At 37.8% G+C, this 64,783-nt stretch overlaps 1 pseudogene; it reads left to right on the top strand.

Moving 5' to 3' along the window:
• Positions 1-6,035: 6,035 nt before the first annotated feature.
• Positions 6,036-59,803, top strand: LOC112817795 (Y-box-binding protein 1 pseudogene; annotated as a pseudogene).
• Positions 59,804-64,783: the final 4,980 nt, after the last annotated feature.

The raw sequence follows: 64,783 nt of genomic DNA, 5'->3' as shown, positions 1-64,783 counted from the left end.
GAACCTTGGTTACTTTGATATGATAGACTTCTAACACCTTTTCATCTATTTCTCACAGCAGAAGCATATATAAACCGTACAAACATGTTAAACAGCTAAGCATTGTAAATTGCATCTTTACCGAACTTCTGATGGTGTAGTGTGAAGAGCCTGTGTATTTGGGCTTATTCTTCTCAAAGTACTTTGAAAGTGGCTATAATTCACAGGATCCTGTATATATGGTTAATTCCTTAACGAGAGATTGATTAATCAAGTCAGCATTAGATTAATAAAATATGCTACACAATGTTATCATTTTCCTTAACAGATCTCCAATGGGACATGAAACTTTTGATACTGACCTGTAAAACTCAAAAGGTAGACTTATGCAATCAATTATTTAGTGATACTGTGGCTTGGGATTTAGAGAGAAACACTTGAGTTAGCAACATGGAAGAAAATCAAGTGGACTGTTTGATGAACTCAAGAGCCTGAGGATTCTGAAGGCAACCCAAAACTGAGAAGAAAAATTTCACCTACCCTATACAGATGAAAGAATAAAAACAGGTTTAGTTGTAGTTTGTGACCAAAACTTCAGCAGACATTTTCAGTCAGGCGTTGCTGACAATGTCATACTGGCTCTTGGAAGCCACGTGATGAAGTTGGCAGTCCAGTTGACCGGAAGCCCAGAGACCAGCATTCTATACCTTTGCCAGATTTTCTCAAGCAACTCGTCTACCCTGTCTTTGCATCAGCTTCTTCTGAAATGGGTCTGAAAGGAAATGCTGTTTCTAAATAATTAATTATTATTAATTATTTGGAACTGTATTCAATGTCATGAGTACAGCTTATTATTTTGTGCTTATCAGTGGATAGTCTTTGAGACAGGACTAAAATATTTTACAGATGAGAAAACCAAAACCCAGAGAAATCAAGTGATTTGCTTACTTTAGGGTTTCTTCATCTTGGCATGCCCGACATTTTGAGATGGATAATTCCTTGTCACGGGGGTGGAAGGGTCCTGCACATTGTGGAACGCTAAGCGGCATCTCTGGCCTCTATTTGTTAGATCCCAGTAACAAATGCCCAGTCAGAACTATGAAACATGTCTCCAGACATTGCCAAATATTCCCTGGGGGGCAAAAGAGGCCCAAATTCAGAACCACTGGCCACAGTAACACAGAAAGATGGCGGCAGGAGTTAGAAATGGAATCCAGGCCTCCTGACCCCTACTCTGCTGTTAGTCAGCTGCACCGCCTTTCACATGAATTGGTACTTAGAGCGAAAATAGGTATCAGGTTAGGTCCCCTTGCCTTGCCAAGAGATGACCTTCTCTGGAGTTGGTACGTGGCACTGCTGTGTTGTAAGTTCCGCACTAGCATAATGAAAACATGTAAATAGAAAAACGCCAAGCTGACCTATGTGAGTGATCTACTGAAAGGAGACCTTGATTATTTACAATTTTTAAAGTATAAAGCGTGTGTCTCATTAATGATGAACATATTCAGCGGTGTATATCTGACAAAATTAGGCATCTGACAAACAGCAAACACTCATTTCAGTATGCAGAAGTCAAATCCAATAACCACTTCATGAATTTTTTTTTTGAAATTACAAAGCTACTTTTAATACTTTGGGTTGAGCCCCACAGGAATAAAAAACACTGGGAAGGGGTGACCCCCTCACCCCCAGGCGTGGCCCAGGGGAAGAGAGGCTACCTGAGGGGAAGGAATCACAAAAGGGACCCACTGCAGACTCAGGGCAAAGGGAACGCCATCGGTGCTGGGACCTGTGAGCACTACAGGAGAAAACGCGAGCGTGGTGGGACTGGCTCCAGGCACACAGGCGAAGGGCAAGACGGTTGGACACGAAGCCACAAAGCTACTTGGGTTCCTCCTTCTTCTCGTTTGCCTTTTTCTGCTTCTGCTGCATGATCTCCGAGTCCCTCTGCTTGCGGGCGGCAGCAGAATGCCCGTCATCTCGGCGCTGTCCCTTAACCGAGTTGCTCTGCTTTTTCATAATCTTCTGGCAGGCGAGCTCGCGCTGCTTACCGCGGGCCATGGCCACGGCAGCGGCTCCGGCCTGCCTCCGGTGCGTCCCCTCGTTCTGTCCGACGTTGCAGGCCTCGCCCCCTTCTCCAAGCGTCACCACTATTTTTTTTTTTTTTTGGAAATATTTGGTTCTTTTTAATCAGCTATTGATGGTATAATAAAATAAATTTAAGTGGCACCAAATTTAAACATTGAAAATAGTTCACTGACGGATGATCTACAACACAGTATGTTAAGCCTAATTGTCAAAATGACACCTCTTTTTTTGCAAGAAAGAAAAACTAAAGGCATGATCAAAATTATGACCGACAATTTGGGTTCATTTGGACACTTATATAGATGATAGTGATATAGTGATAAATTTCATCTATATTAATAGTTGAATAGCTTTATCAAACATACAACTATTCTAATGATATAAAAACAAGTTTGACAGAGGACCTATAATATCCAGGGGATGAGACTATGACGCCATATAGGCCAATTTTAAATAGGGCAGTCAGGGAAAACTTTACTGAGAAGTTGGCATTTGAACAAGATTTAAAGGAGGCAAGAGAATATGTCATTCAGATATCTGGAGAAATAGCATTCTTAGGCATAGGGAAGGGCAAATGCAGTAGCCACAAAAGAGAGAGAAGTTTCTGAAATGTTTGGATAACATCTGGGACACCAGGGTTTCTGAAACACAGTAAGTAACTGAGTTGTGGGAGAGATAATAAATAGATTATGTAAGGCCTTATAGACATGGTAAGGGCTTTGGTTTTTCTGAGTGAGATGAAAGGACACTAGAAGGTCTTATGTGGAGGAATGTTATGATCTACTTAATTTTAGAAAAATTACTCCAGCTGCTGTGTTTAGAATATACTATACAGAATAAGAATCGAAAGAGGGTCAGTAGTGAGGATGCTACCAGAATAATTCAGATGAAAAAGAGTGGCAGCTTGCTTTAGTATAGAATTAGTGGAAGAAGCGCAGGAAATGGTTAAATTGTGGGTATTCTGAAGGTATATGAAATATATTTTTCCTAACAGGTTGGATGTGGCATGTGAGAGAGTTGATGATAGCTCCAAGTCTGGGGCCTGAGAAATGTGAAGGATGGTGCTGAGATGGGGAAACGTGTGTGAAAGACAGACTTGGGGGAAAGATAAAGACCATGGTTTGCCATTATCTGTCCAAGAGCATATATAAGTTTTGACTTGAGAGGAGAGGTCCTGGATGGAGATATGTAGAGATATGTATTTTGGAGTCATCGGTGTATAGTTACATCTAAAACTGCAACACTAGACAGGATCAGTAAATAAGTAATAGAACATTCAAGAAATGAGCGCTGAGGTACTCCCACCCTTGGAAATTTGGTAAGATGAGGAGGAATTGGCTAAGAAGACTGAAGAGAAATGACCATTTCTAGTTCCTTCCAAGAGGTTGGCTGAATGTAGACCTCAGTTTCTTGCCATGTGGGCATCTCCATGGGGCAGCTCACAACTTGGCAGCAGGCTTTACTAAAGCTAGCAAGGGAAAGAATCTGCTAGCAAGATGGAAGTTATAATCTTATATAACATAACCCTGGAAGTGACATCCTATCAACTTTGCCATACTCTATTGGCTAAAAGCAAGCCACAAATTCCACCCACACTCAGGGGAAGCGGATTACATAAAGACATGGATATCAAGAGGTGGGATCAGTGGGAGCCATCTTAGGGTCTGCCACAACCATCATCACCTTTAAAAAACTCGGAAATAATTATTTTGAGATAGCCATGAAAAGAATGCTTAGAATAGCATGGTGTCATGGGAGCAAAGTGAAGACCCTGTGAAAGGAGAGATGACCAACCATGTCAGATGCTGCTGGTAGGGCAAGTAAGATGAGGAGTGCCGCAGTGATTGGATTTAAATACATGAAGGTTATTTGTGACATTGACTACTCCAGTTTTGGTGTAATGGTGGGGTTGATTCTGACTGGAATGGACTCAAGAGAGTATGGGAGGAGAGGAATTGGAGGTCTCAAGTGCAGTCAAGTCTTTTGAAGAACTCTGGCGTTAAGAGGACCAGAGAAGAAGGGTGATAGCTACAACAGCTTGTAGGGTCAGACGTGTTTTAGGGTAGTAGGAGAAATTATAGCGTGTTTGTATGCTGCTGGGAAAAATCCAACAGAGAAGGAAATGAGAATGATTCTGGAAAGTGGGGGTAATTGAAAGAGTGATGTTATTTTCTTTTTAACTTAAAGAAATAACATACTTTATTTGAAAAATTCCAAGTATGCTTCAAATGCAAACTGACCATTTAGTAAGCACCCACAGAGTTCCAATCATTGTACAGAACATTAAAACACTTGTTTGTACTCTTTTAGAGCAAAACTGCCTATTCTGTTGCACTCATTTTTGCATGGCATTGACATTTTAGTTCCAGTGTCATATAATGACCAGTTCTTCAAGACTTGCTCAGGAAACAAGTTTCTGATCCCTAGACGTGGATCATGTCAACTGTTACACTTAATGTCCTCTCCCTCCGAAACCACCACCACCTCCTCCTCCTCCGAAGCCTCCACTTCCACCTCATCTTCCGCCTCTGTCACCTCCTCCTTCCCCCCTCCTTGGCCTCCCCTGCCCCCATCTCCTGGAGGTCCCTTCTCACCTGGAGGTCGAGGGGTAAAAACCTCTGCGGTGGTAGCAGTTTATTCAGGTCTGTATCGAACTTCTGCAGGTTTTTTTTTTTTTTTTTAAAGGAAGATGCCTTCATATTTTCTGACAACTTCACGGAAAGATAAAAACCTCTAAGTTGCCCAAATATTTCATCCACTCTACCAAGTCGTTCTTTGTTCTCTAAATAAACTGGAGCATTGAAATAAGGCACCTTCTTTTAGTCTGTAGTACATTTATAAACTGTGTTGTCTTCACAGGGACGCGGGAACTCTCCTAATAAAACGACATGTTCCAGAGGTCCTCGGTCTTGGCCTTTGTTAAAGCCTCCATGGCCACGAAAGGGTGATGCTATTTTCTAAGTTAGGGTCTTGGGGAAAAGTAGAGGAGATAACTTTAGAGCAGAGCGTGGACAATGTGCCAATATTGACAGGAAGAAAGGCCTAGTGTATGTGTATATTTATGGGAAGGGACATGATATATATTGTGATAGCTTGCAAAGTTCTTTTCTGAACTTCTTTCTTTATCTATCTGTCTGTCTCTCTCTCCCCTCCTTATTTTCCCCCAAGCAATGTTATCAGCTGAAAGTGAAGGTGGAGAAGAAATTGTTGGATATCTGAAACGGAAGGATAATGCAGAAAATAGGTTTCTATGACAGTGAGGGAAGGAGTGAATTACAGAAATATACTACAATTGCCTAGCAGCATTCAGAGCCTTGCCTAACCTTAAGAGGTTTAGAATGGCAATCTTTCTGGGTTTCCAGAAGTAGAGGAAGACCAGTTATATTGATGTCTATCATATGGATGGACTGTGGAATTTAAGCTAGGTAGAAATGAGTGAAAAGTTACTAAGGGTAATGAGCCTTGGTGAGGAGAGGATAATTGGAGCTGGGGTACTGGCAGAAATGAACTGCAGATATAGAACATAGTAGACAGAATGAGATGTTTGAAACTGAAACTATGGGGTGGTTACATCTTTGGTCCTGACGGGGTCTAGCATATACCCATGGGAGTAGGGGGATAAGATAAGGTGAAAAAAAGAACATTTGGGAAGAGGAAGTCAAATGAAATTTCAGGGTGTTTGAAGAATTACCCATGTGAATAATGAAATTACCATGAATTATGGCTGGGGTAGTATTAGAGAGTGACAGTGAGCTAAGAGATAAAATCTCCAGAAAAGGCTGGATGGAGGGCTTGGCCATTTTCAAGGTCATTACAAAGACAGTGTGTTGACCACTCCCCGTTGTAACCGTTTATAGATATTTGAAGCAAGGAGATTTTGGGGAGGGAAGAAGGAGAATATAATTAAAACATCTTATAGATAGTTTGGTGGGGGGGACTTGGCCATTTTCAAGGTCATTACAAACAGAATGTCGTCTGTTAATTCGGTATCATCATTGTCCTCCAAATACCCGAAGCCATTAAGGCTAATTTTAATCACTTACCAAATTGTAACATTTGTTCAGATAATCAATTAATTGTTTGGTAGTCACCTGTGACTGACCTGGAAGTGGATCATTAAGTGTGGAGATTTTCCTCAAAGTGGAAATAGAAAAATGAAAACTGGAATCCTTATGTTAGCTGAAGAATTTGACAATCCAAGGGAAAGTGATTCAATGAAGATCATGGTGTTAATAAGTAACAGAGCCAACAATAGAGTAAAGCTGACTTAACGTGGACAGATTGAGCCACAAAGCAAAATAAAACAAAATAAAAGCGACAAGGGCAGCAATAACAACAAACAAAAAAGAAAACAGGATGGTCTGTTAAATTGGGGATCTCACACAAACAATACATTTTTTTTTTTTTTTGGTAGTAGTATGTCTCAAATATTGCCACAAAACATTCTTGTACTTGTTGGCAATGCTGTCCTCAGGAAGTCAGTTCACTGGTTGTCTCTGCCTCTGTCCCTGTTGCTACAGAGCCTCATTGTATAAGTTATATGGTGTGTGTGTGCGTGCCGTGCGTGCGTGTGTGTGTGTGTGTGTATTGGGGGAGGGTCATAAGAAAAATGGTTTGTATTTTCTTTGTGCTTAAGCATAATACCTTTAGAGTATTTTATGAGAGTTGAAGGCAATTATAACTAAAAGTCAGAGAAGCCAAACAGATGTGACCGGTAAAGTATTTGTTTAAAGGCTGCATCATCACACCAAGTATACATCTTTCTTATAAGGACTGCTTCTTGATTCTCTTTCTGATAGTCTAACAATTCAGGAATAGTTGCAATTTCTGGGGAGAGGAGAAATTTTGTTGCAAGGTCGGGCAAGTATACTCCTCTTTGCCATTTTCCTTGCCATGGTTTTTTGTACTGATTTAGAATCATGTTATTAGCCCAAAGAGATACTATTTATAAACAAGGACAATAAATGTGCACTAACCAACATACGTTTTCTACGAAACCTTTTTCCAAAACCATTGCCTGATCTCTTTCGGTGACAGAACCTTTGGTTCCACAGCTATTCAAATTATTTCTAAGTGACTTACCACATCATTAGAGATTACAACCCTCTCCTGGACAAAATCAATCCGTTTAAATAGGAAATGATTTGCTCCCAGATTAACACAACATTAACATTTCAAACTATTGACTAAAAATGTCAGTCTTTCACATTTTAGATAAACAGACTTGCTGGCGCCTGGGTGGCTCGGTCAGTTAAGCATGTGACTCTTGATTTCTGCTCAGTCCTGATCTCAGGGTCCTGGGATCGAGCCCTGCATGGGGCTCTGTGCTCAGTGTTGAGGTGGAGTCTGCTTGTCCCCCTCCCTCCCGGTCCACCCCTCCCTCCCCATCTGCCCTTGCCACCCCCACTCTCTAATGCGTGTGTTCTCTCTCTCTCAAATAAATAAATAAATAAAGTCCTTTTTTAAAAAAATAGACTTACAGTTACCAAAATGATGAGGTGGCCAAACTGTCGTGGGTTTCTTGTTATTTTCCACAAATGGCAAAATGGCATTTAAAAAATAATAGATATGAGAAACTTTATTTCCTTGCCATTAATTTGGCTCTTCTCATATGCTCTACTTAATTTGAATTGGACTTAGTTATTAGGCACCCTTTTCCTAACATCCTCCTATAAATTCTCAATCTTTTCTTAAGATGCTTTAAAAATGGTGATCATTACGGTGAGCGCTGTGAATTGTGCAAGACTGTTGAATCACAGATCTGTACTTCTGAAACAAATAACGCAACATATTTTAAGAAAAAAGAAAAAGAAGAAGATAACAGGAGAGGAAGAAAAGGGGAGTATGTCAGAGGGGGAGACGAACCATGAGAGATGATGGACTCTGAAAAACAAACTGAGGGTTCTAGAGGGTAGGGGGGTGGGGGGATGGGTTAGCCTGGTGATGGGTATTGAGGAGGGCACGTTCTGCATGGAGCACTGGGTGTTATGAACAAACAATGAATCATGGAACACTGCACCAAAAACTAATGATGTAATATATGGTGATTAACATAACAATAAAAAATAAAAAAAATAAAAATGGTGATCATTTACAAATGCAAGAAAAGAAGTCACATAAAGTAATATTCAAATATTAATTAGCCAGTTAAAAACGTCCATAAAAATGAATTAGTATCTAAATTGCCTAGTGGTATTAGTTAGGTTTTTAGAAATTGATGTTAGCTTTCTTAGGTTGATAATAATTTTCTTTTTACTCCTGAGTGCATATACTGTGCCATTTATTTCTCATGATGAAATTGTGCAATTATTCTGAATGTCAAAACCGAAGCTCAGATTGTTGGGTAACGGGGGGGTGGGGGAGGTGGTGCCTGTGTGGTGCAGTAGGTTAAGCATCCAACTCTTGGCTTTGGCTCAAGTCATGATCTCACGGTTGTGGGATCGGGCCCATGTCAGGCTCCACACTCAACACAGAATCTGCTTGAGATTCTCTTTCTCTCTCCCTTTGCCCCTCCCTCCACTCATGTGCGCTTGCTCTCTCAAATAAATAAATAACCAAATAAATAAATAAAATCTTTGGGGCATCTGGGTGGCTCAGTTGGTTAAGCATCTGCCTTTGGCTCAGGTCATGGTCTCGGGGTCTTGGGATAGAGTCCTATGTTGGGATCCACACTCAGTGGGAGTCTGCTTCTCCCTCTCCCTCTGCCCCTCCCTCAGTTCATGCTCTCTCTCTCTCAAATAAATAAATAAAATATTAAAAAAAAAGAAAGTTAGGGGCGCCTGGGTGGCTCAGTTGTTAAGCATCTGCCTTTGGCTCAGGTCATGATCCCAGGGTCCTGGGATGGAGCCCCGCATTGGGCTCCCTGCTCAGCGGGAAGCCTGCTTCTCCCTCTCCCACTCCCCCTGCTTGTGTTCCCTCTCTTGCTGTCTCTCTCTGTCAAATAAATAAATAAAATATTAAAAAAATAAAATAAAATAAAGAAAGTTAAGTAACTGGTCCAATAACATGTAGCTGGCAGGGCTGTCATACAAAGTCCAAAGCCTGTGATCTGTTTGCTGGGGAGTTACACAAAGCCTTTGAAGAAGAACTCAGTATTGATCAGTGATATATTTTGTAAGGTGTTTTTTGATTATTCTGAAAAAATTACTACTAATAGACAATAACTTATTTGCATATTGTTTTACCATTATCAGTGTACTTTCATTTATCTACCTTAGAGTGTCTCAGTTGTGTTTTAAACTCATATCAACCATCAGAGATAGACAAGGTCAGTATATTTAGCTCATGCTACCAACAAAGTAGCCAAGAGATTAAATGCTGTTGCCAAGGTCATAGATGAAGTAACAGAGCCAGGAATCAGGTCCAGACCTCTTGCCTCTAAGATCTACTACACCGTGCTGATGATGCCCTTTGGATGCCATCCTCACTCACTCTGCTGGGGCTCTGACAGACTGCATTAGGCATCCTTCTTTTGCAGATGCCTTCATTCCTCCATTTGGTTTCTCATACCCCATGTTGGGCCTCTCTTCCATGGTGATGCCCACTCCACATTCCTCTGGCTCTGATAGCCTTCTTTATGCCACATAGCTTCTTCCAGACTCCAGGCCTGAAAACCTGCCTTGCTTGTCTCATCTCATTCTTTAGGACCGAGTTGTTCTGGAACAGAGGAGGAGGCGAGTCTCTAAAGGGATATGGTCCCTGAATGAAGGGAAGCACACAAAGACAGTCTTCACCTTTACTTAGGTTTTCTTGTGCAGTTTGCTGGGAATAAGTAGCAGTCTTACTGGACTGAAGCTATAGGAGTCAGGGTCTGAGGCTGCCAGAGTGAATGGATACTGTGGGGGCAAATCTCTAGAGAGGACAGAACCACACAATGGGGCTTCCTCAATCTGTGTTTCTCACAAAATATATAGTTGGCTCACTCCAGAGCTGCACAAAAATAGGGTGAGACTCCAAGGGACTCAGCAGAGATTAGCAACTAGGATGCTAAAGAGCTGTACAGAGATTACAACTGCTATGTTTTCAAGGCATTTTATTTGTATAATTATTTGTTTAATATTTTATTTTTCTTCCTACGTGGAAGAAAAACTATAGAGCAGGTTTTCTCTCCCATCAACTTCTGGATTTCTTGGGCCATATTAATATAATGTAGATATCATATATTTTCCACTATGTCTCTTCAACAATCATTCTTACATTGACATTGAGTTTTATAACCTACTTAAATTTGCTTTACATTTGAGGCTTAACCCTAAACCTCCTCAAAAGCAGTTGCTAATTGTAAACTCTGTGCAGCTTTCTTGAGGTCAGTCTTCTTAAAATCATAATTCTGCATCCATGGGTTATTCAAAGTGTGTGTGTGTGTGTGTGTGTGTGTGTGTGTGTGTGTGTGTGTGATGTCACATAACAGCCTGAATGGAGTAATGGCAAATGACATGACCAAGCAATGCACAAGCAGATAAATACAAATAACCAGGAAGCATATGCAAAGTGCAAAGTGTTTAACCTGATTAATTATCACTGGAATGAAGATTAGAACAACAGCTATCACATTTGAAACATCAGAAAGTAGGGATGCCTGGGTGGTGCCAGCGGTTAAGCATCTGACTTCGCTCGGGTCATGATCTCAGGGTCGTGAGATGGAGCCCCAGTTGGAGCTCGGCAGCCAGTGTTCTCTGCTTAAGACTCTCTCGTCCTCTCCCCTGGCCCTCCCCCACTAAAATAAATAAATAAATCTCCTCTTAAAAAAAAGAGAAACATCAGAAAATAAAAAGAAAAGTGCTAATACTAGGATTCGCATGGATATGAGAAAATGGGTCCTTTCATACATTGCCAGGGGAAATGTAAATTTGTACAAGGTTTCTGGAGGACAATGGGACAAAATGTATCAAAGTTCTTAATGTGTTTGTATCCATTTTTTTCTGGTGGGGCTATTGTAAATATTATAAATATTGTTGCTACAGACATACTTTAACATATGCCCTTGGTTCAAGAATTTCTTCTAGGGTAGCAGCTCTCCAACACTGGACCTCCAACACCTTAGGACCTCTTTTTTTTTTTTAAGATTTTATTTATTTATTTGAGAGAGAGAGAGTGAGGGAGGGAGAGAGCACAAGCCAGGGGAGGCAGAGGGAAGGGGGAGAAGCAGACTCCCCGCTGAACAGGGAGCCCGATGTAGGGCTCGATCCCGGGACCCTGGGATCCTGACCTGAGCCGAAGGCAGACACTTAACCCACTGAGCCACCCAGGCACCCACCTTAGGACCTCTTTAAACTCTTGTAAATAATTAAGAGGAACCCCAAATCTGTGTATATATAAACATGCCATATTAGATAGTAAACTGAAAAATTGATATTTATGTCATTTCATTTGAAAATAACAAACCCATTACATGGTATTAAAATATTTTGATGAAGAGTAACTATGTTTTCAAAACAAAACACAACAAAAGCAATGGGGAGAGGGGCATTTTTTTACATTTTGCAAACCTCTTTTTAGTACGTGGATTAAGAACAGCCAGTTAAATCCACATAATCTGTTTCTGTACTCAATCTATCGCAGGATATCATTTTGGTTGAAGTAATTTTCTCTCATATATGCATTTGAAGCAATAAATTTCCTTTAATAATGCTTTAACCACATTCCCTAAATTCTGATATGTAGTATTTTCATTAACATTCAGCTTGAAATATTTTATAATTGTTATTATTATATTTTTGGCCTGTGTTTCATTTAGACCATTGATGTCTTCAAAATAAAAGTTCAAATTAAGTTTTCCAAAATCTCTAAGTAACTTTTAGGAAAAATGTGGCTTTCATGTCCATTTATTTTCAAGGTTACCATTTTCCTTGTTAATTTCATATTTTCTCATTAGTTATTTGGTACTAAGAAGGTGTGGGGACATTTTGTTTCACAAGATGTCTGTGTATCAAGTCATCACACTGTACACCTTAAACTTACATATGTTATATGTCAATAATATCTCAATAGAGCTGGGGGAAAATGGCAGCAGGGGATATGGTCTGTGTGTATAGATCCAGCTTCTTTAGTTTCTGGAGTGTTGGACTGAATAGCCTAGCCCACAGTTGTTTTTTTTTTTTAAATACCTTTAGTAGCTTTTTAATTATTAGGGCTTTTTTCTTCTAAATTTTAGAAATTCCATTTGGCTCTTTTATAAATACCAATAATCTTTTTAAAAAGAATATCCTTCTTCTCTTTCATGTATTTCATTTTAAATTTTTTAAATCATGTATTTCATCTTTTATTTGTTTAACTATAAATACACTAAATTTTAGATTTTGTATTAGATAATTCCATTAAGTATAGATTCTGAGCTACTTATAGAGTTTATTGTTTCTGCAGATTCTGTTTGGAAGTGGGATATCTTCTGGCCTAGTATGTATTTGGGGACGAAAAACTCATAGAATCCAGCTCTTTTTGTGGAGATCCTAAAAATTCTGAGTTAAGGACCCATCTCTCCAGAGGACATTAGCATTTGTTTCTTCCAAGAACACCAGGATGCTACTCGATTAAAAACACTTGATTTTAATTTCTTGTCTTTTTTCCCCCATGCTGCGGGAGGGATGTAAATTTGAACCCCTTTGCCCGCCTAAGGATTGATCGTGCTAATGTTAGAGGAGTCAGAGGAGACTTCTTTTTCACCTAGACTCCAATATGAACAAAGTTCTTTATTATCTTTTTTTACTATCTTGGGGATTTTCTCCCAAGTCCATCTTTTCGTGGAAGATGTAGGCTTTTCAGAATCCCAAATTTTTTACAGAGGATTTTAGCCTTAATTCCTTCCTATGAGGCTCAAGGCTTGAAGCCTTTCCTTCACTTGGCTGGTTAATAAGTCTCTTGCTTAGGGGCACCTGGGTGGTTCAGATGGTTAAGCATCTGCCTTCGGCTCAGGTCATGATCCCAGGGTCCTGGGATCGAGTCCCACATCGGGCTCCCTGCTCAGCGGGGAGCCTGCTTCTCCCTCTGCCTCTCATGAATAAATAAATAAAATCTAATAAAAAAATAAAAATAAGTCTCTTGGTTATCCAGATAGACAAACACCTGCAGAGAGCCACAACAGACGCCACGTTAGCATCAGTTTCATGTGCTGGTTCTTGGCTCCTTCCATTTGATTCTTCATTAATGTATTGTGAGTTTGGATATGCATTAAATTGTGTTTGATATTTTATCTGGCCTATCCATTTTATACTGGAGTGACTTTAAAGTCTAATATATTGCCAGAAAGAGCAGTCTCATAAAGATCTTTTAAAAGACACTATCATGAGTATATTTTTCAAGGTTGTGGTGAAGGGAATGTCCTCTAAACTCCCTCCGGGGGTATAAGTAGGTACACCTGGGAAGGGCACGCAAAGCAAATCTTTCTCATCAGGTTCATTCCATACATTATACCTAGGAATTGCTAACATTTTAATTATATTTAGCATGACTCCCAGTACTGAGACTTGATCGCCAACCGACTGGGCAAACAGAAGTGATCTTAACTTTCTGCTAGCCCATCTGCAAAGGACACCTGTATTGATAATTTTGACCCAATATAAAAATGCTTTTCTTTTACAAAATAGAAAAGTCCTGTAATCTATGTTGTCTCTGACTTGTGTTCTAGCATTAAACTTTTTAATTAATCTCCCAGAGAATACTGGGATCTGGCTCTATTAATAGACGAAGAGGAGCACTGGCTTTTCTCAGGAGGTAGCTCCCCAATGATAGTGTTAGGCTCTGCAAGGAAGAGGGTGAACAGGACACTTCTATTTGTTAAGGGAGTCTGGGATAATTTGGCTGTGGGAGTTTGGGTTTGGTAATAACCCTGAGACCTCTGTATCTGTTGATATTACCTTTCCTATTACCTATATCCAACTTGTTCCTGTTCAATGCCATAACATTCAGTAGAGAATTAGGGAAGCTGGGGTTTTAACTGAAATTATGATTTGGCAGCTAAGAGAATCATACTACGTATTTGGTTTTCCTCTTACTCAACCCTATAAATGCAAGAGACAACAGATTCATTTAGCATGCTCATGATAATATAAATCCCTGCCTTGATACTGGAATTTAGGGATTTGAGAATCTTGATCTTTTTCCATAAAGTGTCCAGAGCTATTGGAAGCAGCCATCTGTACCCCATGGTCCTTGAATTTCTGCATATTGTCCTAAAAGTGACAACCACTCCCCCAAATTTTACCTTCAATGATTACCACATTCTAGGTGCCCAGATGCCTAATTTAATAATCTACTTTGTCATTGTATGACATGGGCTACTGGGTGAGTATCCATAAATATTAGTGGGATCCTTCACAGCATTCAATCCACGCTAAGCAGGACAGTTAATCCCCGTTTCCTTGCATTTCTGGGTATCTGTGGCATGCAACACATTCATTGTAATAATCTTAGTATTGCTTGGAATTCTTGGTTGCAAACAACAGAAACCAATTCTAGTTGACTTAAGCAAAGAAGTCAAGGGTATTGAAGGATGCCAGTTTCCTCACAGAACTGACATAAGGGAGGGAGACGCACCCTCAAAATATAGATAGGAACCAAGGGAGATTAGGGTTTGCCTTCAAGTGTGTTTATATGATAGATAGCTGAAAACAAACTAAAAAAAGACAAATGAAAAGAATAGTGAGTAAAGGCATGGGTTTAAGTCCTATGATGTCATGTCAACAGGAATTGGTCAAGCAGTGAAGCGAGTAATTTCAAGAAAGTCAAAATGAGTTTCAGGAGAACCAAACCAAATAGGATTCTAGCATATGTACAAAGTAAGCGGGTATAGGCCACAAAATAGGAGCTAAAACCAAATTGGAAAGAGGCAGATAGAAATGCAGTTCCCACAACAAGTTGGCAGGTTTATGTAAAGAGCATATCAAGACTATGACTATAACCAAATGGCAAAGATTTGTAAGCTTACGTTCTAATCTCAGAATAACCACTCTACTTTGTATAAAAAGATAAGTGATTGCATAATGGAAGTCAGAAGTTGAGTCTACTTGATAGTTCTCTTGGTATTCCAGCAGTTGTCCACAGCAGATAAAACACACACACACACACACACACACACACACACACACACACACACACACTAAATTGCAAGAGGTTAGGTTAATTTAGATCAGAATCATAACTTGGTTTTGATATTAAAACTTCATTACAAAGAACCATAAAGTACTAAAAGAGTTTCTACTGTATTTGGGGCAAAGCTTGGGCATTTTGGCTTTTAAATTTCATAGTCTTCCTTTCTAGCTAAGTTTTTCAAAACATATTCAAGCAAGTACCCATCAATAATTACCACCTGATTTCCCATTTGAACTTTCCCTAAGTAGATAATGTCCTTAATATCTGTCATCACCATAAGCCCTCTTATTAACCTGGAGAGGGAAAACCGGGTGAAATCATGGTCTCTTTTCTTCCTTTGTCCATTTGTACAGTTTTGTCCAATTAGAAGAGACCTTTGTGGGAAATGATTATATTTTGAGCTCGAAACATATTTGGATAGTATAGATTTGGGGGAAAAAATCATCATTGTTTTCTCAACATCCATGAACTTACTCTTCTAAAGAGCAAATATAAAACCTATTTTTAATCGGAATACTACTTTCAATAAGCAAAACTGAAAACCACGTTAAGTTTAGAATCTAAATTCAAAAGCATCATTCCTGTTTCAATCTGTCAGTATTGATATATAGGTTTGCCTCAAGCATTCTGTTTGACTTTTTCAGTGTCAGCCTCAAATGTCATCTTTTCTAAGATTGATATTAAAAATTTAACTTCTTTCTGGGGCGCCTGGGTGGCTCAGTTGGTTAAGCGACTGCCTTTGGCTCAGGTCATGATCCTGGAGTCCCGGGATCGAGTCCCACATCAGGCTCCCTGCTCAGCAGGGAGTCTGCTTCTCCCTCTGACCCTCCCCCCCTCTCATGTGCTCTCTCTCTCTCATTCTCTCTCTTTCAAATAAATAAATAAAATCTTTTAAAAAAATTTATCTTCTTTCTTGCCAAAATGATAAAAAAATTGTAAACAATAACTTAAGATTTGTTGGCTTTATCCAAAAGCAAAATTAAGATAAGATTAGTGATTTTAGGTTTTATCACTCTGTTGTATCTTAGGTCTTTGGAGAAGGATAATTTAGAAAGTTTAGTTTTCTCTATGGATAATCAAATCTAAAGATTAAAAATTGTATGTTACGGCATTTATCATACTGTATTGGTATTATATGATATGAGCTGTTTGGAAAGAGGATATAGAAACCAACCTTCGATATGTATCCCAGTGATCCTTGCCTCTTATGTTTATGCCCCTGTGTCGTCCTCTCCCAAGTGAATCAGGGCTGACTCTCTGTAACCAGTAGAATATGGCAGAAGTGGCAGTTTATGACTTCCAAGGTTGTTACAAAAAGCAATGTGGCTTCCACATTTATCTCTTATCACTCACTATGGGGAAAGCCAGCTGCCATGTTAGAAGAACTCTCAAATAGCCCCGTGGAGGAGCCCATGTAGACAGAAACAGTGCTCTCTTTTCCTTAGCCAACACCAACTTGCAAGCCATGTAAGTGAGCAACCTGGAAAGCTTATCTCCCAGCCACAGTCAAGCCTTCAGATGATTGCAGCCCTGAAAGACATCCGATTTAGAGATGCAACCACAACTGCCCAGTGAAATACTCCTGGAATTTCAGACTTAGAAAAACAATTAGAGATAATCAAAACTTATCGTTATTTTAAGCTATTAATGTTTGGTGGTATTTATTACATTGCAAGAGATAACTAATCCAGAAGGGAATGCATCTGACTCATTACCAAGAGTTGCAACCAAGAAATGTTTTCTTTTTCTGTGAATGAATAAATGAATTTCCATAGAAGTAGAGAATCTCTAAAAAGAAATGCTGATTTATAGTGTCAACTCTTCTGTCAGAGGCACCTTTGGTTGGCCTTTGGAAATGTGACTCACTAGAAAAAAGGCCCCTGCTGAATCGTTCCCAGTCTATCATACACAGTTAATATTAACAATGCAAATAGAAACAATAATGCTAGTGTCCTCTTCTTTACCACTCCTGTGTTATCAGGATGTTTCATTGGCTGAAGTTTACTAAGATGACATAATATTTAGGATTCTGGATTCCTTTGTAGTTGCAAGGGTGTTTGCTCATTTTATGGGATCAATCTCCATTTGCCTGCATTTGTCTTCTTCTCAATTAATCCTCCTTTGTTATTCGAAAGTTAAACCATTTTATAAAGCAGTATTGTAGGTAGAGGAAAATCTGCCCATTTTTTTCTCCCTTTGACCTTATAGAAGATAACCATTGACAAACCTTTTATTCTAATGGAAAATTATTCCAAAGCTATCCTAATAAGGCTGCTTATGAAATGTTACATATAGCTTATTAAAATCTGCCAAGTCCTTCCCCATGACAGCCATTTAATAATTTTGACTGAATAAAGCAGTCAACAAGCAACCAATTCTCTGATGTTTTGTTTTGTGTTTATATTTCCTCCTATACTGATTCATCTTGGACTAAGTCAACTGAATTGACTGGATGTTTTAGTGTCATATATACATAGTGCTAATGTTGAGGAGCAATGGTAGTCTGAAGTTTTTGCCTTATTTGTATAAGATTTTTATTTTTATTTATTTTTTTCTATTTAAAGAGTATTTATTCATTTTTTTAAGTTTTACTTTAAATTCCAGTTTGTTAACGTACAGTATAATATGAGTTTCGGGTGTACAACACCTCCGTGTGACACCAGGTGCTCATCACTGTATCAGATTCTTCAAGGAAATTAATGCACTAACCCAAATAATTTTTCCTCTTCTCTTTATGGAAAAGTTGTGTATCATCCCTATGCCAAGTTTTAAAATTTTACTATATATTTATGTGTTTATAAAAAATACGTGAGTTTATTGTGTTATTTAAAAATTTACATAAACTCGATAGTAGCTAATAAGCCTAATAAGAACATAAGGCTAATAAACACTACATTAGCCTTTGTAGATGATGATACCTTTGCCTCTTCCCTTCTAATTCTAATATTTTTTTCTTGTCTTATATTATCTAAGCTCTCCAGTATTAGGTTGATAATGATAATATTAGACCTACTTTTCTTGTTCCTAGCTTAGAAAGGAATGTTCCTGTAGTTGCACCATTAAGATATGGTGTTTACTATAGATTTTGGTCAATACCCTTTATCATGTGAAGGATGTTCTTTCCTTTCCATTCTTAGTTTGATATTACTTTTTACAAAATCAATAATCTATTGATACAATTCAAAGATTTTTTTCTTCTTTAATATGGTAATGCATTGAATTAAATTAGTAGATTTTCTTTTGTTAAATCATCTTTGCATTCCTCGGTCAAATCTTTTTGGTCATGATATATTATTTTTTATACGTTGATGGAATCACTTTACTAATATTTAGTGTTTTGGGTCTATACTTACCATTGAGATTTACTTATAATTCTTGTTCTTCATCTGGTCCCTGTCTGTTTTGTTTGTTTATTTTTTCAAAGATTTTATTTATTTATTTGAGAGAGAGAGAGAGATAGGAAGAGACAGCACAAGCAGGGAGGAGTGGGAGAGGGAGAGGCAGGCTTCCCGTTGATCAGGGAGCCCGACGTGGGGCTCCATCCCAGGACCCTGGGATCATGACCTGAGCCCAAGGCAAATGCTTCACTGACTGAGCCACCCAGGTACCCTGGTCCTTGTCTGTTTTGATAACAGGTCTGTTCTAGTCTCATAATATGATTTGGAATTTTCTATGTGTGCGTGAGGGGGATGGAAGTAGTTCATTGCCAGGCTCACAATTGCTGGAATCTGTTGGTATCCTTTGGCATGATGGCATTCTCTAGAGGAATGCAGGGCAGTCACACAAGTGGCAGTGGCGGGGGTGGGGGTGGGGTGGGGGCTTACACGCTCAGCTGTGAGTTTTCTAGGAAACAAAGTGGAAAGTGGTCAGTCATTTTTACCGTGGAGTATGTGTAGTGTTTAAAGGTATGGGCTCTGAAAGCGACTGTCTGCTTAGTCCCCAGCTTCATCACTTAATAAGTCTGCATCCTTAGTCAAATGACTTAAACATACTGTATCGCAGTTTCTTCATATATGATGAAGAGAATCTTATAGTACATACCTCATAAAGTAGTTGTGAATTGTAAATGAGCTGACACAGGGGCGCCTGGGTGGCTCAGCTGGTTAAGCCTCTGACTCTTGATCTCAGCTCAGGTCTTGATCTCAGGGTTGTGAGATCGAGCCTTGTGATGGGCTCTGTGCTGGCCATGGAGCCTGCTTGGGATTCTCTCTCTTCCTCCTTTTCTGTCTGCCCCTCCCCCTCCATCTCTCTCTCTCTCTCTCTCTCTCCCTCTCTAAAAAATAAAATAAAATAATGAAATAAAAAAGTGCTGACACAACGAAATGCTATAGTACCCTCTGGCACATAGTAATTACTTAGTGAATGTTAGTTCTCCTTCTCTACCTCTTTGACCTCTTTCTTTTCTTCCACCTTCTTCCCATCACCCTATTCACTTTCCCATTTTTAGTATAGTGGCCCTAATATCAGTTGTGCCTCGTGTTAGTCTCTTTGCTTTCACATCTCCAGAGAGTACACTCTTCTGCTAGGTTGATGGAGGTTTAGTCACCTACTTTCTGTGGGATACGCATGTGGACCTACTGACTTTTAGTTAATTTTCTTGTTTTCAGTTCCACTCATTTACTCTTTCAATTCTAAACCATTCTGGGATTCTGTGGCCTGCATAAGTTGGCTTCTTGGCTTTCTGAACAGCTGCTACCTTAAATCAGCTATTCCCGTTCTATATGCTTTCAAAACTGTGTTGCCTCCTCTCCCTTTTTGTTATATGTTTATACCTTCTTAATTCTTTTTTAAAAAAAGATTTTAGTAATATATTCACATAGTTAACAAAACAGTATGGAAGTAATTCAATGAAAATCTCATTCTCCTCCTGTACATGCACATTGCTCACTATTATCAGTTTCTTACCAATCCTTCCAGAGTTTTATTAGGCAAAAACAAGCAAATATGAATATTCTTCGTATTTTTCTTGTTTTCTATTATGAAGAATGTAGCACATACACTCTACATACGATACTATTGGCCTTTGCTTTTCCTTTTTAAATCTCACATTCTATACTGAAGATCTTTCCTCATAAGGAGATACAGAACTCTCTCATTCTTTCTTTCTTCTTCTTCTTCTTTTTTTTTGAATTGCTGTTGAGTTCTCCATTGTATGATTGTACCACAGTTTAATTTTTCCTTATAGATGGACGCTTGGATTGTTTATTTTCTGCATTGTAGCTAATGCGGCAACGAATAATTTATACTTTTCTGATATTTAATTCATGCATGTATGTCTATAGAATAAATTCCCAGAGGAAAGATTGCTTCATTAGAGGGCAGATGCATTTGTAATTTTAATAGATATTTACAAGTTGCCCTTCAGGGGAATTTTACCATTCTGCACCTCTATCAGCAATATATGGGAATGCATGCTGCCCCGGCCTTGCCAACAGAATTGTCAAACTCTTAGATTATTTGCCAATCTGATAGGTGAAACCTGCTATCGCAACAAAATTTTATTTTCTAATTTGTATTTATCTGATTTTGAGTGACACTGACCACCTTTTACATGTTCAATGGCAATTTGTAATTTCTGTGACCTATTTGTTCGTATACTTTGATCATTTTTATTGGATTATCAGTGTTTTTAATACGACTTTAGAGAGATAAGGCCTTTGTATTTAATATGATTTTTAAGTTATTTCCAAATATGTCATTATTATTTGATACTGGTTTTTTTCTATGCAGAAGTTAATGGGGATTTATGTATATACATATTCATACTTCACTTCATCAATCTTTGATAGCTTTTGAATGTAGAGCCATTAGAAAGATTTTCCCCAGTCTAAGGTTGTAAAGAAATTTGCCCTCTTTTTTTCTGATTACTTTTATCTTCTTATTTTTTAAAAAGAATTATTTGGCACATGTAGAGTTTATCATGGCATCTGATATGTGAAGTGGATTCAACTTTATTTTTTTCTTTATATGGCTGCCATAGCTATTTCAAAACCATTTACTAAAAAGTCCTTTCCCAGATTGATATATGATGTCATTCCCATATAGATCTTTGTGTATTTCTGGAACTTCTATTTTGTTGTATTCTATTTTTGGGCCCTCTATGTTATTTCTCATGATTGACGCTTTATATAATTTTTTCTATCTGGTAAGGTTAGTTTCCCCTCATTGATATCCCTTCTCAGGACTCTATTATACATCTTTGCTGTTTATTTTTCTTTATGAACATTACAGTCAGCTTGTCTAGTTCCACCCAAAAAACCTATGTATAATTTTATTTAACTGGTGTTAATGAATTAACAATCCTCTAAGCAGAAGTGACATCTTTTTGATAGTGAGTCTTCCCTCCTAATAATGTGGTGTGGTAAAGATATTATATAAAGGTTTAATTATAAAACTAACCCTTAAAATAATATGTAACTTCCTAACTATTAGAAGATTACAGTTAAAAAAAAAAGAGGCCACGTAATAAGATACACATTCAAATGACAGAACAAATACCAAACATATCTGTCATATCATTCAACTTAATTGGATTAAATTCACTTGTTAAGAGAAAAGAAATTTATACATATCATGAAATCAATCCAACTCTATAATGTACATAAGAGATATTTTAAAAATATGATTTAAAAGGTTAAAATTTAAATGATGGGCAAATACACAAGAGTAAAATCTTGAAAGTTCGCACAAGGAAAAATTTTTTGTAACTTTATATGGTGACTGATGGTAACGACTTACTGTAGTGTTCCCCGTGTGGTCTATCCAAATACTCAATCATTATGTTTACACCTGAAACTAATATACTGTTTTAAGATAATTAGACCTCAATAAATAAAAGGGGCAAATATACACTAGGTAACTAGAAACAAATCAAGATAAAAAGCTTCTGCGCAGCAAAGGAAACAGTCAACAAAACAAAGAGGCAACCCACAGAATGGAAGAAGATATTTGCAAATGACACTACAGACAAAGCACTGATATCCAAGATCTATAAAGAACCTCTCAAACTCAAAAACCCAAAACCAAATAATCAAGTCAAAAAATGGGCAGAAGGCATGAACAGACACTTCTCCAAAGAAGACATAGAAATGGCTAACAGACACATGAGAAAATGTTCAACAGCATTAGCCATCAGGGAAATTCAAGTCAAAACCACACTGAGATACCACCTTATGCCAGTTAGAATTGCAAAAATTAACAAGACAGGAAACAATAAAGGTTGGAGAGGATGTGGAGAAAGGGGAACCCTTATACTGTTGGTGGGAATGCAAACTGGGGCAGCCACTCTGGGAAACAGTGTGGAGGTCCCTCAAAAAATTAAAATTAGAGCTACCCTATGATCCAGGAATTGCACTCCTGGGTATTTATTTACCCCAAAGGTATAGATGTAATGAAAAGAAGGGCCATATGCACCTCAATGTTCATAGCAGCAATGTCCACAAGAGCCAAACTGTGGAAGGAGCCAAGATGCCCTTCAACAGATGAATGGATAAAGAAGATGTGGTCCATATCATATATACAATGGACTATTACTCAGCCCATCAGAAAGGATGAATACCCAACTTTTACATCAACATGGATGGGACTGGAGGAGACGATGCTAAGTGAAATAAGTCAAGCAGAGAAAGTCAATTATCATATGGTTTCACTTATTTGTGGAACATGAGGAATAGCGTGGAGGACATTAGGAGAAGGAAGGGAAAAATGAAGGGGGTGGAAATTGGAGGGAGAGACGAACCATGAGAGACGATGGACTCTGAGAAACCAACTGAGGATTCTAGAGGGGAGGGGGTGTGTGGGATGGGTTAGCTTGGTGATGGATATTAAGGAGGGCATGTACTGCAGGGAGCACTGGGTGTTTTATGCAAACAACGAATCAGGGATCACTGCATCAAAAACTAATGATGGACTGTATGGTACTAACATAACATATTTTAAAAAAACCCCAAAACTCAGGTCTTAATATCTTAATATTAAATAAACTCAGTGTAATTCAAGCCTCCAAAACATTAAATAAGACAAAGAAAGACACTTTATATGCTAAACATATAATTAACAAGAAATTTTCTGTGTGTCTATGTGTGCATTTTCCTGAAAATATTCTCTTCACTTTCATTCTTGAATAATATCTTAGTGGGTTGTAGAATTTTAGGAAACCAGTTATTTTGCCTCACCATTTGGAAGATTTATTTTCTATAATCAATCACTGTTCTCCAGCACTGCTAGTGACACTGAGACAGCTATTGTTGGTTTATCACTCTTTTGTAGATAAATTGTATTTTTTCCAGTTACATTTCAGTGTTTCTATTTGTTTTTGTTGTTATATTATGTTAAATGTGGATTTATTTTTGTTTATCCTAGTAGGCTTAAATATTTTGTTCTTCCCTCCAAGAAAATTGTTTATTTCATCAATTCAGGAAAATGTTTCATTCATTCTTTCTATTCTCTATTTCTGGGATTTGATTAGAAGAGTGTTAATTTTCTGATTTTTACCCCCATGTCTCTTAACTTCTTTTTTAAACATTTTTTTTAAGTAGGCTCCACACCCAGGCTGGAGCCCAACACAGGACTTGAACTCATGACCCTGAGATCGAGACCTGAGCTGAGATCAAGAGTCAGATGCTTAACCGACTGAGCCATCCATGGTCCCCCATATCTCTTAACTTCTTAGTTTACTTGTTTTCCCTCCATTATGTATTCTGGGTAACTGAATCATATGTAGCTTCCTGTTCAATATTTTCTGTTCATCCATGTCTGATGAACTTTTAATTTTAATGATTGCATGTTTTCAATTTTAAAAAATAATATTGTTGTCTTCTGTATTTGCCTGTTATTCTTCAGTGAGATTCTATATTGCAGCGGGTAAGGCCAGATTCTGTAGCTAAACTGCCCGGTGTGTATTATGTTTCCACCATTTACTAACTACGAGAACTCAGTCAATTCACTTCCACTCTTGATGCCTCCATTACCTCAGCCATAAAATTAGGATGTAAGTGGTTTTCTGTTGTAGCTAATCTCTTGATTTACTCAGTGTACCCTACCTGTCTTTCAGCTCTTTCATTCTTTATATAACAAACTTCCTCATTAAATACTTTTATTTACTATTTATTTATTTATAAAGATTTTATTTATTTATTTGTCAGAGAGACAGTGAGAATGGAAACACAAGCAGGGGGAGTGGGAGAGGGAGAAGCAGGCTTCCTGCTGAGCAGGGAGCCCCAGTGCACCAGACTCAGGCTCGATCCCAGGACCCTGGAATCATGACCCGAGCCCAAGGCAGATGCTTAACTGCTGAGCCACCCAGGTGCCCCTAAATTACCTTTATTTTAAATAATGGTTTCTGTTTTCTTGGGTGAACTCAGCTCCTTTTTTTTTTTTTTTAATCCCCTATTCATTTTTATCACAGGAGATTTCCATTTTTTCCTTATCATATTCAGCTATGCATTGTTTATAAAATTGTCATATTTTCTTTAGTATTTCTGGATTTCTGTCATGAGAGATTTTTCAGGCTACCTTTGTTGGGCATTATTGCCAAACCTGTGCATTTGTATTATATATTAGGTACCAAAGGGAGTTATTGTCATGCTGTTGTCAATATGTTACCCTCGTGTTACCTTTCCCAATAAAAGGGAAACAACATACATAATAACATTTATCTCTTTCTCAAGTTTAATGAATTGTTTTCTTTGGACTTACATGGCTTACATTTCTAAAGGAAATTGCTTGGAAAGTAAATCAAAAGTAACTGGCTAACTGGTAGAGATGGAAGAATAATTAATATTAATAAGCTATGAGAATAACATAAGAAATGGCACAGAGTTAATTTTTCATTTACCTAGAATAGAAAAAAGTCGACTAAACTATAGATCTCATGTAACTGAGAATTGTAAGCATTGTTGACCATGAGGAATTATTAAATGTGAAATGGATTTTTGTATTCACAGATATCAGGCCACACTTTCAGTGCAGAAATCAATCATTTTATAACTAACAAACACTTACTGAGCAAATATTATGTGTCAGACATCGTTTTAGGTGCCAATGATGCATTGACAAATAATATGGACAAAAATCTCTGTCTTTGTGCGTGTATATTTTAGAGAAGAAAAACAAATAGAGCAGGGTAAAGGATATTGGGATTATAGAGAAGAGGAAGTTGAGATATTAAATAAAGTTGCTAGTGTAGGCTTTGCTGATAGGTTACACTTAAGCAATGACTTGAAACAAGTGGAGGATTAAGTGTGGGGGCACCTGGGATGAGAACCACCTATGCATAATGAATAGACAAGTCAAAAACCTGGAGGTGAAAACAGGCCAGGCATGTTCAGAAATAGCATTACTGAATTCAGTCATTAAGTTCTTTTTAAATGGCAAGTGTCATAAAATGCATGAAAAATCAAGACTGACTTTGCAGATTTGCTCATAAAGGAAATTTGTTTACATACCCCATTAACAATCATTGTTGAAACTAAATGGGGAGAGTGGGCATAGTTGTATTTATGTGAGAATCTTGTTAGAGTAATTGGGGATGAAGAACTCAAGAAGGAAAAACAGAATTAATAGGGATCATACATCAGAGAAATTAGCAAACTAATGCAATAAAATAAAAATATCACACTTCTTAATAATTATTTTTGATGGAGAGCGTTCAAGATGCAGATTGTCATCCTTTGATTGAAGATTTAGTCAACACAATAATTCATGTCAAAACAAATGAATAGAATGTCAAGGTTTCTCATAAATGAGACACTATCATCATATATGTGCAATATCTTTCCAATTATCACATGAGTTTTTCTTAACATCTGCAAGAATACATAGAAAAGAGATATTTAAAGTTTATTAGCACTTAGAGGAATCCTGAATTTCAGGGCCAAATATAACTTGGGATTTTATTGGAACTGAGATTGCAGAATAGCCAGGAACTCTTTTATTTTTATTTCTTTACAAGCCTAGATAGGGATATACTGCATGTTTTTGAAATCACTGGATCTTTCCAAGGAATTCCCAAGTCATTTCCAAAGAAAGAAATTTCTGAATGTGATTGTCCCTCCTTATAATGTAAATTGCACTCATTAGGAATTTGATGCACACTTCTTTTCTCTATAGAGCTGTCGGATTTCTTAGGCAGCAAAGACATGCTGGATTAGCCAGAATAAAGGAGATAGTGAAAATTTGCCATACAGACAAAGCAGAATTAAGTAAAAATTAACAAAATCAGTTTGAAACTTAAATGACATTAAAAAAGTATATAGCAATACAAGCCTTTCTCAAGAAACAAGAAAGGTCTCAAATATACAACCTAACCCTACACCTAAAGGAGCTGGAGAAAGAACAGCAAATAAAGCCTAAACCCAGCAGGAGAAGAGAAATAATAAAGATCAGAGCAGAAATCAATGAACTAGAAACCAAAAGAACAGTAGAACAGATCAACGAAACTAAGAGCTGGTTCTTTGAAAGAATTAACAAGATTGATAAACCCCTGGCCAGACTTATCATTTATAATTATCAAATGAAACCTAATGTTCTTTTATGGTTTATTTGGTTTCTGTATGATGATTTATTTTTCTGTAGATTAACATTATATCTTGCTATTAAATTTATATAAAATCTTAGGTTCTCATCTCATTCTGGGGGGTTTCTGCCAACAGGTCTAAATCCATGTCAACTCCTTTTTGTTAAATTCAAGGATTTTTCTGATTCCAATAAATTCTCTAATCTTTAAAATTCAGTTTGAATTATTTTGCAACTTAATATCCTGTATAAATTTAAAGACTTTAAAGAGTCCTCAAAGTTTTAAGGTTAAATTGGTGGTATCAATAGAAATACATACTTAGAAAGAGCTAATGAGGGATCTAGACATAACCATAGTTCAAATTTTGTGAAAATGAAGCAGTTTTTATGAAAAACAATATCACGATCTGACTAAAAGACAGTTTTAGCTGTGAATTCCATAGTCTATGTTGGAATGAAGAGTTTCCTGTTCATTAAAAATGCATTGAAAAACCAGGTCATTCGGTAATCAAAATAATTGTGATGTGCAAATAGTTTGGTCCTTTGAGAATGAAAACAGCAAAAGGAACATTGTATTCATGGATTAATAATATAAGCAAGACAATTCAATAAGGGATCGATTCAGTACATTATCCAATTAATGTAATGTGGCTATATTCAAATACACGATATAGTCCAATCTATTCACAGCCTACAGATCATTTTGTTTGGGGTTGAAGGCAGCTGAAGTTATTGGTGGCAGGGTTCCTGTAATCTCTATTCTTCCAGATTTCCTGAATAGCAGCTATGACCCTTTTGGTCTTCTCTCTCCTAGCCTTCCAATAGTTGTATAAGCCTCTCATTCCCTATTTTCATGATTGAACTCTGACACATTCTTCAAAGACACTATGTATTGTTCTTTTAGTTGTGACTCCTGGTGGATAATGCCCTACTTATTTGACCTCTCTGTTGTACTTGATGCTGGTAATATTTGACTTCTTTCATTTGATCCTGGTTACTGCTTAGCATGAGCTTGTGCAGGGTCCTTTTGCCTTCAGTCTCCTCTTAAATGTTGGTGTTCCCCAGAGTTCCATTCTTGAGTCTCCTTTTACTGTACACATGACCCCTATATTATTATCTACTTGCTCTTTATCTCAAAAATCTATATCTCTAGCTCAGAAAAAATTTAAATGAATGAATAAATGAAGTAGAGAAAGAAAATTGAATGGCAAGAGAAAACATGCACTTTTAACATACATTATGTTTTGTTTTGTTTTTTCTTAGAAAAAAAGGAGAGGAGGGACAGAGGGAGAGGGGTAGAGAGAATCCCAAGCAGGCTCCATGCACAGTGTGGAGCCCAATGCAGTGCTCGATCTCATAACCCTGAGATCTTGACCTGAGCGGAAATCAAGAGTTGCATGCTTAACCAGCTGAGCCACCCAGGCACCCCAACATACATTATGTCTTAAATGAGCATATATATTCCACCTACACGTAGGAGAACATGTAAATTCTAGTTATTTTAAACATATTCAGGATGTTCAATTCATTGTAAGTACTTTCAGTGTTGAGAAATAGAATGGAGAAGATGCTGATATCAGTAAAGAGGAAATCTAAACTTTCAGGAACCTGGAAGAATGTGTTTTCTAACTTAACTTGCTGTCTTGTGCATTAATGGCACAACCATTTTGGAAGACAGCTTGGCAGTTTTCTGAAGGGGTTGAAGACTCAGCCTTACACAAAACCTGCACACGGATGTTTATAGCAGCTTTATTCATAGTCACCAAAACTTGGAAACAACCAAGATGTCCTTTAGTAGGTGAATGGATAAATAAACCATGATACATCCGATGATGAAAAATTACTCAGTGCTAAAAGCAATGAGGAATCAATCCATGAAAAAACATAGAGGAACCTTAAATGCGTATTACTAAGTGAAAGAAGTCCATTTGAAAAGGTTTCATAACTGTATGATTCCAACTATAAGACATTCTGGAAAAGGCAAAACTATAGAGACAATAAAAAGATTAGTGGTTGCCAGATAGAGTACAGAGGATTTTTAAGGCAGTGAAAATACTCTATACGATGTTATATTGATGAATATATGTCATTATACATTTGTTGTAATCCATGGAATGTACAACACCAAGACGAACCTTAAGATAAACTACGGACTTTAGGTGATTATGACGCATTAGGGCAGGTTCATCCTTGGTTAAAAAAAAAGTGCCCTTCTGGTGAGTGGTGTTGATGATGGGGGAGGCTATGCATGGGACATGGTGTTTTGGGGAAATCTTTTGTACCTTCCTCTCAATAGTGTGAACCTAAAACTGCTCTGAGAAAATGAAGTCTTTAAGAAAAATTACATTGTTTTGTCACTGTTTTATATCACATTTACTTTTCAAGCAGGTTTCCTCAAGCAGAAACAGTCTGGAGCCCCAGTTCTTTTGCAGAATTTTTGCTGGAAAAAGGGAGTACACTGGAGAGAACGATTTTGAAAACGACACAGCAGAAAGGAAAGATTTCGCGAAGATAGAAAAAACACAAAGGTCTGTTTGTCCTGCCTGCAGTCAAACGCTAGGTTCAGATCCCTTGAAGCCGATGGCTGGGGGGAAGGGGAAATGGGGAGGGATGGTCAAAGGGTATAAAGTTTCAGTTATATGAGAGAAATAAGTTCTGGAGATCTGCTATACAGCACAGTGCCTATAGCCTATAGCTAACAAAACTGTAGTGTATACTTAAAATTTGCTAAGAGGATAGATCTTATGTTAACTGTTCTTACCACACACACATGCAAATAACAACAATAAAGGGGGCAGGAAGAAACTTTGGGGAGCAGTGAATGTGTGGATAATCATAATGGTGACAATGGTTTTATGAGTGTATACTTAAGCCCAAATCTGAGTTGTACACATTAAATATGTACAGCTTTTTACTTGTCAATAACTCAATAAAGTGGTTTAAAAATATAAAAAAGAACCCTAGAAGCACCTCAAGTATATGGCAAGCCATTGTAAGCAATGTCTGCCTGGTGCTCCAGCAGAAGTTTTCAGTGTTTCCACCAATTATCTATGCTTCAAGCATGGCAGCGAGTAGCAGAGTCAGGACTGAAGAGGCTTGTTAATGGAGGTTATAATGGTAATGTGTTTCAACAGATAACATATGCATATGGAGCCCACTTACCCCAACCCACTGCTTTGTCTGGCTGCTACATATGATCTTAAGGTAGGGGAGGGATAGCTCCAAGAATTACTCAGATAAAATTTGTCACCAAGTGGTGTTATAAAAGTTTTTGTTTAGAAGATGAATAGAAGAAAATAATGTGGTATTTCTTACTTACCTGCGTTTTTGAACTTCAATTCACAACTATTACGATTTATTGGGATTTGATGTGAGATTTCATTGGAATAAAACGGGTTAACAAACTACCACCCATAGTCCAAATGTAGCCCATTATCTGTTTTTATAAGGTTTTATTGGAAGACAGCCACACCCATTAGTTTACATATTGACTTATGACTGATTCTGTGCTACAGTGACACAGGTGAATAGTCGCAAGAGAGATCATGTGGCCAGCAAAGTCAGAAGTATTTACTGATTACAGTCTGTCCTTTACAGAAAAAGTTTGCTGACCTTGGAGTACAAGACTCTGTGGCTATAATAAATTTGAGAACTACTGAAGTAAAGGAAACTCAACCATTGCAAACACAGACGAAAGAAACATGCCCACAGTTTTGGATGAATATCAGAGAGAATCAGATTTTCAAGTGTTTATTATTGGACTATTTTAACCTTGAATCCATTTTACTTGACTTCTAATCTTAGGTATAACCACCATGTCCTCCAAATATTTTCTTACTTGCATTTATCCACACATACTACATGCTGCCCGAAGTCTTATAACTACTTATATTTAATATGCATTATTCAGAAACTACAGGCACTATACTCCTCTGGCATCACTCCACAGGACATTTAGGGCTACCCAATCTGATTTTGAAGTGTATATTTTGCTTTTGGTTGGACATGCAGATTCTGATATTGATATGGAATTGTGTTAAGGCTGAAAATATAGATGCTGTTAGTGTTTTAATTTTACCTCTATTTGTAAAAGGGGACAGTTCATAATAACATTATGATGAGTTAGAGCTTATAAAATGACTGAGTCTAGAGGAAGCCAAGTTAATAAATGAAAACTAAAAATTTTTATCCATTGTCTAGGAATTTCTAGATGGTTGAGTCAATGGTAGTAGCTGAGTGAATCAAACGTCTAAATAATTCATGGATTAATGGAACTTTTCATTTTTCCTCAGGATACTCAATACTCAATATGTTGCACATCCAGTGTTTGTCTAGCAGTATGGGATTCATCAGAGGAAATCAGAGGAGAAGAGTATATAGGAGTGATGCACTTGGACAAAGTATCTATAAATTTTGAGTCTGATAGAAAATCTTTAGCCACAAACTTTTAACAAACTGAAGAAAAATCCCAGCTTAAAAAGAGAACTCCAGGTTTTGTTTAAGACAATTTCCTCTGCCTGATATCAAGGAAAGAAGTCACTAGTAATTCCACTCCCTTTCTATCTGTAGTTCCTGAAGACAGCTGGATGAATGGCAGGGCAGCCCCCCCCCAAAAAAAAATTCATCATCTTTGTTGATATTGGAGTTAAGCAAAGCCCAGAGTACCATGGAGCCTTTTAGATGCATTTTCCTTAAGAAGAAACTGCATCACTAAGGTTTCCAGGCCAAGAACAAAGTAGAAGAGAAAATCACGCTGCTTCAGCTGGAGAATTTCAAAGGTAATTTAATCTCCAAGGGAAATCTCACAGCCTGAATTCATAACACCACTTAGCATAGATAGTCATGTTGTGCTGCTACTATATCAAAAAGATTGCTTGTGCTAATTGAAAAGGAGGAACAAATATAACACTGAATGAAAAGATGGAGTATCACCCCTGGGTTTCCACCATTTTGCCTAACTTACCTGTTCTCTTGTATGTTGCTGAACATTAACGATGCTGATTGGAATCTAGTCAAAGTTACTTATACCATGTTTTGAAATCTGATAAAATGAACCAGAAACTTTTATTTAACTTTAAAACAGAAAATTTTATTTAACTTCAAGTTTTATTTAACTTTAAAACAAAAGTTCCCTAGTTTTTAAATGAGAAATTGTTTAGGACATACTGAAATAGGTTAACTAACTGTATTTCACAGTAATTTAGTGTGGAAAAAATGATATTAAAGGAGGCAACAGTCAGTTAAAGGGCATTCTAAAACTGTTATCTAATATGGGAAGTCGTCAGAGAGGGAGACAAACCAGGAGAGGCTCTTAACTCTGGAAAACAAACTGAGGGTTGCTGGAGGGGAGGTCGGTGGGGGATGGGGTAATTGGGTGATGGGCATTAAGGAGGGCACATGATGTGATGAGCACTGGGTATTATACGCAACTGATGAATTATTGAATTCTATGCCTGAAACTAATGATGTACTATATGTTGGCTAATTGAATTGAAATAAAAACAAGATATTAGCTGAAAAAATAACATAGTATGGAATAGCAATGTCCAATAGAAATAAAATGTGAACCTCATATGTAATTATTTTTTCTTAAAGATTTTATTTATCTATTTGAGAGAGAGAGAGAGAGAGAGAGACAGAGACAGAGAGAGAGGGAACACAAGCAGGGGGAGTGGGAGAGGGAGAAGCAGGCTTCCCGCTGAGCAGGGAGCCCCATGCAGGGCTCGATCCCAAGACCCTGGGATCATGACCTGAGCCAAAGGCAGTCGCTTAACCATCTGAGCCACCCAGGCACCCCCCCCATATGTAATTCTAAATTTTTTAGACACCACATGAAAAAAGGCAAAAGGAAACTATTCAGTAATATTATATATTATTGCATATATTATTATATTTAGTAATGTTTTTTATCTGACCCAATACATCCAAAATAGTATCATTTAAAACTTATACTCAATATAGAAAGTACAAGATATTTTACATCCTTTTCTCATAATTTTTCTTCAAACTATGCCATGCATTTCACATTTATGGTGCATCTTAATAAAGACTTGTCACATTTTGAGTGTTCAATAGCTATGTCACTAGAAGCTATTGTATTGACAGCAAAGGGCTGGATTGTTTTACAAGCTATGTACAATGGAACATCTTCCCACTTAACACTGAAAATTCCTTTTTTTTTAAGATTTTATTTATTTATTTGACAGAGAGAGAGACAGCAAGAGAGGGAACACAAGCAGGGGGAGTGAGAGAGGGAGAAGTAGGCTCCCCACTGAGCAGGGAGCCCAATGCGGGACTCGATCCCAGGACCCTGGGATCATGACCCGAGCCAAAGGCAGACGCCTAACGACTGAGCCACCCAGGTACCCCAACACTGAAAATTCTATATGCTTCTTTGGTCAACATTTAGTTATAGTATAATAGAGCACATCTAGAGGGTATGTGAGAAGTCGTTTTACATAGCACTTTTTGTAGTGAACTACTGGATAAATGATTTGAACATAAAAGTAGTTACTTTTTGTGGCTCAGCACTTTAAATGTTTCCTGATATAGTGATAAAAGACAGGCTGTTTTGAAGAGGTTATTTTCTTCCTTCCTTCATTGAACTAAGGTTGACAGTCCTGCTTACCGATAGCTGCAATGACAAGGGACATAACTTACTGGGAAGTCTTGTTGTTATTACTGTTTTTTAAAATTTGGTGATTACACAAAGGCCTATTGGTAGTCATAGCCTTCTGAAGGTGGAGATCCTGGATATGCCATTTCCCCCCCTTTCCTGTTTCCTAAGGTTGGTCATTGTTATCAATGTATTGAGTTCAAGGCATTTTGTGATTGATCAGAGGTGTCTTGAAGATAGGTAAATCTTAAATCAGGGACATCACCTGAAACACAGGGTTAGAGACTGGGAAAATTATTGGCAATACTGAGTTTTTGAGCTTACATATGTTTGGGGATGTGTTTTGTGATCAAGCAGGCTGAGATATGAACTGCAATAGGATTTCACTAGATTACTTAGGTAACACAGACACTAGGCTGCTGAAATTCAGAATTTGGGGCCTGAGAAGCACACTGGGCATAACTGAATTTCAGTATTGTTTGGGGACTGAGAAATCACAGTCCACGGTGCACCGCATTACACAAAATAGAAACCTGGATGTCACCTTTAACTCTTCCTTGTCTTTTTCCCACACAGGCAAATCACCTCCATTCCCAGGCCTGTCAATTCTTTCACCAAAATTGCTTTCATCTACCTCCTGCTCTAATGTCTCATGTCTCCTACTTTAATTTTTTTAAAAAGATTTTATTTATTTATTTGACAGAGAGAGAGAGAGAGAGAGAGAGAGAGAGAGAGACAGTGAGAGAGGGAACACAAGCAGGGAGAGTGGGAGAGGGAGAAGCAGGCTTCCCGCCGAGCAGGGAGCCAGATGCGGGGCTCAATCCCAGGATCCTGGGTCATGACCTGAGCCGAAGGCAGATGCTTAATGACTGAGCCACCCAGGTGCCCTGGTTCCTCCTTTAATTTGGTTGCTCATCAAGTCTCTAGGACAACTATTATTTTCCTTTGCCTGAAGACTGATGAAAAAGTTTGTGTCTTCCCTCATAACTCTTAATATAAATATGCTGGATCTTAATTTCAGGGAGGAGTTTACTCAAGCTTTTCATGTACAATCCCTATCAAAACATCATCAACTTTTTTCACAGAGCTGGAACAAACAATCCTAAATTTGTATGGACCCAGAAAAGACCCCAAATAGCCAAAGGAACGCTGAAAAAGAAAACCAAAACTGGAGGCATCACAATTCTGGACTTCAAGCTCTATTACAAAGCTGTATTCATCAAGACAGTATGGTACTGGCACAAAAACAGACACATCGATCTGTGGAACAGAGTAGAAAACCCAGAAATGGACCCTCAACTCTATGGTCAACTAATCTTCAACAAAGCAGGAAAGAATATCCAATGGAAAAAAGACAGTCTCTTCAACAAATGGTGTTGGGAAAATTGAACAGCCACATGCAGAAGAATGAAACTGGATCATTTCCTTACACCATACACAAAAAATAGACTCAAAATGAATGAAAGACCTAAGTGTGGGACAGGAATCCATCAAAATCCTGGAGGAGGACACAGGCAGTAACCTCTTTGACCTCAGCTGCAGCAACTTCTTGCTAGACACACCTCCAAAGGCAAGGGAAACAAAGGCAAAAATGAACTATTGGGACTTCATCAAGATAAAAAGCTTTTGCACAACAAAGGAAACAGTTGACAAAACCAAAAGACAACCCACAGAATGGAAGAAGATATTTGCAAAGGCATATCAGATAAAGGGCTAGTATCTAAGATCTATAAAAAACTTATCAAACTCAACACCCAAAGAACAACTAATCCAATCAAGAAATGGGCAGAAGACATGAACAGACATTTTTCCAAAGAAGACATCCAAATGGCCATCAGACACATGAAAAAATGCTCCACATCACTTAGCATCAGGGAAATACAAACCAAAACCACAATGAGATACCACCTCACACCAGTCAGAATGGCTAAAATTAACCACTCAGGAAACAACAGATGTTGGCAAGGATGCAGAGAAAGGGGAACCCTTTTGCACTTTTGGTCGGAATTCAAGCTGGTACAGCCACTCTGGAAAACAGTATGGAGGTTCCTCAAAAGGTTGAAAATAGAGCTACCTTACGACCCAGCAATTGCACTACTACGTATTTACCCCAAAGACACAGATGTAATGAAAAGAAGGGCCATATGCACCCCAATGAAGCAGCAATGTCCGCAATAGCCAAACTGTGGAAAGCGCCAAGATGCCCTTCAACAGATGAATGGATAAAGAAGACGTGGTCCATATATACAATGGAATACTCTGTAGCCATCAAAAAGAATGAAAACTTGCTATTTGCAATGCCATGGATGGAACTAGAGGGTGTTATGCTAAGTGAAATAAGTCAATCAGAGAAAGACAAGTATCATATGATCTCACTCATATGTGGAATTTAAGAAACAAAACAGAGGATCTTAGGGGAAGAGAGGAAAAAGTGAAACAAGATGAAACCAGAGAGGGAGACAAACCATAAGAGACTCTTAATCATAGGAAACAAACTGGGGGTTGCTGGAGGGGAGGAGGGGTGGAGGGGTGGGGTAACTGGGTGATAGACATTAAGGATGGGAGGTCATGTAATGAGCACTGGGTATGATATAAGACTGATGAATCACAGGCCTGTACCCCTGAAACCAATAATACATTATAGGTTAATTAATTAAATTTAAATTTAAAAATGTTTTTAAAAAAGAAAAAGATGGCTACGTTTGGGCTGTATTGGAATACAGTTATGTAGATTGGTTACTGATTAAATGAATACATGGAATGACTAGTTAAAGTTATTGATGTAAAGTGTAGCATAGCCTCTAGTGCCTAATCCTAGGCCTTGTCCCTAGGATGGAACAGAAGGGGAAACTCTTTTACTGGAAAATGAAAATACAGAGGTTCAGTAATTATGTGCAGTGCGTGTAGGGAGATCTCATCAGCAGGTTAGTGTATAATCATGAGGTTGAAAATGCTTGAATCTGTTCTTGTGTGTTAGTAAAAATATATGAAATCAGTGGAATTAGACAATTAAGACTTTACTAATAAAAGCTCGACTTGATCAGCAAGGAATGAAATGCAGGCAAGACAGTAGAAGCAAAGTGAGCAAGGAACACAGGTGGAGACTAAGTAGGAAAGGCATTTTGATCGTGGATAAATTGCGTGTGCCACCCCAAGTTGCCCTGATTACTGCTTTGCTTCATGCTCATGACATGATAATGGACAAAGCTGTGGGCCAATGATCAATAGTAATGTGGTGTGAAGCCATGCCCATTCCTTATAAGCTTTCACCAAGGGAGGACTAGGGTACAGTTTAAGTGAAATTTAGTGTTTGTTTTCCTTCCTGCTACCATCTGCATTGTTGAACTTCTGGTCACAATTCTATTCATGGCAGAGAGTATAGATTATGACAAAACAGAACTACTGCTTCTCATTATTATAATCATTTGGATTATTTTGTTGCTAGCTTTGTTAGTCTGCCTAAAACTGTGTTCTTCCCTCTTGTTTTCGTAGAAGACCAAGCCCTCCTAGCTTTCACTAAAGAGAAGAGAGCACTTTGGAATACTCCAAGTATAGACAACAATTGGATGGAATCTTTCCAAAGGACAAAGCACATAGGTCAGTATCTAATTGTCTTATTAATGAGCCCAGAATGTATTCTATTTCCCAGAGGTTACAGGGAGGCTTTGCCCAGATGCACAGAAGTAGGATTGTCTTTATGAAAGGAATAAACAGATTTTATTACCTGGCTCTAGTTGAATTATGGGGAAGGTCAGAATCTGAGGAATTGACTGGGTACAGAGTTGGATGAAGCTACAAGTAATTAAAAATTTTCCTTTAAAGTCACATGGAAAATTGAGGATGTCTAGAAATACATCTTGACCCTTTTACAAGTCATTTTGCTCTCAAGGGAAAATAGGGGAAATTAGAAGAATTTTTAGTGCTCTAGGGGCTGTCAAGGCTAAAGGGCAAATTCTGATAATATTTTGAAGGTGAATCATTAGGCACAAAAAGGGAAAAAATGTTGAGGCTAAATCTTTTCAAGATGGGAGGGGGGATAATAGGTAGGGGAATTTTTCATTGACTATCCTTAGAAAAGTGGCTTAAAGAGAGGAAGAAAATTAAGAGTAAATATTAGAAAACATTGACTATAATTAGGCCCTGTACTGGTCACAGTTTTTTTTTTTTTTTTTTTTTTTTTTTTTTTTTTTTTTATTTGACAAACTGTTTTAAAACTGTTGCATTTAATCTTCCCTTGCAGGAAAACAACTATGGAATCTAAATAAAATGAACTAACCATGAAACTGTAACTTGGACCAATTTACTGAGTGCTAATTGATTTAAAAATGTGTTTAGAGATTTCAGATTTTCAAAAATGATTACCAGCTTGGGAAGTGCCATTTCAATGAACAGTTAAAACTACTTAAGTGGGAACATAAAATTTCCATTGATACAATTTTAAGGACTTGTTTCAAAACATAGTTTTGGGAACGTATTTGAACACCCTGCCCAAGTTAAAATGCTTAGATCCTGTGTCAGAAGAGTTAAAAGGCAAAATATTCTTTCAATGTGAGAATTCCCTATGATTCTGGAGTATGTACACCAAAATAGAACAGAATGAGGATAATTAATTGCAGTGTTATTATAAATTAACTTGTCTTTAAGTCACTAATCTTTATATTCAAGTTATATGTAATGGCTGGGCCATGTTAGAATATATTTCTGAATCCTAACCTAGATTTCCAACTGCCTGCTTGATATCCTCATTTGAATATCTGATAACAACCTTAATTTAATATGCACCAAACAAAACTCTTCATATTACATTCCATGTCAACTCCTCTCACAGTCTTTCCCATCTGAATCAATAACAACGTCAGTCCTCAGGTCAAAATATCTTGCCATATTTCTTGACCTCTTTCTCACACCCCATATATTGTCCATTGGTAAATCTTATCACCTCCATCCCTGAAATATATTCCAGATTTGACTATTTCTAACTGTTCCCACTGCCATTAACTTGGTTTAAACCACCATCTCTCCCTGGATCATTGTAGTAACCTCTTAAATGATCTCCCTGACTATTTCTTTGCCTCACTTTAGTCCAGTCTCAACATAAGATGCCAATCAGATCATGTCACTCCCCTGTTTAAAGCCCTCCCATGATATCCCAGCTCATTCAGAATACAAGCCACAGTCTTTGCTGTGGCCTCAAAGGCTCTGAGTCATCTGGGCCCCTTTCCCTCCCTCCCTTCTGTGACTTCATCTTCAGTGACACTCCCATTTCTCTTCACTTCAGCCACACTGATCTCTTGGCTATCTGCTATTTCAGATTATATTTGTTTTTATATTTTAAAAATTATTTCTACTATTCTGACTTGAATTTATGTTTCTTTTTCTAACCTCTTTAGCTTATTCACTTTCTACATTTATTTTTTTAAAAGATTTTATTTATTTATTTATTTGGCAGAGAGAGACACAGCGGGAGAGGGAACACAAGCAGGGGGAGTGGGAGAGGGAGAAGCAGGCTTCCTGTGGAGCAGGGAGCCCGATGCGGGGCTCGATCCCAGGACCCTGGGATCACGACCTGAGCCAAAGGCAGATGTTTAATGACTGAGCCACCCAGGCGCCCCTCAACTTTTATTTTTAACACAAGAGCCACTTTAGCTGCACCTAACAGGTTTTGTTATTTTGCATTTGGTCTTTTCAGTATTATCTACTTTTATATATTTTCTAATTTCCATCCTAATTTGTTTTTGACGTGAATGTGTTTTTAAATTTCCAAATATATGTTTTAATGTCTTTTTAGAACATCTCTCATTGGAATGCATCATAGTCGGAAAGTACAATGTGTTTGACACCGAATACTATACTTGGAAATTTGTTGATGGGCTTGATAGCCTAATATGAGATTAACTTTAAAAAAAAAAGATTGTTTTTTTGAGGGGGGAGGAGTGGCTGAGGGAGAGGGAGTCTTTTTTAAAAAATTTTTATTGTCATGTTAATCACCATACATTACATCATTAGTTTTTCATGTAATGTTCCATGATTTATTGTTTGCATATAACACCCAGTGCTCCATTCAGTATGTGCCCTCTTTAATACCCATCACCGGGCTGACCCATCCCGCCACCCCCCTCCCCTCTAGAACCCTCAGTTTGTTTCTCAGAGTCCATAGTCTCTCATGGTTCATCTCCCCCTCCAGTGTCCACCCTTCATTCTTCCCCTCCTGCTATCTTCTTCTTCTTTTTCTTCCTTAACATATATTGCATTATTTGTTTCAGAGGTACAGATCTGTGATTCAACAGTCTTACACAATTCACAGCGCTCACCATAGCACATACCCTCCCCAATGTCTATCACCCAGCCACCCCATCCCTCCCACCCCCCACCACTCCAGCAACCCTCAGTTAGTTTCCTGAGATTAAGAATTCTGCATATCAGTGAGGTCATATGATACATGTCTTTCTCTGATTGACTTATTTCGCTCAGCATAATACCCTCTAGGTCCATCCATGTCGTTGCAAATGACAAGATTTCATTCCTTTTGATGGCTGCATAATATCATCTTATTTGTTTGTATATATATATATATATATGTATATATATATATATATATATCTCACATCTTCTTTATCCTTTCATCTGTCGATGGACATCTTGGCTCTTTCCATAGTTTGGCTATTGTGGACATTGCTGCTAGAAACATTGGGGTGCATGTACCCCTTCGGATCCCTACATTTGTACCTTTGGGATAAATACCCAGTAGTGCAATTGCTAGATTCTATGGTAGCTCTATTTTCAACTTTTTGAGGAACCTCCATAGAACAAATGATGCAATCAAGAAATAGGCAGAAGACATGAGCAGACATTTTTCCAAAGAAGACATCCAAATGGCCAACAGACATAAGCTCAACTGACCAAAAATCCTTCCAGGGATCAGGGAGCAAAATGGTGGAGGAGTAAGAGACCTAAATTTCGTCTGGTCCCAGGAATTCAGCTGGATAGGGATCAAACCATTCTGGACACCTACAAACTCAACAGGAGATCAAAGAAAAGAATAGCAGCAACTCTCTGAACAGAAAAGTGACCACTTTCTGGAAGGTAGGATGTGTGGAGAAGTGAATCTGAGGAGATATTTGGGAAGATAGGCCACGGGGTAGGGACCCTCCGTCAGCCGCTTCTGGCGAGTGACAGAGCAGCAGAGCACAAAATTGGAACTTTCAGAAGTCTGCTCCACTGAGGGATGTCGCTCCAGTGGCTAAGTGGGGGATGGAACCCTCGCTGGGACAGTGTGGTCTCAGGACCCTCAGGGTCACAGAAAGACCGGGGGTGCCTGAGTGCGGCAGAGCTCCCAGTTATTGGAGCGGGGAAGCTGGTTGCAGAGATGGAGCCGAGGAGCGGGCTCTCAGCTCGGGGTTGTCATAAACTGTGATCCGCGGCACAGTCGGGCCACTGCTCCCCCGGCAGGGACCCAACAAGTGGCAGAGCTTGATCAAATCTCTTCGGAGTATAGGGATAGAGGGTACAAACCTCAATATCATAAAAGTCATCTATGAAAAACCCACAACAAATATCATTCTCAATGGGAAAAACTGAGAGCTTTCCCCCTAAGATCAGGAACACGGCAGGGATGTCCACTATCACCACTGCTATTCACCATAGTATTAGAAGTCCTAGCCACTGTAATCAGACAACAAGAAGAAATAAAAAGCATCCAAATCAGCAAAGAAGAAATCAAACTCTCAGTCTTTGCAGATGATATGATACTTTATGTGGAAAACCCAAAAGACTCCACCCCAAAACTCCTAGAACTCACACAGGAATTCAGTAAAGTGACAGGATGTAAAATCAATGCACAGAAATCAGTGGCATTCCTATACACCAACAACAAGACAGAAGAAAGAGAAATTAAGGAGTTGATCCCATTGACAATTGCACCTAAAATCATAAGATACCTAGGAATAAATCTAACCAAAGAGGCAAAGTATCTGTACTCAGAAAACTATAAAATACTCATGATAGAAATTGAAGAAGACACAAATAAATGGAAAAACGTTTGTTCCATGCTCATGGATTGGAAGAACAAATATGGTGAAGATGTCAATGCTACCTAGAGCAATCTATACATTCAATACAATCCCTTTCAAAATACCATCCACTTTTTTCAGAGAAATGGAACAAATAATCCTAAAATTTGTATGGAACCAGAAAAGACCCGGAATAGCCAGAGGAATGTTGAAAAAGAAAAGCAAAGCGGGTGGCATCCCAATTCCGGACTTCAAGCTCTATTACAAAGCTGTCATCATCAAGACAGTATCATACTGGCATAAAAACAGGCACAATAGGTCAATGGAATAGAATAGAGTGCCCAGAAATGGACCCTCAACTCCATGGTCAACTAATCTTCGACAAAGCAGGAAAGAATGTCCAATGGAAAAAAAAGACAGTCTCTTCAACAAATGGTGTTGGGAAAATTGGACAGCCACATGCAGAAGAATAAAACTGGACCATTTTCTTACACTACACACAAAAATAGATTCAAAATGGTTGAAAGACCTAAATGTGAGACAGGAGTCCATCAAAATCCTGGAGGAGAACAGAGGCAACAACCTCTTCGACCTCAGCCGCAGCAACTTCTTCTTAGAAACATCGCCAAAGGCAAGGGAAAAAAGGGCAAAAATGAACTACTGGGACTTCATCAAGATAAAAAGCTTTTGCACGGCAAAAGAAACAGTGAACAAAACCAAAAGGCAACCAACAGAGTGGGAGAAGATATTTGCAAATGACATATCAGATAAAGGGCTAGTATCCAAAATCTATAAAGAACTTATTAAACTCAACACCCAAAGAACAAATGATCCAATCAAGAAATGGGCAGAAGACATGAACAGACATTTTTCCAAAGAAGACCTCCAAATGGCCAACAGACACATGAAAAAGTGCTCAACATCACTCGGCATCAGGGAATTCCAAATCAAAACCTCAATGAGATACCACCTCACACCAGTCAGAACGGCTAAAATTAACAAGTCAGGAAACGACAGATGTTGGCGAGGATGTGGAGAAACGCGAACCCTCCTACACTGTTGGTGGGAATGCAAGCTGGTGCAGCCCCTCTGGAAAACAGTATGGAGGTTCCTCAAAAAGTTGATAATAGAGCTACCATACGACCCAGTAATTGCACTACTGGGTATTTACCCAAAAGATACAAATGTAGGGATCCGAAGGGGTATGTGTACTCTGATGTTTCTAGTAGCAATGTCCACAATAGCCAAACTATGGAAAGAGCCAAGATGTCCATCGACAGATAAATGGGTAAAGAAGAAGTGGTATATATATATTTGTATTCACATACAAAAGAATATTATGCAGCCATGAAAAGGAATGAAATCTTGCCATTTGTAACGATGTGGATGGAACTGGAGAGTATTATGCTGAGCGAAATAAGTCAATCAAAGACATGTATCATATGACCTCACTGATATGAGGAATTCTTATTCTTAGGAAACTAACTGAGGTTTGCTGGAGTGGTGGGGGGTGGGAGGGATGGGGTGGCTGGGTGATAGATATTGGGGAGGGTATGTGCAATGGTGAGCATTGTGAATTGTGTAAGACTGTTGAATCACAGACCTGTACCTCTGAAACAAATAATCCATTATATGTAAAAAAAAAGAAGATAGCAGGAAGGGAAACATGAAGGGGGGGAATCGGAGGGGGAGATGAACCACGAGAGACTATGGGCTCTGAGAAACAAACTGAGGGTTCTAGAGGGGAGGGGGGTGGGGGGATGGGTTAGCCTGGTGATGGGTGTTAAAGAGGGCACGTATTGAATGGAGCACTGGATGTTATACGCAAACAATGAATCAAGGAACACTGCATCAAAAACTATTGATGTAATGTATGGTGATTAACATAACATAATAAAAAAAAAATCCTTCCAGGATTGTAACTGGGATAGGGTTGTATCCATAGATGAATTGGGTGAGAAGCAATAGCCTTAAGTCTTCCACATCTTGATATACTATTATTCCTGACATTTGGTTGTATCTTTCCTTTTTTTCTCCACAGGTCTTTCCAGACGTTGGTCATTTTAGCAATTTCAAAATAGAGTATTTTTGTCTGATCTTCTCTATCTTATGTTTGTTCTCTCTTTCACTGATATTGATTCCTTCATTATTTCTCTTCTGTTCTCATTGGGTTTATTTTGATATTCTTTTCTAACGTGTAAGATGCATAGATAATATTGTTGATTTTCAGAATTTCATTTCTTAAGTTTTTCTTTGATTGTTGCTTTAGCTGCACTTTACATGTTTTAATATGTCTGATTTGCATGATCATTTTTGGTAAAATAATATATAAATGCAATTGTTTTCTTTGTGTTATGAGTTATTTAGATGTGCACTGTTTAAATTTTAAGGTGTATGGGAATTTTGTAGTTTCCCCTTTGTTATTGCTTTCTAGCCTACTTGCATTTTGGTCAGAGAATATTTTACCTGTATGTTTTTATTCTCTATACCTTTGTTGAGATTTGCTTTAAGGCCAAAATATATTTACTTTGTATGACAGGGTTTTTTTGGCCTTCATCTTATGTAATATTAATATTCTCAAGTTTCTTTTGTTTAGAATTTATTGTATGTCATATCCTACCCTTTTTCTTTCCACATTTATTTTGTCAGCCATACACTTAAAATTACATAGGGAAATACTCTTTTGTGGTACAATTCTATGAATTTTGACAAATGTGTACACTTACATAACCATTGCCACACTCATGATACAGAACAGTTCCATCACTTAACAAATCCTCCCGTGCTGCTCTTTTGTAGTAACCCATCCCAAGACTCCAAGTCTAGGGAGACCACTAGTCTGTTATCAATGTCTACATATAAAGTCATATAAATAGAATCACATAGCATATATAATTTTTCCATCTTTCACTTATAATGATGCACTTGATATTTATCGATATTGCTGTATGTATTAATAGTTTCTTCCTGTTTATTGCTGAGTAATATTACATCGTAAGGATATACCATAGTTTACTTATCCATTTGCTCTGAGACAGTTGAGTTGTTTCAAGTTTTTGATGATGATGTATAAAGCTGCCTGAAAGTTTTACTTACAGGTTTTTGAGTGAACATAAATGATCGTTTTTCTTGTGTAATATCTAGGAGTAGGAGTGCTGTTCCATATGGTAAATGTAGGGTTAACTTTATTAGAAACTGCCAAGTTGTTGTACAGTTTTGCATTCCCATGAAATGTTTAAACTTTAGACTGTTTTTAGATTTACAGAAATATTACCTAGATAGCACAGGGAGCCTGTAATCCCCTCACCCACTTTTTCCTTTTGGTAACATCTTACATTATCACGGTACATTTATCAAACCTAAGAAACTAACATTGGTACGTTACTACTAACTAAACTCCAGACTTCATTTGGATTTCACCAGCTCTATTATTTATGTTTTCTTTCGGTGCCAGGGTCCAATCCAGGACATGACACTGTATTTTGTAGTTGTGTCTCCCCGGTCTCCCCCGGTTGGTGACAGTTTCTGTCTTCTTTTGTTTGTTTTACAACCTGACCATCCTGAGGAGTACTGGTTAGTTATTTAGTAAAATGTCTCCCTATTTATATATGTCTGATGTTTTTCTCATGATTATATTGGACTTCTGTGTTTGTGGAAAGAGTCTCATATAGATGAAGTGCCCTTCTTGCCCTATCATATCAAGGGGGTACCATGATATTCATACAGCTGAAGGGGTGATGTTAATTTTCATCATTTGGTTAAGGTAGTTTTTGCCAGATTTCTCCACCGTACAGGTCCTATAAAGTTTCCCTTTGCATACTTCATTTTAGGAAATGAGTCACTAAGTCTATTTTCCTGATATCAATATGGTAACTCCTTTCTTCTTTTATTATTATTTGCATGATATATATTTTTCTTCCTCTTACTTTTAACTTATTTGTTTACATTTAAAGTGGGTTTTTAATGAATAGCATATAATCTGTTTTAATCTTAAATAGCAGTCTCTATTATATTTAGTGTACATTAATCTACATTAAATAGCATCATAAATATTTTTGGATTTACATCTACCCTTTTGTTGTTTTCTGTTTTCTGCTCCTTTGTTTCTCTTTTCTTATCTTCTTTTTGATTAATGTGCTTTTTATCAAAATATACTTTATTTTTTAGAATAATTTTAGATTTATGGAAAAAAATAAGAAGACAGTACAGGGAATTCTCATATACCCCACACCCACTTTCCTCTATTATTAACATCCTACAGTAATGTGATACATTTGTTACAATTAACAAACCAGTATTGAAACATTGCCATTAATTGAATTCACACATTGTTCAGATTTCCTTAGTTTTTGTCTAATGTCATTTTTCTATTCCAGAATTTCATTGAGGATACCACATATTTTTAGTTGTTACATCTTCTTAGGCTCCTCTTGGCTGTGACAGTTTCTCAGACTTTCCTTGTTTTTGATGACTTTGACAATTTTGAGGAGTCCTCGTCAGGTATTTTGTAGAATGGCCCTCTGTTGGGATTTGTCTGATGTTTTTCTTGTGATTAAACTGACGTTATGGTTTTTTGGGAAGAATGCCATGGAGGTAAAGTGTCATTCATCACATCATGTTTTAACAGGATTTAAAATGTTGACTTTCATAATCTGGCTAGGTAGTGTTTGTCAGTTTCTCTTTTGTAAAGTTACTCCTCCCTGCCCCCAAACTTCTCTCTTTTTCATACTGTCTCTTTAGGAAGTCAGTATGTGCACCCAACACTTAAACAGTGGAGAGATGTACTTCCTATCTTCGAGGACACAGTATCTACATACATTATTTGGAATCCTTGAATATTTTTAGCATTTTATTTTAATCTTTGTGGGTTTTATTTTTTTGCTATGTCCTTGTATTATTTTTTAAGTAATTTCACTGGCTATTGCAATATACATATCTAACCTTTTACACTTTCTTAGATTACAGTTTTACCACTAGAAGTAACCTGTAGAAGGATTATAAACACATAGGCCCCTTACCTTCTCTCTTTATGCTCTAGTTATCATAGGTATTATATCCCCATACATAGAACACTCCCCTAGACAATGTTATAATGTTATGCTTAACATTCATACATATTTCATAGAAATTGAAGAATTATAGTTCTTAAAATATTTACTTAGATATTTCCAACTTTTCTTGCTATTCTTTTCGTTTTTCTGTTCCTGGTCCTTCCAAGTTTCTCTCTAGTATCATTTCCTTTAAACAAGAAGAGTTTTTAGAGTAAGTGTGCTAGTGACAAATTCTCTTCACTCTCCTGTGTATAAGAATGTCTTTAATTTGCCTTAACTCCTGACAGATATGTTCATTGGATATAGAATTATGGGTTGACAGTTCTTTCCTTTCCATACTTTAAAGCTATTTTCAACTGTCTTTTGCTTTCCATATATTTTGATGTAAAAATCTATGACCATCCCAATTATTGATCCAACTTGGAAAGCAAAGAAAAAAACAATTGGAAATAAAATGAACGGAGTCTTGGAGACAGTTGGGAAAATGTAAACTCATGGCCTTAGAATTCTATAAGGAGAGGACAAAGATATTGGGGTGAAAAGGAAATAATAATGAAGAAACAATGGCTTCAAGATCCCAAAATCTGTCAAATAGATTAATTTACAGGTTCAAGAATCTCAAACCTCAAAGAGGAAAAACTTCAAACCATGCTTTGATGCATTCTAATTACATTCTTGAAAACCAAGTATGAAGGAAAAAATATTATGAGTAGCATGAAAATGTCACGTTTTATATAATTTCACAATTATATATCTTACATCATGTATTTTTTCATTACCATATAATATGTTGCTTTTTTATGCATTCAATATTTGTTCATATTTTCCATATATTTACTATTTTCTACACTCTTTATTCTTGTATTTTAGACCTTCTGTATGTGATCCCTTTTTTTAAAGTTTTTCTATTTAAATTCAATGTAGTTAACATATAGTGTATTATTAGTTTCAGGGTAGAGTTTAGTGATTCATCAGTTGCATATAACACCTGGTGCTCATGACATCACATGCCTTCCTTAATGCCCATCACCGAGTTACCCCATCCTCCCACCCACTTCCCCTCCAGTAACCCTCAGTTTGTTTCCTAGAGTTAAGAGTCTCTAATGGTTTGCCTCCCTCTCTGTTTTTATCTTATTTTATTTTTCCTTCCGTTCCCTTATGTTCATGTTTTGTTTCTTAAATTCCACATATGAGTGAAATCCTATGGTATTTGTCTTTCTCCGACTTATTTTGCTTAGTATCATACCCTGTAGTTCCATCCACATCATTGCAAATGGCAATATTTCATTCTTTTTGATGGCTGAGTAATAGTCCATTATATATATATATGCTATCTCTTCTTTATTGATTCATCTGTCAGTGAACATCTGGGCTCTTTAATCTGGGCTATTGTTGATAATGCTGCTATAAATATTGGGGTGCATATGCCCCTTCGAATCACTATTCTTGTATCCTTTGGATAAATTTCTAGTAGTGCAATTGCTGAGTTGTAGGGTAGTTCTATTTTTAACGTTTTGAGGAACGTCCATACTGTTCCAGAGTGGTTGCACCAGTTTGCATTCCCACCAACAGTGTAAGAGGGTTCCCCTTTCTCTGCATCTTTGCCAACATCTGTTGTTCATTTTAACCATTCTGACTGGTATGAGGTGGTATCTCACTGTGGTTTTGATTTGTATTTCCCTGATGCCGAGGGATGTTGAGCATTTTTTCATGAGTCTGTTGGCCATTTGGATGTCTTCTTTGGAGAAATGTCTATTCATGTCTTCTGCCCATTGTGATCCCTTTTTGTAAAAATTGATATTCTTGTTCTTTAAAACCCCCAGGAAAAAAGCAATTTTAGTGGTTACTTTATCTTTTAGGTCCCTACCTTCACTAAGATTTTATCCTGATAATCTGTTACTATCTTTTCAGATCCTCCATCCTATGAGATTTTTTTGACTGGTGTTTTTAATAGTTTTCAGCAGGACAAATGGTCAGAATAACTATCTCTCTCCCACCTGGAGCATGAGAATCAGAAGTCTATTTTTTTTTTATTATTAACTTACGTAATTTACTTTGAAATGTAAAAATGTCCAGCATTTTTGTGTGTTTATTTTTAGGCATAGGGTGGGACATTTTATATAAGCCCTTCTGCCATATTACTTTCAGTCTCTGCAGTCACTTTTAAAACATTTATTAAAGGCTTTAGAATTAACTAAATGGGAAAACATAGTGCTATGTTTTAGAATAGAAGTGGAGATTCTAATATTCCATGATCTTTAAAAATGTCTGTCTAATACTCATAATTTAAAGTTGTCAAATTTTCTCTTATTTTTGCATGTTTTTAACCCCTAAAGGAGGTTGTGTTTTATCATTGTGGTGACTGTACAGTTACCACAGAGTACATGATGCATGCATGACATACTTTCATATGTGTGAAATTTTGGTTATTAGCACTAAAACTAAATGCCCATAAATTTCTGTGGCTTCAACTTTCTGAAATAGTTTGTCTTATTTGAAAACTCTTGGGCTGCACCAAAAATATCTATGAATTATTTATGTTGATAGTTGGGGAGTTGTTTTTAAATATAATGTGAATAGGAGACTTTAAGTAGAATGCACTGAATTCCAACTGAGTGTGTGTCTTTTATGAATTTGTTCTTAGTAACCATGACTAGATTATAGAAGTAATTTTATTTGTTGTTTCTAGTTTGGAGTTATAAAATGGAACTATTTCTTTAAGTGATTCTTATTATCAATTAAATTGCATTTCTGATATTCTAAACCAGTTGTGTGGAATTAGGATGGTTTAAAAATGTAGGTAATGGATATATGCATAAACCAAATAACTTCTGAAATCGGTGGTTCAAGTATCATCCTGACTGAGACAAAGGAATTCCTTAGTGACACAACTAAAAGCAATATTTCAATTAAAAATACCAATGAAAGAGTATAGACTCTCTTTTGAATACTAGGTACCTTAAATTTCTTATTTTACTGGAGTTCTTCTCTGGCTTTGAATGGAGGAAGTCAGTGGTGGTTGGAATATCTTCAGCTTTTCAGGCACCTGATGCTGTGTTAAGGTGATATTGAGAGGGAGGAATATCTGGACCAGTACCTTTTCAGCCAATTCCAATTTCAAAGTGTTAATAGCCAATTTTGAATGTGGCACATTACAGAGTTTAAGTTGAAAATTGAAAAAAGAGATAAACGCATCTCTTAAAAAGAGACTTTAAAATTGATTAAAAGTGCTCATGTTAAAGAACTTATAGAGTTACCTAGTACATGAGCATATATGGCTTTATTATCTAAGCTGTTTATATTCTCTTTTTTGTAGTCTCCAAGACAAAGCATAGCTAATAATACATTCTAGCCTGATAATATCATTCAAATATAAGCATGAGATTGCCCAAGAAGTGAAGGACATGGGAAAACATATAAACAGGCCTTCTTTAAAATAGGGAAATACATTCTGAAAGACACTTATAATTGGTAGGAAAACAGTGGGTCATATTTACCGGAAGAGAAACATTGTGGTGAAATGGGAAGTTTGATTATGTTAAGTAAAAGTTTATACACTATATTCGGTTGTAGGTTATATAAAATAAAGAGGAAGATATCCTCATATATTTATATATTTGGAAATCCTTTGTGAATTAACACATTAGAAATAAATGTACTGAATTAGTGGGATTGGATGAACATGACTTGGTAACAGAGACTCAACATTGGTCAGCAAGATTCATGTAGATACAGGCAATATAAGCAGGAAGAGTTTGTATAGATTTTGCATTTGGGGGACCCCCAGAAGTGAGCTAAGACACCTTGTGACAAAATTAGTAGGAACATAATTAGGTGGAGCAAAGATCTTAGTTAGAAACAGACTGCAAGTTGGGTGCCTAAGTGGCTCAGTCAGTTAAGCATCTGCCTTCGGCTCAGGTCATGATCCTGGGGTCCCAGGATCAAGTCCCACATCGGACTCTGGTCAGCGGGGAGTCTGCTTCTCCCTCTCCCCCTTCCCTCTGCTCAGCAGGGAGTCTGCTTCTCCCTCTCCCCCGCTCATGCTCTCTCTCTCTCTCTTGCTCACTCTCTCAAATAAATAAATAAAATCTTAAAAAACAACAACAACGAAACAGACTGCAAGTGCTACTCTTGATTGCTCTGGTTCCTGGGATTCTTCCTCATGCTTATGACATTGAAATGGACTAGCCTGCATGTTAATAAAGGGAATAGCATTTAGGGGTAGAACAACAAGTGCTGTAGCTTGGTTTGCCAAGAGGAAGAAGTATGGTAGAATTCGGGAGGACTTTGTACAAATAATATGGAGAGAAAGGATTCAGCGGTGAGCTCAAGAATATTTTGCCCTACCTTCTGTTTGTCTCTTCTCTGTCTTCTGTGAATGTTAACTATGTTATCCTTTTTCTTTGATCTGCTGGCCTCATGTTGAGGAGGCAAGCCTGAAATGAGATATGGAGGAATTCATTCCCTAGAGAGGCTTTCACAAAAACGCTTGGGTTTCTAGGCCTGCTGCTATAGGAGTTCTCTCTAATCGCTTGCTGTTTCTAAAGGGGGCTGAGCCTGCCCCTGAGTAGGAGCAATGTGGGGTTTAGTAAGTGCCCTGACTGAATGTTGACTGAGTTAATAGGGTTGATGAAACTGAGGAGAGAGACTGTATTAGTTAAGATAGACTGTGACCATGTACTCACAGTTCCCCATTACCTAATCACTGACTTGACCATATTCTAGTCAGGCTTCTCTCTCCACATGGGTCCCTGAACTTTGGTTTTGCCCCTGCTTAAGTAAGCGAGAAGATGTAGACATCCTCTCTTATAGCTCTTTCCATGAATTGGCTGACTACAGAAACAATTTTTGTTGTTGAAGTGCCTGGATTTTTCCACCTTCTCACCCCCATTGTTTGCCTCCCTCCCCCATAAAGTTCCTACCAGCCCTCTTCCCCCTTCCTGCTTTTTAAAAAGCTTTTCAGTGTTTGATTTTGAAACACTAGCAGATCCTGAGGTCAGCATGTTCTACTTACTGCAATCATCTTTTTGAATAGTCTTTCCTTATGTAAGTTCAGATTTGTTGTAATTTGACAGCTGTTATGAATAACACCTAAATTTCAGTGGTTTAATACAGAAAAAATTTACTTTTTCTTCACACTGCAGACCAATGATCTGTTTCGTGCAGTCCTTCAAGGACCCAGGTTCTTTCAATCTAGTTGTTCCATTGTTTTTTAGAGCTTCCAGTCCTTCAGTGGATCATTTGTATTTGGCCAGGAGACAAGGGAGGAGAGTGTAGAGGATTACAAAAGAGGTGATACAGGTCAGGCCTACAAGTGACACACTTCATGTTCACCCATATTCCATTGGCCAAAACTGAACTACCTAACTGTAAGAGCCCCAAGAAGTGTAGTATAGAAGCAGTTTCAGGATAGAAGAGGAGATTATAGTTATTGCTGAGAGCCAGCATTCTCTGCCACATTGTATATCTCTGTCAGAACTAAAAACGACTTGAATAGTCTGGAATGATGAATGAAATCCAAAAATAAATAATAGTAAAAAATTTAACAAAAATATTAGTGTTCTAAAATCCAGCTACACAAGTATCAGATTCAAAGAAAGTTATAACTGCAAGAACAAGATAAAATGACTTAGGCCAATAGCTTATGACATGGGTATGATGTCAACATATGCTGAAGAGAAAGAGTAATGACTCAAATACTGTTATACTTCCCTCCACCCCAGAAAAATAAAAATCTACTAACAGTGACATGGTAATAACAAGTTTCTTTCAGTAGCAAGCAGAGGGAACTAATTTTAGTACTTTAACAAAATGTTAAGTATACTGAAAGGGTACTGTTGTGTGGCACAGTTTTGAAGAAAGGTTTTTAATAGCTAAGACACACAAAGGGCTGGGATCATGGTTGATCTGGAACTTCGACAGCAGAAAATTGTGGATCTTCTCCCTGACATTTGACATTAACATGATTTGGCTTTGAACTTTCCCAGTCTCTGTTTCGATATCTCTGAATGTCCTGTAGAAATAATTTTATTTGGTCTATGGTTCAGTCAGCTATAGTCACAGATTCAAAGTTCACCTAACGTTGGTGTTGGTTTCCTCTCTGTACCGAGGTCTGTCCAAGGGAAGGGAGGATTACTTTGAATCGGATAGCTACCCAAAGAAGAGTGTACTTCAGGTTGGAAGTAAAATAATAAGATTTAAGTAAAGCCAAGAGAAGTGGGAGATGATAAGGTGTGATTTCAACCACACTCTTTGGGTCTCCATTTATTACAATGCCATATGCTGGAGGTAAGTGATACAAAGATGAGTTAGACAAACAAAACCTAATCTGCCCTTCTGCTGTGCTTCGCCACCAGGTCACTGGCTGCAATTCCAGATTCCTGTGCTATAGGCCAGAAGGCAGAGTTCCGGTGTTCCTGTCTTTAATAATTGTCAGATCTAGGCCCACCAGTATCTGCAGTTCAAGTAGAGAAATTTGTGTGCCATGAAAAGTGTACAAATAAAACTGTGGAGATTCATACAAAAGAGAAATGGAAGTAAGAGAGGAAATCATGAATGAAGCAATACTGTAGAGTCTTGACAGATGGTATACAAAAACTAATGACTATTTACCATAATTCATTTTTGTTTTCCTCCTAGGCACATAGCTGAACTACATTTCTCAGCCTCACTTGCAATTAAGTATGGCCATATGACAGAATTACAGTCAATGTAACATGAAACAAAGTAATGTCCTATATCATAAAGATTTTTTTATATGAGTTCTTCCTTGTTCTTTTCCTCTTCCAATAAACTTATGACAATCTCCCAGAGGCACTTTGAAGCCACATGCTGAATATGGCAGAATGGCCATCAACCTGGGCCTGTTAATGACTATGGAGCAAACTCTCTTTCAAAAGATCAGAACCACCCTGGGCTGTTAAACAGATGAGAAATTAACCTTTAATATGCTAAATTGTTTTTTTTTACATGTTTTGGTCAATTTAATGCGTGCGCGCGCACACACACACACACACACACACACACACACACACTACCCTACTCTAATGTAGAAATTGGTATCAGAAGAGAGGAACTAGCAGAACAAAAATCTAAAGTATGAGTCATTGGTTTCATGGATAGGCAAAGTTGTAGCAGGCTTGGAAAGTGAACCCCATTTTATGTAGGGTCAAAAAAATTTGGCAAAAAAATCTTTTTCAGTACTTTTTAAGCTAAAACAAAGATATATAAGCCTATAGCTCTAGGGGAAGTGATGAACAAGAAACAGAGTACTGGTGTCAGTGTATTACCCTTGAGTTGTCAATTACCTGCTATGTTTAGCTAATAAAAGAGCCCAGGTACTGAATGAATGATCTTGCAGAACAGAGCTATGAACCAATCTGGTCCACTAGTGCCAGACTGATATGCAAGAAGGAAAAACTTTTCCTCTCACGTAAACTGCTGTGCTTGAGTCTGTTGGTTACATCAGCATTGCCTTTACTTTAATTGGGCGGCGAGGTGTTGCTGGAGAGCATGAACAAAGCCACATAAGTAACTTAGGTGTACGAAGAAAATGTCAAGGCATTTTGTTTGTCTAGAACATAGGTTGGGAAATTATGGCTTAAGGGTCAAATTCGGCCTGCTGATTTTTTTTCAGTATTGTTATTGGAACACAGCCACATTCATTAATGTATTGCCTATTGTACAGTTATTATCTATTATATAGTTTATAACATATTGAGTAGTTGCAACAGAGACCATATGGTCTGTAAAGCCAAACATATTTACTATCTGGCCCTTTACAGAAAAAGTTTGCTCACCCCTGGTCTAGACAGTGTATTATAAATAATGTAGGGAAAGTGAGATAATTCCTAAGAATATTTGTTAAAGTCAGTGTTGAAGGTCTTAGGAGTCAGAAGGAATGGGGCAATGAGGAACTATTACAGGTATTTAAAAGGTGAGTGATGTCCATAAATATTTCTAGAAATCACATTGTGGGATGCTATTGACAAACTAGAGTGGTCAAAGGAAAATGAGCTTGCAAATAAAGAATCTGAAACCAGGTCATAAGTGGGAATGGTTGGAGAATCTATAAATATTTAGCCTGCAGAAGAGAAAATTTAAGGTGTACTATATGTAGGTATTCAAATATTTAAAAGCCTGACTAGTGGGAAAAATCCAATTTATTTGCAAATCTCCAATTCAGTATCTCATCAGAAGGCAGTGCTCCTCTAAGACACTTGAGTAGAGCTAAATTGAAATTCTTTAAGAGGTCAAATCAGATAAATACAAATATACTCTAAAAATGTCTAGCACAAAACCATGCCATCTATTTTTTATGTTGAAATCCCCTGTTACATTTTCTCATTAATCCACTGCACTTTGACTTGCATCATCACCACTGCCACTCCCCTGAATTTGCTTTTGCCAAGGTTACCACTAGCAGCTTTGTTGAAAAATTCATTGAACACTTTTCTGGCATTTACACTATTCATGACCTGCTCTAAAAAAATCTTCTTGTCACTTTGATTTTGCAACACTAACCTTGCTGTTTTTACCTCTCTCTGGACATTTCGTGTTACTCTCCTTCAAAGGCTCTTATTTTGTTGGCCTTCCATTACATACTAGTTTTACTCGAAGTTCTGCAATGGACTTTCTTTATTCTACCCCATCTCACTGGTGTCTGCCGCATATTCTAAAAGTAGGTGCTAAAGCCATAGTGCATCTTGTTTTCAAAGTCTTTTTAAGAATTCACGAGGTTTTAGGATTAAGTTTTAAGAAAAGTTTGTCTCTCTCAATAACTTTAATGTATTCATTTCCAATTGAGTGCCTAATTGGCTCTGTCCTTGGTGCTGGAAATCCAACAGCGGTCGGGGGGGGGCGGGACACATGAGTTTCTTGCTCTTGTGGAATTTTCATTCTAGTTGGAGGGGAAGAAGAGAAGTAAACAAAAATTAGGATAAACATGAAAATTTCAGAGATGGCCAAGTACTATAAAGAAAATAGACCATGATAATTAATCAGGGAATAGCTGGGAAATTTATTAATTTAGACAGGTTGGTCAGGTATAGTTTCGAAGAGTCTTGAATAATGAGAAACTAAGACTTTTGACCTAGGACCTGGCTAAGAAGAAGGAGTTGGTCATGTGAAGATTTAGGGGAATAATATTCTCACTGTATTGCATAGTGAGTCCAAAGACTTGAGGGTGGGAAATAAATGTAGCATGTTGAGGGAACAGAGAGATTATTAGAATGTAGTTAACAATGGTGGAAAGTAATAATTGATGAGAATAGAAAAATAATGAGAGCCAGGGTATTTTGTGCTTTGTGGGGTATGATGTGAAGTTTGAATTATCTATAAGTGCAATGAAAAGCCATTGGAAGAATTTTTAGTATGGAGGTGACATGATATCACATTACCTGTATTTTTCTATTTGTCAAATGATACAAATTATATAACTTTTTACTTTGCTGCAAGGAAATTTAGATGCACAGTAAATTCTTGACCACAGGATATGAATTAGCTTATGACTTCATGTATATTTATTATCTTATTCTTTTTATTTCTGTTATAATTTTTTATATGTGAGCTTCTTTTGAAAAATGCCTCAAAGTATTTTTGAAGAATTGATAATATGAATCATATAATACATTCTGACTTGAAATAAGAGCATTGGACTTGGATTTGATAACCTGCATGCTATGCCAGTTCTAACACTAAATTATTCATGTGAATTTAGGATGATAATTCAAACTCCTTGGGCCTTAATATCCTCATCCCCAAATGAGGAAATTAATGCTTCTCAGGAATATTGTGTGGAGAAGATTGTGACAGTATATAGGCAGATAGTTGTAGAACTATATATATTCAGTACATATTTCTCAAGCTTCCTCTATGGGCTAAAAATTAGATATTAAAATTTGGGGGATTCAAGATCTACTCTTATAAGAAGAATCTGGATAAACTTATGTTAAATATGTAGTGCCAAACATTTTTAATCCATGTATATTTCATATAGAAAAGGAAATATTGGACATCTTCTCAAGTGTATGATCCTCCTTAGATTTTTTTTTTAATACGGAGGTTGAATCTCTTGACAAACATATGAAATTTGAATCAGGAACAGTTCAAGTTCAATGCTAAAATTAGGAGAAAAGTTTGAACAAGTTCTCTGTATGCATCCTCATCAGAATTACTGCTAATGGCTATGTGCAAAGTTTAGCTGATGAATTATTCAGTTTGATATCAATCTTGTCTGTTGCCACAGACTTTTGAAACAAAGAATGCTTTGCAATTCTTAAGGATATACCTTTAGGCAACAATGGAAATATTGCTTGACATCCACAGTTCATGCTTTTAAAACTTATTTAAAGTGTAAGTAAATTGCATAAGAAGCTTTTAATTCCTATAACTTTTGAATAATTTATCTTACCTTTTCATCAAGCTCTTGTGTGTATTTTGCTATGAAATACTGTCAGCTCCATGTGTACATTATTTTAACCCTAGATAGGACTGACTTTGTAAATATTAACATTACATGGGTGGCTAATGAGAAGACTCCTTCTAACTCAAGCGCTCTGTGAACCACATTTTGGAAACCACTGGATTACAGAAAACTATTACCTATGCCTACTGTACCCGGCCTTCACGTCTGTAATGTGTGCATTGATTAGTGTCTTTCCATTTTGTCCTTATCAAAATTTAAGTGCCTGTTCGTGGCATTGCAGAACTTAAGAAATCTGCTCTCATCATGCCTCTTATACTTCCCCACCATGGCTCTGGTCTTTCCACCTATACTTCTCTCCCCTGAAATAACCACTTCTTGCCAGCTTTAATACCATGTACCACTGAAGACTCAGTCTCTTCTACAATTATATCACAGGTCTGGAATAGTTGCAAATAGTCCTTCCTCTGCACTGACTCTGAGCTTTGCCAACTGGTTATTTATTACATGTCTCCATGGCCATCACTAGAAGTGGTTGTGGCCCTGGGGAAACTACCAGTGAAGGCTGCTCAGGAAAATCATTTGTAGAGGGAAGCCACTCTGTAGGTAGGTATCTTTTATAGGATCCCCAGGATAGACAGAAAAGACATTAAGATTGCAGTATCCCAGCTGTCACTGCAAATGAGTGGAACAGAGTGCAGACACCCATGTTGCCCTGCCGAAGAAACTGGTCTATTTCAATGACTATAAATTCCCTGAAGATAGAAACTGTATTATTTATCTTTATATCTCAAGTTCTCTGCATATTACATGGTGCAAATGAGGCCTCCTTACATACTTGTTGAAATGAATTGCAGTAGCGTTTTGAGACATTGCATACCATTTGTTTATATGCTTTTCATAACATCACTGTCCTTTGTTTTTGCTTTTGTTTTTTTTTCCCCACAGAAAGAAAACAAACCAGGTTTTTCTAACGAGGTAGACTAAGTGACAAAAGCTTCAAAATTCTCATAAAGAAATGGAAACACACCTTTATAAAGCAATGTTGTATGCAGGCAAAAATGATAGGGCTATAAACAGTTAGGATAGTAGATATTGGAGAAACATTAGAGCACAATTTTGTTAAGTGCAGATTCAAGTTGGGACAGATCTAGACTCAGGTGCTAGCTCCATTTGCAAGCTGTGTGATCTGGACCAAAACTCCAGCTTCCTTAGTTGCTGTATAATGGACACAATAATAGTATCTGTCCATGAATATTTAACCAGGATACTGCATGTAAAATACCAAGCACTGTAAGACTTAGCAGTCATTGTTGTTTTCGAGCTTTTAGATGAAAATTAGGTTCTGGCTAAAATGTTAGGTCAGAAAACTTATTAGGTTCACCTTCACATTTAGCATCTACTTTTTAGAAAAGTTCTTATAGTCTGGGCTGGGCAAATGGAATCATGATCAATTTGACCGCTATTGCCAACTACCTCTTACTGTCAAGTAGCTCCGTGGCAACAGGCCCCATATAGGCTCTGTTCTGTTCCCACACCCCATACCCAACTTCAGCTGCCAGGAGTCTCTTTTTTATTTTTTTAAAGATTTTATTTATTTATTTGAGAGAGAGAGAATGAGAGCTAGAGAGCACGAGAGGGAAGAGGGTCAGAGGGAGAAGCAGACTCCCCGCTGAGCAGGGAGCCCGATGTGGGACTCGATCCCGGGACTCCAGGATCAGGACCTGAGCCGAAGGCAGTCGCTTAACCAACTGAACCACCCAGGCGCCCCAGGAGTCTCTTTTTATTTCCCTCTTCCTCTTTGCTGTGTTGGTCGAGTCCTAGTCCTTATGTTACTTTCTCTCCCCCAATGCCTTAAAGAATGTAATTTAATCTGCCTTGTTTTTTCATCTGCGAAACAAGGGTAATAACCTTCTTATCACCTGTGCTCAAACAAACATGGTAAGAATTAATGAGATAAACCGTAGAGGTAATAAAGTCTAAGGAATGTCAAAGTGCATTAAACTCATTCAAAGAAATACAGTTTAAAAAGTATAGGAATAGAGTCTGATGGGGAGCGGGAGTGGAGAGCGGACCCCAGAGAGCCCTGAGCAGCCCCACCGCCTTGGCCTAGTTACCACCACACCCCGGGAGGGGGCGCCGCTGCCGCAGCCGGCCCCAGTCATCATCCCCGCCACCAGGAACAGCGGCTCCGAGACCCAGCAGCCTCACATCTGAGGTGCCTGCCTGAGGGACAAGAACATCATCCCAACGAAGGTTTTGGGGAAATGGTTAAATGTAAGAAACAGATACGGTTTCATCAACAAGAACGACACCAAGGAAGTTGTATTTGTACACCAGACTGCCATAAAGAATAACCCCAGGAAGTCCCTTCGCATTGTAGGAGACGGAGAGGCTGTGGAGTTTGCTGTTGTTGAAGGAGAAAAGGATGCAGAGGCAGCCCATACTGTGACAGGCCCTGGTGGAGCTCCAGTGCAAGGCAGTAAATATGCAGCCGGCAACGCTCTCAACATCGCAGGGGGCCTCCACCCAATTCCCAGCAGAATTACAAGAACTGTAGGAGTGGGGAAAGAAGGAGGGTGGGGAGAGTGCTCCCGAAGGCCAGGCTCAACCGCACTGGCCCTACCCTACTGCAGGGGATGCTTTCCATCCTACTACATGCAGAGACCCCAGAGGCCTGGACCACGGTCTTCTAACCCTCCTGTGCCCGGTGAGGTGATGCAGGGAGCTGACGAACGAGGTGCAGGAGAACAAGGCAGACCAGTGAGACAGAATATGTTTCAGGGTTATAGACCACGACTCTGCAGGGGTCTTCCTCGCCAAAGAGCCTAAAGAGGACTGCAATGAACAAGACAAGGAAATCAGGAGATGAGATACAACGTGTGCAGCTACCTCAGTGTTGGTACCACCTCAACTTCAGTTACCAAGGCAGACGCCCGAAAACCCTAAACCACAAGATGGCGAAGAGACAAAAACAGCCCACCCACCAACTGAGAATTCGTCCCCTCCCTAGGCTGAGCAGGGCGGGGTTGAATAAATACCCGCTTACCATCTCTACCATCATCCAGTTTAGCCCAACAAGAATAAATGAATATAAAATTCCAGCACTAAGAAATGAACAAAAGATCGGAAATGAAGACCTTAAGTGCTTTCTTTTTGCTCACTGACCAGATAAATAGAACTATCTACAGTATCTATGCAACATGAGGTTTTTAAAATTATTTTTACCTAAAGACCTCTCTTTTCAGTAATGACAAACATGTGTCTGTATGTGTTTGTGTGTTTTTAAAGCCTGGTTTTTCTCAATACACCTTTAAAGGTTTTTAAATTGTTTCATATATGGTCAAGTTGAGATTTTTAGGAACCTCATTTTTGTTTTGTAAGAAAAGTTTATATAAGTTGATTTTTTTTTAAAAAGTCAACAAAGGGCAAGCACCTGTTAATAGAAAAATAAACTAAAAAAGTATAAGAATAGCAACATTACAGCATTCATATGCTGATTTTGTTATCAGAAAAATTACTTTGTCTCCCTAGATGCAATGTAAAAACTGCATGCATTAATTCACCCAATTTTGGTCAGAAATCCACAAATCACAGAATATTTGAGTTGGATGGGAGCTTTGAGATCATGTGCTTCAAAACCGAGGCTCCAATAAGGGAAGTGACCTCCTTAAATTCATGCAGCAGTTTAGTGGAAGGGCCAGGTAAACTCCCATTATGCCCTTATGAAACAAGACAAAAAAATATACTTTCGCCAGCATTTTTCTAGGTAATTACCATGACTCAAATTTTCCCAATGGGAGTCCTCTGATCTTAGTGCAGTGTTTCAGAAACATTGTTCTATCAAGAATTCCAAAATGTAGGAGAGAGAACCAGCCCTGACATCTCATCTCCCCCACCACTCTCAAGATACCACCGCAGGACAAGAGCTGCTTTTGATAAACCTCAGAATAGAGGACAATATAGTGATTATTTTCAGCAGTGTAATCTGGACCAAAGAAAGTTCGGGTTATCTAGCGAAGACTGAAACAAAACTTATTGCAAGGAACCAAAGGCAGTGCCTCGTTGTTCTCAGTCAATGACAATTACGTAATATTTAGAATACCTTTGTCTCCTCAATGATCTGTGGCTTTGGATTAGCATGAAAGTGGAAGGCTAATGGAACTATTAATCTTCATTACCCTAATAGTCCTCAAAGTCCTATTAGGGTAATGAAGATAGAAACTATTCCAGATTCTTCACATCGTTGTGGTCATTGACAACCTGAGAATCACTATCAGCCCCTCTCCACATCAGTGCTTATTTCCAACCCTAAAAATGGAGGGGATTTTCTGAAGGCAGGAGATGATGGCCTTGAAATTGAGACTGATGTTAGAGATGTGACACTCTAGTCTAAAACTTGCAGCAGAAACATGTCTCTCAACATATTCAAAACACACACCAAAATGCCTAACATGTATGCCCCAAAGAGAACCAATATTTTTGGAAGAAGCTCTTCGGTAAATGTTCAAAATATATTTAGAAACTCAATTGATGAGATTCTTTACATTCAAATCTGATGACAAGCACAGACCAGACTTAACACCTCAAAAACAAAACAACAAAAATTTGGGCACTAAGTGGGGAAAAGAGCAATCATCTCCCAGTATCAAGAATGAATATAACTGGAACAAAGTACTATCCAAATCTTGTGAAAATACTGAGCCCTGCTCTCCACCCTCCTTCCCACTGATACCAATTTTGGCTATAAAAGACGTTTCTTCACCAAAACCCTTGGAAAAGATCACTTGATTCTAGCTCACTATTCAGATCCATAATAATCTTCCCATGTCCTTCAGGGGGAGCCTCAGCTGGCCCCCGAGTAATGAAAGACACAGTGGGTTTCAAGTTTGGTTATACATTTGATATCTGAGGAGCTTAAAAAAATCACAATGACTCAGCTCTACCCCAGAGCAATTAAATGAAAAGCTGAGGGTAGGGCCAGGCACAAGTTTTTTTTTGAAAGTCCTTCAGGTGATTGTAATATGTAGCCAGAGTTGAGAATCTCTGTAATAGCGTACCTTCTGCAGGCCCCTGTGGCTTTGGAGCCTTGGAGGAATGTACCTTGCTCTCCACCACCCGAATCCCACCTACCCCAAATCCTTAAACAAAGAAGTCTGTGGAGGTCTCCAAAGTGCAGGTTACCTTTCCCTGGTGTGTTATTGTTCTGCCACAATTAGTGCCAAATGAGTAATAACAGCTGAGTGGTCACAGGACATAGACAGACGGGGACATAGACTCAAACAGGTGAAATACACCCAGTGCTAGAACAGATGGATATGGTAGGAAGCCAAAACTTTCTCCAAAAGTGACAGCTGGGGGCAGATTTGAGAATCATCCAGCTTTGGTTAATACAACAATAACTAGAGGAGCTCACAGATGATGATAAACCCTCTCCATTTCTAGGGAATCAAAGTCAGGGCCCGGATTAAGATGAGGCAACTGAGGCCCTCAACCCAGGCACAAAATTTTAGGGGTCATCAAAAAACTCAGTAAATCAAGATGCACATTGTGTTTTGATAAACTATTTTAAAAATTCTGAATTAGTGAAAAAATTCATGATGAATAAAATTTTAAATCAATACAGGAGCCAATCCTGTACTTGCATAACTCATTTGTTTCCCTCATCCTAACCCAGGCCCTGTCAGATCTTGTCACCCTGGTTCTGGCTCTGGGATAAATCCCTTCCAGGCCCCAGATCCGCCTACAACCCAGAAGAGGAAGATACTCTTATTCAGGAGAAAGGTGATGGGACTTCTACCCCATTTTTTGTGTGAGATGACTAGGTGCGAAATAAGTTGTACCCTAAGCTTCTTCCCTATGGCTGGTCCAGAAAGCAGCCCTCCTCTACCCCAAAATAAATCTCATGGAATTGAAAAGCTGTAAATGAGAAGAAAGGATGAAGAGGTAGAGATGGAAAATTTCCAACCTCTCCCTGTGGGGCACTCATTAAAATAATAGACTTGAGAGTGAACAAATGAGTGAATGGATGAATGGGTGGGCACCTGCTGTCTCTGCATTAGAATAAAATCTGTTCTCTACATTTTCAAGGTCAAACAAAAAGATATAGTGGAATCTGTAATAAGAACCCCGGCCGTCAATTCACTGTTGATTACCGCTCAAAAAATGTTACATGAAATAAAACTGTACTACCAAAAAAATGTTAATGGTAGATACATATGGGGGAAGAAAAATTCTGCTTTAGATACTACATGGTTGGAAGTTTTAAAAGCATCTACTATTCTATAATTAAAACTGGATGTTAATAAGAAAACAAAGATGCTGATTTAAAAAGTAGGAGTTAAAAAGTCCTGGCCCTATACATCAAAACCTAGAAGTTAAAATTATAAAATAAACATGGCAAATTGTAAAAAAGTAAAATTAAACAGTAATAATATACCATTTGTCACCTATTAAATTATAAAAAATCATAAACCACAATGATGCTCAATGGTGGCAAGACATTATGAAACAAGCATCAGGTATTGGTGGTGGAACTATATATTAGCACAAATATTATGAATTTATGGAAGAAACAGCAATCTCTAGCAACCTTCAAAAATCCTCAAGCATTATGATGAAGAAATTACACTTTGGGGACTATATCATAAAGAAATAATCGGAAATAGGGATATACATCAGTGAATGAAGATGATCCTCCCAGAATTATCGTATAATGAGAAAAAAAACCTGAGGAAAAAATGGAAAGATTTACCTGTAGGGGAATGGGATAAAATAAATTATAGCACATTCATGTGATCACATAAAATGTAGGCCCTTTAATTTTATTTGGAAATATATGGGGAAATGTTGACTACATAATATAAATGGGAATAAAGCAGAATACAGAGCTGTATATACAATTTACTCTAAAAGAAAGACTGGAAGGGCCCCTGGCTAGCTCAGTCAGAGGAGTGTGCAACTCTTGATCTCAGGGTTGTGAGTTTGAGCCCCACAGTGGGTGTAGAGATGACTTAAAAAGAAAATCTTTAAGAAAAAAAAGAAAGACTGGAAAATGGTGATCCAAAGTAAAACGGTTGTTACCTCTGATAGTACAATTATATATTCCAAAGAATCAACAATGAGCTTATGTAATTTTTATAATCAAACATGTAAATAATATATAATTTAATTGGATCCTCGTAAAGGACTGGATTCCTAGATTGTTATAACCCTGTCTTTATTTTCTCCATACACCCTACTGTCACTTTACCCATGAAAATGTTTTCTGAATTGTGGATTTACTGCCTCTATGAAAGATAAAATATAAAGGCATAGTTAAACTACTATCTATGCTGTTCTCCAATATCCTTTATCAAAATTACATCCACATGAAATAATATTGCTATTTTTTTTAGGTACAGTGGTTTTGTTCAGGCAAAAGTTTCTTTGTTAGACAGTAGCAAAAATTATTCAATAAAAGGTATTTTTTGAGCATCTATCATGTGCCTTGTACCATGTTTGGCACTGGGCATTTAATGGTGAACAAGGCACACTTAATCCTTGAAATAATCAATCTTAATGTCTGAGGAGATAGATAAGAGAAAAACACAAGAATAAATGAATAATTAAAAACAGGGTGTTTAGAGAGAGTGACCACGAGTCGTGGAGGCAGGGGAAACCCACTTTAGTACTTTCTTTATACTGGTGGCCAGGAAAGGCATCAGTGAATGAGTGGCCATTTGTACTGTGAACTGAATGACAAAAGGAAATCTACCATGCAAAGATCCAAAAAGAGACAGTTGCAGGAAAAAGAACTGCTTATGCAGAGACCCTGAGATAAGAAAGTGATTGCATATTCTACCACTATCAAGGAATTCAATGCTGGAGTGCTTGATGAGCTTTGGGGAAGAGGGTACACATGTGGCTGGAAAAGAGAGGTAAGGGCCGGATCGTGGAGGACCTCGTGGTACATGTTAGGAATTGGAGTTTTATGTTAAAATTGGTAGGAAAGCACTGGAAATTTTTAAACATGTAG

Source organism: Callorhinus ursinus, unplaced genomic scaffold, assembly GCF_003265705.2.
Source record: "Callorhinus ursinus isolate GAN/ISIS: 27379988/994484 unplaced genomic scaffold, GSC_fseal_2.0 scaffold91, whole genome shotgun sequence".
NCBI classification, from domain to species: Eukaryota; Metazoa; Chordata; class Mammalia; order Carnivora; family Otariidae; genus Callorhinus; species Callorhinus ursinus.
This window is presented reverse-complemented; position numbering and strand designations above follow the sequence as displayed.